Below are 71,470 nucleotides of genomic sequence, written 5' to 3'. Positions count from 1 at the left end.
CAGGCAGGCAGGTTGTGATGACGCCACAATTTAGGTCACGTGACCTAGCTGGCGCGGCGCCGCCCTCTTCCCATTGGCTACAGCTGGCGAGACGCCCCTCCGAACTAGCCCGAGCTTCCCCGAGTTACTCCGAAGCTTCACGTAGTTTTCTTGGTTGGGACCGCGTCAAGTATAGTGCTTTGCCACTAAACTTAGAGACACAAATATGGGTAGTAAAGGAGAACTGTAAAGATGGAGAAAAAGGCGTTGCCATTAAAAAAACAGGGCCGGCGATAAAGGCGCAGAAAAAGGGTGATGTGTGTGGCAGAGGAAGCCATTCATGGAAGACCTGATGAGAATGGGGCACTCAGTATTTCAGCGTTAATTTCATAAATCATGAAAAGCCGAACATAATTGTCTCACTTTATAATGTAAGGCAGCGACTATTATCATGCTAACAGCATGGAGGAGGTAAGAATTAAGAACGGCGAAATACGGGGCAGACAGCCGTCGTGATGACAGCGGAGTGAAATTCATCGGGGAAATGAAGATAAGGCAAAAAAAAGGTGAGAGGAAACTGTAGGGAAATTAAAACCGCGTGAAACAGCGCACCGGGGATTCGGAAAGAATGTGGACGTATACAGCGCATGCGCTTTGTACGAACGTAGAATTATCGCTCAAAGACAACCTGACCTCGTCACCAGCAATTGTAATTTCGGCTCCAACATAACAAGCGTTAAACCCAGCTTCAGTGGCAAACCTTTAACTAAAAGAGGAAATTTCTGAGGTTGAGATTTTTTTATAATGTATATAATGGTGACACTGGTATCGAAAAAACTATGTACATGAAGGCCCACCACTCTATTACTTTCAACCAACTCCGAAAAAAAAATTTTCAGAGATTACTTGGCTGTCAAATGCTTTTGATCATTCCTTCTTCCGGTTAACAATAACTGAGTGGAAGTGGAACCTTCAGGACATTTGTACGTTCATTGCCGTGATTGTGGGCGCACACCTGAGTTCCAAAAAGAAGCGTGCTGCGCAGATGCGGAGGCAAATCACTCGTGAGATTATAGAAGCAGCAAAAATCGCCAGCCTAAAAACCGCTGCTTTAGTACGCCTTCCATAGTCTTTCTGGATGAGGACTTCAGCTTGTTGTCAGTTAGGAGCTGGTTGAACCTCTACCTGCTTGTTTTGCTGTTCCCGAAGTCTGGCTGTCTGCGTCCGTTGAAGATAAACTGCAATCTGTGGAGTTAACGTGCCGACGCGGCACACGGGCAAGGAGATGCTGTAGTTCCCTGGAAAGCGCCGGCTAAGGTTCCTTAACGCGCGCTTACAGCGCACAGCACACGGGGCGTTTTTGTATTTCGCCTCCGTCGAAATATGACCGCCGTGGCCGGGATCCAACCCGCGACCTCGTAACGAAAGCCGCTCGACTTTGGCGTTCAACCCACCGCGGCGGATACAGGTCGAGATGTATTATTCGCCAAGTCCAAAACAGCAGCGTTAAAACGAACCGGCCCACGCGATTCCGTCCATCCATTCCCGAACATGTTACAGTTGCGGTGTGGCCTCCCGCCCACACCGCCATTCTTCAGTCTTAAGCATCAATGGCCTTTCGTCCAGCCGATCCTTAACTTCCCAAGCACGTAAGCTCTGCACAGCGCCATAAATGCGGTCCTCTGAGGGCAAAGCCCGTGTGACGACAGTTGTTGAGAAAAAGATAAGACGAAAGCCTGTGTTCAAAGCAAAACAAAAATAAAAGCGCAGTTGGGAAGTCTTTCTCTGAGAACCGCTGAAGCTACTTTTTCGAAGAAGGCGCTCGCTAAAGCCATCCTTCAAGGAGTTTTGCGAAAGCTTCTTTCTGCTGCCGAAATAAAGAAGTGCTGTCGTGCGGTCCTCAGAAGAGCGGCACAGACAATTAACGAAGAGTACTCGATCGCTTGCTCTTCCCCTGCGCAAAATGCGTGCCAAAACCTGTGAATCGGCACAGTTTTTCGATTGCCTTTCCGAGCGATGAGATCATGGTCGACAGAATAACCGAAGCAGGAAAAATGCGTGTGTCTCATTCTCACACGTAATAAGTGTCTCTTCTTCTGCTTGGAGGAACACTAGTAACCATACAAATGTGGCTGATTCGGTACTGGCCAATACAGAGCATGTCACGGAGGTCCAAAATCTGCCCGAGTGCGTCTCGGAAGTCGGGATGGATGGCCCTTGAGTTCAGCATGCATGCAGAAAGGTGGTGTTGAGGACAATATCACCGGTAGGAAGTCGAGGGAGGACAACTTTGGTCTATTCCGTCGTAACTCCAGGTGTCGGAATATCTCGGCCAACGGCCGTGGTGCGACAGGTGCATACCTAGGAAGCTGAAGGCCAGCCAATGGCTTCACTGTAACGGAAATCAATGACGCGCACAACACCATGCAGCTTTCTGTGGTTTCGAGAGCACACAGCTACGCAGCTGCTAGCACTTCGTATTTCTCTGCTACTACAGCAAAGAGAATTTGGCGGTGTTAAAGGGGCCCCGAAACACATTTTCAATGCATTGTTTTGCCTGTTGGTTGCATAGAATGAGTAATAGTGATGCTATTAGCATTGGTCGTACCGCGTATACTGCGGGTTTTAATATTTTAATTCGCTCGCAAAAACAAATTCGTGGTGCTGACGGTGTCACCATACGGTGGCGGTTTTTAGCAGCGGATATGACATCACTTAATGGGAGTTTGATGATTGGAAAAAGGGTAAATATACCGCAGATTGTGTTAATAACTAGAAATGGGTCTTGTCAAGTTTTTGTGTTTTATATTATATTAACAAAACCAACTTTTTTGCTCTAGATAAAAGCACTGTAAAGCAAGTAAAACAAAAATACACCGCCAGAGGCTCTGGCTACTTTTTGCATCGAAGGATTTTGCGCCTCTCTGTAAACATCCTACGACCTAGCACTCAACACTTATGGCTACTCTCTATGTATCTGAGAGCGACTTTGCGGAATCCATCCGATCGAGCCATTGCACTCTATAACCGTTCGTTTCGGCGCCAAGGAAGAATGGGTTCATTTCACATTGAGCAGGCAGTGCGCATGGTCAGCTTGTGGAGGATCACCGGGCGGCGGCGCCAGATGGCGCCACGTTCCCGTCAACAGCGCGCGCTCCTTGCTCGTCGTGACCAACCAGCGCGCTAGGAGCGACGGGCGGTGGTTGGCGGTAAGCAGTAGCGGTACGCGCTATGCTAAATGTGTCTGCTAACTTGCGCAGGCTGTCACACCGTCGCAGTGTCTCGCGCTCAAGTTTGTATCCATAAGTAAGGGAACGTCACTGATCAGTGTTCCCTTCTGCGCCGTCGACGTGACGATGAAGCATCGCTGTGTCAGCTGGGCGTTCACATGGTTGTTGTAACCATGCAAACGGCGCTGCCAGCCTTGGCATGAACGAGGTACAGAGAACAGGCAACCATGGAGTGCGAACTTCCGCCACGCGCTCAGATAGGCTGTTTTGATTGGTCGCACTGAGTGTCGTCATTGGGAGAGTGAAATGGGAATGGGAGGCTGCGCGAAAATCGAGTTGAGGGCAGCATTTCGTTTGCTTGTATTTTGAAATTTCTTCATTGAATAACTCCCGTTCCTATGCATCGATTCTCGTAAATCTTTTCGAGTCAGCATCTGTGTGACATAAAAAATCTATCTGAAGTGTAACCGGCACCCGTTCAAGCGGTGTTTCGCAGACACTTTAAGTTAGAACATTTAAAAGACAAAGGCGGGCTAGTTGGTGGTTAGCAGGAGAGTGCATATTGCAACCGCGCAATACGACGAGGGACGAAAAGAGGAATGCACAAGATACAACGTCCGCGTTGTGTCTTGTGCATTCTTCTCTTCGTCCCTCGTCGTTTTGCGCGGTTGCAATATGCACTCTCCTTTAAGTTAGAAGCCCACGGCACCGATGGGTCCCCCCCCCCCCCCCGCAGCTGTTCCCGGGAGCGGTCATGCCCGTGGGAAATAGAGGAATGTGTCGAGGCGTGACGCCCGCGCTTAGGGTGCCTCGATGCCAGCTACGGCACTAATCCTTTCGGCTCTGGCGCCGAGTCATCCCCTGCTGACCGGCAAGCGGCCGACGACCTTGTCCCGCTGAAGACGTTCCTTTGCGGTCAGCGAAGACGGCAAATCCGATGCGTGGCACTCGATGGAATGCACATGCAGCGAGCTGCGCACGCGGAATCACGCGCCCTACACGTTCCAGGAGGTGCGGGGTCCACTGGGCTCGGACCGGGGAGCCCTGAGCTCCACCCACTTGCACATACGGCGCCACTGCACTGCTATTGGTTAAAATTGGGCGAGAGCTAGTTTATTAAAGCTCTGCCCAATTATCGAAGGGGTTAAAATCCCGCTAGAAACAATGATTGACGAGGAGCGCGCCGTCTCAAGCTCGGCCGTTTTTAACAGCCTTTCTAAAACTGCCCTTTTTAAACTGCTTTTGCTCACCTGCCTTTTTATGTCGATCCCGTCTTGAATAAATCAGTTTGTTTGCCAAGAAGTTGGAATTGCTGCACCAACCGGCAACGTGTCGTCAGACGAGCGGATGAAGACCGCTAATCCCTTCGTACCGCTAACCGCCGTGTATCGATCACCGGCCAGCGTGCCATCACCATCCACCGCTCGCGACGAGCAACCGACCATACCAAACTGGCCATCCCATCAGAAAAAAAGCAAGAAAGTTAACTGGGGGTCATAGAAGGCTCCCAATGGCTGCCACCTCATCGCCTGTGCTCCTAATATCACCGGCATCAGAGTCTCAGATGAGAAACGCGACTGGCTTTCGGCACCGCAAATATTTGCTGCACTTTCTAGACCTCATCTGTAATGAAGCTTGCCGGCAATACGCTGCACTGTGTTTTTTTGGGGGGGAAACGTTAGATGCTATAGAGGCTGAGGTATAAGCCGGCAATTCAAAAGCCAAGTTCTTAAACGAGTTCCCCCATAAGGGCGATTTGAAATCTGAGCTGGCCAGTACAACCTACCAGAGAGTCCCATAACGTCCTTACGCTCGAGCAGCGTTGTGAACCCGTGCCCCGATTGGCTGTCTAGTCTCAGCGACGCTGCACGGTTTTTGTGGCGGCAGATTGTCGTCTCGTCGAGCGGTCAAAATTGGAAGGCTCTGCGTTCTAGACGTGTATCAAAAACGCAACCCCCGCAAGGAGTCCCGTTTGCAGGCTGCATTCAAGTCTGTAGGGAGCGGACAAAGGGCGGAAACTGGATTGCTCGGGGGAAAAAAAAGAAAGGCAGAAATAAAGAACACCTACTCAGGAAAGACTACAGGCAACTCAAAGAACAGAAAAAGTCAAAGTGGTCCATGGCAACCGCAATACATAAACTGCACACGTTTAGAACAGGGATGGGATATCGCACGTTCTGTAAGTGCAGGCGAACATTACCAGGGTCAGTTTGAGAACTCTATACTGCTAAAGTGCTTGGATTTGTTCGCAGACCAGACACCTGTAAAAAAATCGACCGAAAAAAATATCGCAGTCGTGAACAAAAACCGGAGGCGATTTTTACTTGAAATTTTTGTGCCGACCACTGCCCCGTCTACCCCAAAGGAGCTTAATCTATTTCCTTTTGGCAGGCCGTTTAATCACGTGCGATATTTGTTACTTTAAGCAACAAAAAAGAACAGGCAAATTTCTAAGTTTATTCTACGGCATGACAAGCTCCCTTAAGCCACAAATAAGTGTTGTAAACCTCATGCACTTCAGACACGAGTAAAAAAAGACCAGGGAAGCAAAGGAACGGATGCAGGCACGTAGCCCCCCTCCCCGATACCGAGCTTAGTGCCCCCTCCTTCCCCCCAACTCTATAAGTTTCTCTTTCAGGATGCCTGCCCCCCGTGGCACGAAACATTGTCTTGGGCCCCTACTGAAAAAAATTCTGGCTACGAGCCTGGCTCAATCGCAGCTTCCAGTATGTGCACTTGGAGAAGGAGGAAAAAACGGACGCAACGGCTCGTGAACATTGACAATTGCAAACTGAACTTACGCTGCAAATGCACTTAAACTATACAAGAAAAAGAAAAAAGACAGTGCTTGTGAGGTCATTAATTAAAACCATACGTTACGCAATCACATAAAAGAGCAGGATGAGTGGCGAACAAAACTGAACAAAAGGAAAATGCCTGTACTGAGTTTTTCTTTCAATAAACTTTTGTTTGCAAGCTGCAGTAACTGAGCACAGTTTTGAGGTCGTAACCGCATTACGCCCATGTTTTATGCACGTAGAAAAGTTTCAGGTTCACCTCAACAACGCTTTTTGGGAAACGACAATTTGGTTAAGCCTAAAGAGGTCACGGTTTTTTCTTACTTATAACCTTCTCGTTCTCCGCTCGGCGAAGCTCAGACACACGCTGCTTGTAAGCAGCTTATACGCAGAATGAAAGGTATTAAGCGGAAGAATGTATAGTTTTTCTTCCAGTGCGAAATAATTCAAGGAACGGGGCTGTCACGGATGACAAAATGTACCAGAATGTTCGAGTGAGTATAGTTTTCTCAGATGTCGCAATTAGTTCAGCTTTTATAGTTAAGCTTTTTCTTTTTTCCTCGTTTCAATCCGGCGTACCTTGCATCATCGGAGTCATTTAGTCTGTATTCTTTGCTTTCGCGTTTGTTTCGAAGAAACTTCGCAGAGATCTTTTGCATCTCCAAACACATTCTTCTTATGACTGTTCTGTACTTTACTTGTTTCTCGGTTAAACCTACGGTTGTCGTATAGCTAGACCAAAAGTTAGAGGAGACACTTGAGGAGCATGCCCGCGATGACGTCTCAGAAACTCGCCGAGAAAGAAGATGACCTTTTTGCCGATCGAAGTCAGCAAACCTACGCGTCTTAAGAGCTGTATTGACGGACAGAACAAAAAGTAAGACGTCTGTGTTGCACCATGATTTTATTAAAGAGAACGACTTCCTCTGATGTCAATTTGGACATGGAAATCGACTTCTTTATACTTCAATATTCTTTAACGTTTTCTGAAGGCTGCGCAGCGAGCGTTCACTGTTTCTGGCAGCTTTGAAGTAACACAAGTGCCACCACTTTTCAGGTATGAAGAGCTTCTAAAATGCAAGCGAGTCTAGAATCAAGAAGAACAAAAAAACTTGGACCCACAACATTTCCGACCGCTTCGCTGATCGCACATGTCCGGTGGGGCAATTCTGCGAAAAGGCCGAGACGGACTCGGGAGAACTTTACCTCCGCCAGCCATGCATACAATATTCATGTCACGCGACTTTGCATGGCCAGGTGGCCCCACGTAAAGACATGCCCGACGAGCGCCACAACACTTACGGAGATTGAAACTTCCAGGACAAGGGAAGGAAAGTAATCGCGTTAATGACGTGGCTCTGTACATCGAAAGGGTGGTTACTGAAAGCGAGCTACAATCTCAGCGACGGAAAGGCAACAGCGACGTAAAGGTAGGGGAGAGGGACATATATCCCTGTCATTCCAGCTCCTATAGGTGGCGCGGCGGCTGTACGACATGGCGGACGAGGCGGTGATGGCGCCGATGCCATAGCGTGCATGCGAATCAAAGCGGCTTCTTGACGTTGTGGCGCCTTTTGGTGATATTTTTAGAGTCTAGTTAAGCCGCAGTAAATTATTCTTGGTTGTTAATAAGATCCTCTGCTTAAGTTTGGCTGCATTCCAGGCTCGAAATAAATTTTTATCAATATAAGCATGGAATCGCCAGTTCGTAAGTGCCGCAAAAACTCCGTTGAAACTTGCAAACTCAGCTTAGTAAAGTGCGACAAACACTTTGAACTGGATTTTTTGCGCGTTAGCTTTCTTGTTCTCTCGGCACTTACCTGAAAGCGGAAAGAAACTACTAAAATAACCCAGACAGTGTGACGCTAGATTTGGTGCCTACACAAGTGCAGCCCTTACCCGCATAAATAGGGTATGTGTATTGATTGTGCGCTGATCTTATAAGGACACAATTGAAAAACATTTGGTAACACTAGCCTCGGTCCGCGTAATATAACTGCACTTACCAATTGCGGCAGAGATCAGAATCAACCTTTTAATGTTGCGCTGCATCAAACAAGCCAGAAAGATCAAAATCCTCGAGTCTACAATTTTGACTCATGATTGGCTGCTTGTTTGGGTAAACTTAAATGTTAATTTTACCATTGGTCTACATTTTTTCAGGAAGAAATTCTGTTCGGTGCTCCGTAATGTGGGTGGAGCTTTACTGCAGACTTAATTGTGTCCTAAAACAGTCCATCTGCAGCATACGTTGGTCACATATATATGCGGCAATAGAAAGGGCAATGTAACTGTGGTTTGAAGCGGCAGCCAAGGGGTCATTCGAGTAATACAGTTGAAATTAGCGCTAAAAAGGTGTTTTCGACTAGCGGTGGAAAACGCTGTGATCGAGTGAGCAGACGACAGTTTCCAAGAAGTGTTTGCGGTTTTTCATCCGCATTGCGCATCATATTCGAGAAATGAAGGTATAATTGTGAAGTTCTTGCCATTGATATCGCTATTTAGCAATCACGTTGTGGCCAGAAAGCCGTGTTTAATCTAGACCAAAATGGACTGAAGCTTGATGAAAAAAATCTTCGTTTTCTGCAAACGTCCGCCTTAAAACATAACCAATATACTTCATATCAGCTCAGTGCATAAGCACTGCACTGCTTTCATGCAGCTGTAATACGCTACGTTGGTCGCATGAACAAATTAAGCACCGAATGGGAATGCATAAATAACATTAATGACGTTGTTAATGTCATATCTCCCGGTGTGCAAACTAGGCTTTTTGCCGATGATTGTGCACTGTATAACAATATAACCTGTCCACAGGAACAGACTGTCCTTGAAAGAGACCTAAGCAGCATACTGAAGTGGTGCAGTGAATGGGGGATGCTTCTCAACGCTGAAAAATCGGTATATCTTCGTGTCACTCGTAAAAAAAAAAAACTTGTTTTTTCTTATACATTAGGTTCTTCTCGACTACGCGACGCTATCAACTACAAATATTTTGGTGTTACCTTGACACCAACATTGTCGTGGAACACACATATTAATAATATTTGTTCTTCCGCTTTCCGCAAACTGTGCTTTTTGAGACACAAACTAAAAAACGTTCCTACTAATTTGAAATTACTCTGTTACTTTTCATTTGTTGGACCAAAGCTCGAGTATGCATGTATTTCATGGGATCCTCACACTAAGCCAAATATCAGTCCCCTTGAAAGAATACAAAGAAAGGCAGTTAGGTTTGTATTTATTAATTTCGCACGGACTCACTCTCCCTCTAAAATTATGGCAGACAATTGTATACGTATGCCCTTGAATCACGTCGAAAGCAGTTGAGACTTGAATTCCTTTCCCTCCTTCTTAACAACAAACTTCAAATGAATAAATCACCTTATATAACGCCTGCATTAACGCGCCACACAAGACATCCTCATCCTGACTCACTCACACCCTATTATGCTCGAAGTGATACGTTTAAATTTTACTTTTTTCCTCGGACAATATCGGACTGGAATCATGGTTTACTGGCTACAGTGTGACTAGTAATTGTATAAATGTGTACTTGTTTGTTCCTGTTTTGTTCATTATTATTTTTATATATTATAATGCCCCTCTGCTTGAACCCAAGTGTCTGCAGTATATAATAAATAAATAAATAAATAAATAAATACAAAGTGTCGTGGCGTCAATAGAGTACGCCGCTGAGACGGGTCATTGGGCTGAAACTCCTTACTGCCCTGCAGAATGCACTTAATCACTGCTTTTTGAACTTTTTACGTGTTGGCAGAAACAACATGTTTGCTGTTTGGAATGTTCGCACATCGTAGAATAACAGAATATGCTCATTTTTGACGCGTATCTTACGCTGCAAACCACTGCGATTGCACGCGCCGCGCAGAGCGGTCACCGGCTTGCCGCTTCAGGAAGAGGCCGCGTGGCGCCACCACCGTCGCTGGAACAACCGAATATTGCGAAACTATATAGGCTCGATTTCGCGTGCAATGGTATACGACAGAATCTTTCCTCTACTTCAATATATTCTTCTCCAAATGCACCTTGGCCAGCGCACGTTAGCATTTGGAAACGCGGAAACTGAAACTGTTATCCGCAAAGATTGTATGACTGGCTATCTCCTTTTATGACCGCCACCGCGGTGGCTTAATTAAGCCTGTTTCACATGCAATGAAAAGCGCTAGCGAATCCTGCTGCCGCGGCGCAACAACCTGCCTTGATTCGTCGCTGCGATGAGCGGCGAAGTTCTGGAAATTTTCGCTGCGACGCGCCGCTCAATCGCTCAGTCGCTTGCGTGTGAACCAGCCTGTAGTGGCGATGGTGTCCGGATGCTGCGGGGACAGGGCGTCGAATCACTGCCACGACGGCTGCGTTTCGATGAAGTAGAAATGAAAAAAACGTTCCTATGCTACGTGATTTCAGTACTCGCTAAAGAACCTCAAAGGGTGAAAGTTAATCCGCAGTTTCCCCCAACGGCGTCTCTCACAGCCCACGTGCTCATTTTGGGACGTTAAACCGCGCACACCGCATTACTTTGCTGGCACGAGCAACGAGAAAACTATAGCCCATGCAAGCTTCGGGGCTCCTTTTAGCTTGTTTTCAGAAAGCTGTTACTTCAAATGCAGTAGAACAATTCTTCATTGTCATAATCCTAAAGCTTGAAATTGCACGGCACACTCAGATAAAGGCACGCAGCCATACGTGATAGTGGTAACAGCACTACGAAACCAAAAAGGCATTATGACTGGCATACAAACCTGTTATGCGGTTGTCCTGTTATTGACTTCTTTGTTTAGCTTTTGGTTTCGTTTCAGTGCGAAATCATTTATAATAAACTGTACGTCTCCAACCAAAAACTTTAATTTTAACCCAACGTTTCGAAGCCGACTCGGCTCCTTCATCAGGGGTAGTAGCTAGCGTATTTTAAGTATGGAGGGGAGGAGGGGGTCAAAGGAACGACAGCTGTGATGCGAAAGGCGTGGGGGAGAAGAGGGGGAGGGGTGGTTAAGTCGGTTAATCACGTTGTCGCACTGCAGGGAGGCGGTCAATGGCGACTTTTTTTTCTTTGAGTTGAAGAGCGAAGTCCCTGGGCATATACTGGGAGCAGGTTTCCTTCTGTGCGATTGATGTTCGGGTGGTTTGAATGTGCCAAGATTCCAGAAGGAACCTTTTGTGGTAATTTGTTTCGGTTCCGAGAATGCGGGTTTCTTCGAAGTTGATCCTATGGTCTGAGTCCTCGGAATGTTCGGCTACTGGATTGCGCTTTCTTGCGAAGTTGCAGACGTCGTTTTTATGTTGCCGAATTCTTCAAACCCAAGTCTTCAAACCCAACCAAATCTGTCGAAATGTTTAGTTTTCAGTGCAAAATCATTATTGGCCTCATGCCCTGCAAAATTCCGGTGTGTGGTGAAGCCTCTGAAGTTAGTCACGTGTTGGGGAAGTGGCGGGAAATAAACGAGACGGAATGCCGGCAATCTTGGCCGACTTGGATAAATAAAATAAATATATCCGCGACTGCAAGGGTTTCGAACCTGCGGCGGCGCGAACAGATCAGCTTCGCTGGCCACAGCACGAGAGCATTCATGCTACCGCCGCAGCCGATCCCGCCTCGTGGTAGACTGCTACACACTCTCACGCTGTGCATTGTCTTCACAAACTTCTATCTGTGCGCAAGTCACGAAGAGAAAAGAACCGCGCTTTCTATCGCGCTTTCAGGTACGTGGCATTGTGGTCCACCTCCTGCTTTCGCACAATATTTCGTGGTTAGCAATGCTAAAACGCCAGAATTTTTTTTTATTGTATTATTTGATTTTTTTCCCGGGCAGCAGTTGTTAAGGCCACGTTTCTCGTTTCTGTGACGGCGTCGCCGTAACGCGACTAATGACGTCATTAAACGTCACGGCAGCGCGCCACGTTGTCTAGTCCCAAGACGCTGTCGTTGCTTGTGACGTCACGAGCGGTACTTCCGTACCTCACGAGCTCTACAAAGCTGTGCTGAGCAAAACTTCGACGACGTGAAGATCCGTTCGAATAATTACGAAGAGTTCTGCACAGCATTAGCTAACACTGTCTACTCAGCTGCTTGCCGTCAATATTCATGTAACTGCTGCAGTTACTTCTCTATTTGCGTGTTTTTTGCCACTCCCCCGCCATAATGTCTCTGGTCCTGACGAGTATAAGGAATAAATAAACATAAATAAATTAGTCGTGACCTCCCATTTATATGAAGGCTGAGTAGATCTATGCAATTATTATTTTTTCAGTGAGCTTTATTATTCTGCCACTCAAGCATCGCACACAAAAGCGGAAAGCAATGCCCCGCTACTTAGGATTGAATAATCGCGTTTCTCTCAATTTCAGAGGGGGGTATAGGCAACGTTACTAGAACAAACTTGGGCATATATGGTCATAGTAATTATCGTGAACTGCAAGGGTTGCTCAACAGTTCCGTTCCTGCATGTTCCAGACAAGACACAGAGGTCCCATTTAAAGGTTACATTGCCTTTGAGGGGCTCAAATGCACGCATGTGGTCCTGTATGCGAACAACTTCACGTAGCAAAAGTCGAGCACAATGCAAAAGAGCCTGCGCAGGTCTGAGAACGACTAAGCACCGGCCAAATGCTTCCAAACAACCTGTCGAACCGCGCTCCCAAAGTCGTCATTCGTGCGCTAGAGCTCGTCTACCGCGAAGCACGCGCTCGCACGTAACCGACCTTCCGGCGTTTTTCGATCGGAGGCGAAACTCCGATCCGATCGCGAAAGTCATTTATTTTCCCCCCACGCTCTCCGAATGTCCCCAGAGTCATCGACAATTTAACCGCCGCCACTTACGTCAATCTGAGAAACGGCCACCATCGGGCGAGCACTCCTTCGTGCTCTTTGATCCTGCTCTTTCCTGTCTTTTTTTTTTCAGTCCTTTTAGGATCCACCCGCCCTGCGTTGTCTTCTCTGGTGATCCATTAATCACGCCGAGTGTCCGGCTCGCTCTTTTGCCTGGAAGGCTCCGAAGGGTGCCCAGGGATGATCTGGATAAAGTGAACGCCTTCAGGACGTCCTCGTTTCAGTTCGGCCTCGAGCACAGACAGAGAAAGATTGAGCGTTGATTCTAAATGTTATGGGTCGCGAGAACTGTATTTATTTATTTATTTATTTATTTATTTATTTATTTATTTATTTATTTATTTATTCTTTTATTTATTTATTTATTTATTTATTTATTTATTTATTTATTTATTTATTTATTTATTTATTTATTTTCCAGTACCCTTTACGAGACGAGACCCTAGCAGGCGGCCACACACAATTTGTACAGAGAGTCTCACCTTGCTTTCATCCCGATTGCCTTGGCACCCGAAGGGACCAATTACCCAGTTAGTCTGGCCCCGGCCGGACTCGAGCTCTCCAGTCCTGCCGTGGTCTGGACCGTGGTCTGGGGGACCGAAGAAATACCCTAGCCGCGAGGAAGCTGCTAATCGTGGTGTTTTTTCATCCCGTTGTATGTTTGGTAGGCTAAAATCTCCTGCAAGGATCATGCGGTCATCGGGAAGAATGGCCAGGATAGAGTGTAACATTGCTATCTATTTCACCACTGGCTCCAGGTGGGCGATAGAATGATCCGAGTGCAAGGGTACCTCCATCTCAATTCCTCATGCGACACCATACCGATTCCGTTTTATTGGCCTTAATGCCAATTTACGTACTGTGCAAGGATTCTTTATCCATCACAAATACTCGTCCGCCTCGACGACTTCTATTTTTTTCTATAAACTTGGTAGGTTGAACGAAATATTTCGCTAATTTTACAGACGCATCAAGCCATGACTCAGTCGCAAAAACAATATCGGGACCTAGAGCCCCCAGTAGTCCGTTAAAGTCATCAATTTTTTTAAATACTTTTACAGTTGAATAAAAGAACTCAGCACTGCGTCACTTTTCTTTTCGGGTTCTTAGCCTGTTGTCACTTTTTACTTATTTTAGCTACAGTCTGCGCATCGTTATCCCAGGTATAGGTGTCACCCTTTATGATCAGCTTATCATGCACAAGTGACACTTTGTCATTTCCATTATTCTTCCTTGCTTTTGCAAATGACCGCAAGTTGCGTCGGATTTCCCTCTGTTATGAAAGGGATGCACACCAGCCGAAGTGGATTAAGGCGCTGACTCCCTCGATCGGGATGACCACGGTGGCGGTGACAGCAGCGGCAATTTGGACAGCGTCAGGTGGCCAACGACCGCAAAATAATAATAATAATAATAATAATAATAATAATAATAATAAAGGGACCACTCGCTGGGAAAGCGCCTGTGGAACATTTCTCACGCTAGGCTCAGTGGCAATGACATTTGACTTGCTCCCGGAGAAGGACGCCTGGGGCAGCAGCCGACGACGGACAGACGGCGGGGGAATAAAAGGACGGCACCACGTCAAGTAATTAACCGTGTCCGACAGGAGCCGGCCCGACCGTAGAGAGCTCGAGGCCCGCGACACGCACGCATCAAATGTGATTTGACACGGAGCCACTTGCACCAGCTTGCACCAGCTTGCCACAGTGCTGTGCAACTTTTCCCATCTTGGAGAAATGTGCATCGTGTTGGATTGGCAACCGCCTGATGAAGGGGCGGGACCTTAGGGGATTTAAGGAGGGTGCTGAGTGAGAACGAACGCTCTTGGCCCTGGCGACAAGGCTCATCCAGTCGCTCGACGCATGAACTCTTGAATTTCGACTGTTTGCTCTTTCTTAAATATGTAAATAAGTTTCACCAAAATGCCATTAAACCCGCTTGTTTTGTTTTCCCAAAGTTCAAACTTCCATCCTTCCTCGTCTCTTCTCACGCCCAACCACTCTACCCTGCATCACCGTAATCGGTGTCCTTCAGTTTCCTAGCATTGGTTAGAACTTTGTCTGCGTCTTTATATGATAAGAGATTGGCAACAATGGGACGGTTGCGCTGTGAAGAATGATTCCCAATTCTGTGGGCTCTCTGGATTGGCCCTAACGTGACTTGCAGTTTTTCCCGGCAGAAATTCCTGACCGCATTTTCTGACGTTTCCCAGCTTTCACGCGGGTCACTATATTCTATGCCATAAAAGACAAGGTTCATTCTTCTGCTGTGGTTTTGCAGTCGTCAATTTTCTTGGACAATGCTTCTGCATTTTCGGATTGTATTTGAAACTGGCTTTGAAACACTGTGGTATGTTGATCTGTATTCTCAAGTTTTTCAACCCTAGATTCTAAGGATTCCAGCCTGGTCCCCACATCGCGTACTAGTGTTTCTATATAACTTTGTTTGCCTTTTCTCTATGTCGTCTAATGTACTAAGATTCGCATTTTGGCCATCCAGCAAATTGAGCCATCGGTCCGGGATTTTCTTCAATGTCGCCCGCTACTATCAGCTATCTATAGCAAGAAACACCTTCACAGATACGAACAGGTCACACACTCTTTGTGGGAAAGGCAGCAACAAGAGAAACCGATCGTCACTACGACAACAGGGAATATCTGCTCTTATACCCATGTCACACGAGACTTCTTCACTGCCTTTGCCGTAAAGTTGTCTTATTGCACTAAAGGAGGAAAACCGAAAAGGAGCAGCGGCGCTGCTACAAGGCAAATCCAAAGGAGCTAGAACGCGGCCTCCGTGAATGCCAAAAGTCACCGCTGTTTGTGAAGCGGAGCTAGTAACATTATGAAATTAAAGCAGACGGTAGCGCTTCAGCTAAGAGGATAAGAGTGTTTTCGTGTATGTTTGAAAAAGTAGCTATCACGATAACAAACGAGCGTTCTGACGGTGAGAAACGGATATTTTGAAATAAAAGTTTCTTTTTTTTTTTTCATCGTTCCCGGTCCGACCACGGTAGGCGCATTTTTCCGTTCGGCTCCTCGTTGTGCATGAGAAGCGTGCTTTGTTTCTTATGTCATGCGTATTTCAAAGAAATTAGGTTGTGCCTGGTTAGCGTGCTGCCGTAATCATGAGCGACGAACCGCGAGACGTTAGAACGAAGCGTGTAATTGCCATGAAGAGCAAACGAAGAAAAAACAGCAAAGCGAGAAGCGCAAGCACGTGTGTGTCGATGCGGCTGCTGTAAAGCGTTCAAGTCCTTTCTTAGCAGTGTAGATGTCTTAAGTCATAGCCTCCTCTACGGTTAAATGCACTGTAACGCGAAATTAACCATTAAATAAGATAGACATTTTTTTACGTTTTCAAAACTAAAAATTGCGTCATTTTTTTTATTCTTTGAGCTCGCTAGCTGCCGCTGCCGTCTGGATTGCTCCTTTAAGCAACTTTAAGGCCGCTGACGGCCGCCTTTGCGGCTACGGACCTTTTTCGCAAAGGTCTCGACTCTTTGCCGTGTAGATGCGCGCCACGCGCCTTTGGGGCAAGGGACCTTAATTCCTAAGGCCTTACAAGTGCCCGTGTGACAGGGGTATTACCTGCAGAACGCATAAAGGTCCGTTTAGGCGCATGTTGTCGCGGTTGCTGCCACCTTCCCACTTTTCCTTTTTCGCTGTTTCCATCTTCGGAAAACATGTGCGCGCACCTGTGAATGAGGTGCATTTTTGTTGTCACGCGCCACACTCCGCACCGACGGACGCCGAGAGAGTTCTCTGGACATGCTACGCGCGCCACAAACTTGGCACATGTGCTCGATTCCGCGCATCGTACATTGACCAAATCGGCCTATGTGAGTTAAAGCAACATAAGGCAGGCGTAGTATGTGCAGCTCCGATGCCTGCACGTAGCCAACCTAGCATTGTGAAAGCTTTCACGCCGCAGCAAATGATCTGAGGTGCGTTCCGTGAGCACCTATCCACCTTCAAATAAACATTGAATCCCGGCCTGGCCCGATCCAATGTGTCCTATCTTCTGAGGGCAACAGGTTAGTGCCGTATTGTTGCTTACTAAGCTCAGCGCACGTAAAACGCCAAGGCTGTGGTACGGCGCACACAGACCGAACACTTATTCTCTTCCCGGTGGCCATATTGAATTTTCGTCGCGCCACCTCTGCGCCAATAGCGGCGAACGCCCAGCCCGCAGCTTTTGTCTTCTGTAGCGAAAGTCCGCGTACGTGGAGAGAGAGAGAGAGTTTATTGATAAGAAAGGCAGAGAGGTTGGCCTGAAAAATAAATATCTGGCCTGCTACTCTGCTCTGGGGACGGGAAGAGAGATAAAAGAAGGTCACGATGGGGGACGATGATGATGGGAGGAGGCAGATGAAAAACTACTTTAAGAAAAAAAAGAAAAAAAATTAAAAAAACAAGGCACACATTCTGACATCACAAACGCGAGGCAAGGTCCGTGTCGCTCAAAAAGCGTGAGAGCGCTCGCGTTGCCTTTACAGTTCTAAAACTATCTGGCCAAGAGCCGAGGATCAAATCCTCAGAGAGGAGCGATGTGTCCATAGGCTTCAGAGCAGATGCGAGTTTGAGTCTTTCACGTGCATACGCTGGACACGCCACTAAAACATGTTCTATAGTCTCTAGCACGCCACATGTGGTACATTCCGGGGAGTCCGCTTGTCCTATTAAGTGCAAGTATTTGCGCGTGAATGCCACATTTAAACGTAGTCTACGGATAACGCATGCAATAGGGCGAGGTATTCCGCGAGGAACTGAAAAGGTCATCGTCGGATCTAGCCTTTAAGGCGGATGTGGCGGGTGTCTGGCAGGGCCCAGTACCTAGCCGTCGCCCTCCTCATCAATTCCGAAAGGAGACAAGTTGTGTGCACTATAGAGAATGGTACAGCTGTACGCAGGCCACTGCTGAAGGCGCTCCTTGCTTCAGCGTCGGCGGTCTCATTTCCATCGAGACCGCAGTGTCCGGGGATCCACTGAAACACTATACGGTGGCCGTTTCCCTGAGCAAATGATACGAGGCTAATGATATCAAGAGCCAGAGCTTGGTAGGCTGTGTGGCGTAGGAAGCATCCTAAAATGTGTAGCGCAGGTTTACAGTCGGTGAAAATGCACCACTCCTGAGGCGGTTCTCCGCAGATGTGGCGAATCGATTCCCGAAGGCCCACAAGCTCTGCAGCGGTTGAAGTAGACTTGTGTCCCAAAATGAATCTGCGGGTCGTCTGTTGTGCAGGGATTGCGAAAGCTGCTGTTGATGCATTTGGAGACGCAGATCCATCCGTGTAGACGTGCACACATTTGTGGTATTCTGACCAGATGTAGGCAAGTGCGAGTTGCTTCAGTCCGCTAACCGGCATCGCAGACTTCTTGATTATGCCAGGGACATGCAGGCAGACTGAAGGCTGAGCCATTACCCATGGGGGCTGCAAGGAATGATGCGGCAGGACGTAGTCTGATGGCAATTCGGAGCGATGGAAGCGCAATGCGCGTGCAAAACTGCTGTCCGGTCGCTCATCAAAAATCTTCGTCAGCGGGTGACAGCGGTGCCGTGTAAGCGCACGTAAATATACACGAAGTGGTTCGTGTGACAGGTAGACCGATATTGGGCACGCACGAGATTCCTCAATCGTGCCTTTGTTCGAGGCACAACGTGGTAATCCGAGGCATATCTTGAGAGCATGTGCTTGGACACTCTAATGTCCGCAAGCAGGAAATACTCATGTTAGAGAGTACAGGAAGGCTGTAACGAATGTAGCCAATAAAGAGGGTATAGTAAAGTCGAAGCAAGGAGCGCTCCGTTGGGCCCCATTTAATGCCTGCCACAAAGTGAAGCACATGGCAAAAAAGAGTGAGTCTTTTCTTTAGCATGTTTATATGCCTCGACCATGATAGATCGCGGTCAATGATAATGCCCAAAAATATGTGGTGGGAGACGTATGGTATTGCAACCCCTTGAAGAGTTACCGGGTAGTGGCAGACAGACATGCGCGTGAATGCGACCACAGCACATTTTTCAGCTGCCAAGTGCAAACCCTGACGCCGTAGGTACCTTGAAGTAGATGGCACGGCACGTTGTAATCTCGCACGCATTTGCGGACGTGTCGAACCCGACGCCCAGATGCAGATATCATCAGCATAGGCACTGGTGTGAATGTTAGTGGGAAGTTCGTTCACCAGTCCAATCAATGCCACGTTAAATAGGGTTGGGCTAAGAACTCCTCCCTGAGGAACTCCACGGCAAACCTGATGACGGGTAGTCTCCCCATCAGGCGTAGACATGTAAACAGACCGGCCGTTGAGGTAGCTCCCAATCCACGAATGCATCCGGCCGCCAACGCCAATGTCGTCAAGGGCAACAAGGATGGCGTCATGAAGTACATTATCGTAGGCCCCCTTGATGTCCAAGAAGACAGCAGCGACGAGTCGGCGACTACGTTTTTCATGTTCCACTGTCGATATGAGGTCGATTACGCTGTCAATCGAAGAACGTCCCCTCCGGAACCCGGTCATCATATTCGGATAGAGAGCATTCTGCTCTAAAAACCATTCGAGCCACGCCAGCACCATTCGCTCCATAACTTTGCCGACGCAGCTTGCTAGTGCAACTGGCCGGTATGAGGTAAGCTCATAAGGAGGTTTGCCAGGCTTCAAAAGTGCAACCAGGCGGCTGATCTTCCAGTGTTCTGGAACGATTCCGGAAGCCCATGTATCATTGTAGTAACTGAGCAGCACAGTTCGGCCTTCCATGCCAAGGTGAGAGAGGGACGCGTACGAAATCCCATCAGGACCAGGTGCAGATGGACGCCTACACGAGGAAAGAGCAGCTTCTAGTTCAGGCATCGTGAATAGCATGTCGTAGTGGTCATCTGGTGAAGGTGGTACAAAAGCCTCCAAACTGGTTGATGGTACCATAGTTGTGCCCACAACCATTTTGCAGAATTCTTCTGCTACCTCTACATTATTACGGCGTTGGTAAATAGACAGGGCATGGAACGGATAGCGTTCCTGCGGGGGTGAACGCAAGCTCCTGGCTACATGCCAAATACGCGACAGTGGTTTGCGAGGGTCCAGCGATGAACAGAACTGCCTCCAACGTTGTCTCCCTAGTTTCGCTAGGTGACGCTTTATTTGTCGTCGAGCTCGGCGACAAAGGGCAAGATCATATGTGGATTTGGTTCTTCTGTATTTCCTTTCGGCGCGCCGACGGACTGCCCGTAGTCTTTCGAATTCCACGTCAATAGTGGACCCTGGCGTAGGCGCACATATATACCGCGTGGTCTCACTGAGAGAGGACGTAATCAGGCCTTCTATTTTAGATGGTGTTGAGAGGTCCACACAGGAAATCTCCACGGACGACCTAAAGGCAGGCCAGTCTGTATATCGCACGCGAGACGGAGTAGTAGGTGCGTACCACTTGATGCAAACATACGTTGGAATGTGGTCACTCCCATGTGTTTCCACGTCACTGCACCAGCTGACGTAAAACTGGAGACTTTCTGAAACAAACGCCAGATCTAAGCAGCTGCTGTACGACGTGCCACGCAGAAACGTAGGTGAACCATCGTTGATATTGATGAAGTTCTGGGAGTGCATAAAGTCAAACAGGTTCCTGCCTCGGTTATTCATAACAGCACTGCCCCACTGAGGGTGATGAGCATTAAAATCGCCCACTATGATATGAGGAGCTGGACAACTCTAGATGGCTGAATATAGGTACGAAGTATCAATGGCATCTCTAGGTGGAATGTAGGCACCGATTATCGAAAAGACCCGTCCTTTTAGCGTGACTGTCAAACAGATGTAATGGTTTGTGTTGTGTGGCTGTAGAACTTGGCGGACGTGCGCAATGTCTTGGCGTATGCAAACTAACACTTTGCTAGTTTCGTCTTCTGTGCGAGACCACAGCAGCACGTATCCAGAAAGGCGGAAAGGCGACGGCATGTTGAGCTCACATATAACCAGCACAGGGAAGCGGTACTTGTGGACGCGTTGCCGGAAGTCACACAGACGACCTCGTAGGCCTCGGGCATTCCATTGCACCACTACACTACGGCGCACGTGCATTGGCACAGATGAGGTGGGTTTTGGTTGTGCCATAATGAATTACTGCAACGCCGCCAAGAGCGGCTAAAGTGCATCCAAAAACTGCACAACAATCTTTGCTGTTGGCGTGTTAATGCCTGAAAGCAGCACGCGCATAAAACACACAAGCTTTTTCAACATTATGCTCACATCCTGACCTTCGGGCTTGCCAACAGTGTCAGCTGGAGTGGCAACCGGTCTTGGTCTTGCCATGGCGATCTCCTTGGATGGCAGAGCAGGCCATTCAGCATCAGAGGAAGAAGGTAACACAAACGCATCAGACTGAGCTACTGCGGTAACATGGGACACGGCCGCAGACGTCTTGTTATCGTTGTTAGGCTCATGCTGCTGTGCCGGCTGAGCTGATACTTCCTGCGACTGTGGTGCAGGTGGACTAGGATTGTGTGGAACCGGACGACGCCGCCGCACTCTAAGAAAAAAGGGTGTGAGAAAGGGGTAAAAAGGACTTTTACCCCCTTTAGAGGACTCTAGGAATAACTTTGCACCCGTTAAAAGCACGCTACTGATCACTTACCCCCTTTTAGAAAACTTACACCCTACTTACGCTCTCTACCAGTGTTGATAACTGCGCGTCCTTTCTTGCCCCCAAAACAGCGGGGTGATTATACTTTGCTCGCATGCCGCAATGGGGCGCTCGTGGAGAATTTTGTGTGAAGTGCCTCGATGCGCATGCCGACTACATAGAGGGGCCGGAAAGAATTTATATAATGGTTGATTTCTCTTGTGTGGCAAATACATCAAGTAAAAAGATTAAGCTTAGCAGTCTACGCTCAAAACGGAATTCAAATGCTTACATCTTTTTTCCATATAGACTGTTTCTAGTACGACTAAAAACATTCCATGCTTTAATTTGTCATGATGCGGCGATCAGCTCCAACGCTCACGTTCTATGCGCATTTAATCTGTGTCCGTTTCAAGCAGTGCATATTTCCTCCTCGCGCTCAGCTGCACGTAATGGCAACATCGGCGGGCCCTGATGTAGTGTCATGATTAAACTTGCACCATATGCTCACGCTCGTCTGTAGGACATTCGTGCTTTACATAATACTTCATTTTATGTTACGAGTGATAACGCAAATGCAATTTGCCCTTGACAGCCTTGCCGTTAACAGGGCTGGAAGTGAGCCCAAGGTAATCTTTTACAAATGAGCAGAAAGAAATAGGGAAATGCTGAGTGGCGCACACGCAGATGAACCTACTGATTTGTGGGAAGGAGTCTTGGGTCCTCTGACTCTTTCTCCTCCTCACTGGCAATTGATTTTTTTGTTTATTTCTCAATTAAATTTGAAAATGACTTCTGAATGCTCTACGCCAAGAGAAAAACAGAAAGCAGAAAACGTGCTTGTCATAAATAATTATGGTGTAATCAATAAAAGAGTGCTCAAACTTTGTTATAGCTCACATTTCTCATGGCACACTCGCAAATTCCTGTAGCAAGGGCTGGGCAGGAAAGGGGAGAGAGAAGGCGCCTTTGGCCACGTGTCACTCAGCAATTAGTCCAAAAAGTTTTTTGTCGCGAGTCCGCTTCTCCAGATTTTTAATCCGCTTTGTGCTGCTTCATTCTTTCGGCGAAGTTCCTGGTCTCGCCGATGTACGACGCCGAGCGCTATTGTGCTCCTGCGCAGAACGCTCTGACTTGAATCATCATTCAGACGCGGGGCAATGTTAACACTCCCTAGGAATACTTGTACCCTCAGGGTCTACGTTCAGTGACCCGGCGGATGACTAACCGAAGGCGGGATAGAGCAGCGGACGCGCAGCTCGGAAGCCACGCTAACCCCTCACCATGCTGTCCTTGCTGTCTATGCACAGCGCTGACTTCCTGCTCACAGGAGTACACTCAAGGGTTTGAAGTTATCCCGCATTAGAAGCTTTTCGACTGATTTGCTTATGCGAGCGCAAGTGAGCGTGAATCCTAGACACATGTGTGAACACTGCAAGAGCGTTTTTTATTAAGTATGCTTTTTGACTGAGCAAATTTCACTACGTTCAGGTCAGCGCACAAATCTGTGTCCCACATCTTGCGGACCATCTCTACATGCATATTTTATCGATTATATATGTGTGTGTGTGCCTAAGGCTTTGTAAATATGAGTAAACTAGTACCTGTATTTTTAGTATACATTGGCTTGATTTGCTCTCCTGTGACAACTACAAGCTGACATTTGCTTGATTTTGATATCTGGCACATTGTCTTGGCCGTTATTTAATAATAACGCTTGGAAGATCTTTCAAAGTATGGATGGTTCATGGTTTATGAGGGTTTAGCATCCCGAAGCGACTCAGGCTGTGAAGGATGCCGTAGGTGAAGTGCGCCGGAAATCACGACCACCTGGGGATCTTTAACGTCCACTGACAGCGCACAATACATGGGCCTCTGGAACTTCGCATCCACACAAATTCGACCACCGCGGCGGATCGAACCCGCGTCTTTCGGGTCAACAGCTGAGCGCCATAACGACTGAGCCACCGCGGCGGCTTCAAAGTATAGAAGATATGACGATACGTACCAGAGTTGTACGTAACGCATTACATGTAATTGATTACTTGTAATCAGCTGCCCTTTCTTGCAATTTTGTAATTAATTTATTACTTTTTTTTCAAACGGCAAAGTTCCAGGCAATTCAATAACTTTTTCTGTAGTTGATTACAGGTAACCAGTTCCTTCTTTCCAAAAAAAAGAGCTGGAACCAAAGGTACAGCTTTCCTGACGGCAAGCAGTTTTCTTTGTGACCGAGCGACAACAGACCGGTTGCCGAGAAGCATCGCGCACGATCATATCCGCACCACAACCGGGTGAACGCCGTCTTCTATGGTAGTTTTCCTCCCGAGAGGTATCACATGACCGCTCTGTACCCCCCCCCCCCCCCCCGCGGTCTTGTCAGATGGCGCCGCAGCTCACCTCTCATTACACCCAAAATCGACGCAAGGTGTTCTAAAAGTGATCAGTGCAGCCGCTGATCACTTCGCGAGTAAACGTAGGAATGTTTTTGACCGCAGCTTCGAAAAACAATTGCCCTCGGAAATTAACAGCGTGGAACAAATCATTGCAAACTAAACATTTTGACAGATTTGTCTGTCTGGTTGGGTTTGAAGACTTGTAATAAACTGCACTTCTCCAAACAAAAATTTTAATTTTTGGTTGGAACATTCCGAGGACTCCGACCATAGAATCAACCTCGAAGGAACCCGCGTCCTGGGAACCGAAACAAATTACCACAAGAGGCTCCTTCTGGAATCCTGGCATATCCAAACCACCTCGAACAACATCAACCGCACAAAAGGAAACCTGCCCCCAGTGTATGCCCAGAGACTTCGCTCTTCAACTCAACGAAAAAACGTCGCCATTGACCGCATCCCCACAGTGCGACAACGTGACTAACAGCCTTAACGCACCTCTCTCCCTCCACCATGCCTTTCGCATCACAGCTGTCATTCCTTTGACCCCCTCCTCCCCCCTATACTTAAAAGACACTAGCTACAGCCCTCAGTCACCCCTGATGAAGGAGCCGAGTCAGGCTGGAAACGTTGGGTTTAAAATTAAAAATTTTGGTTGGAGATGTGCAGTTTATTAAAAGAACAAATCATCAAGCAAGCTGCTGCAGTTCACTGCAGTCTGAGTAAATTTGTGTCATGGAACTATAAATGTTGGGAGGAAAGTAACGGAAGAGTAACCGCCTAGTTTTCTGTAATTTTTACGTTACTTTCCTGAGACTGTAATTCACCCCGGTATTCATATACATTTCTGATGGAGTCATTTCAGCTGTACTCGGTTACTTATTTTCCGTAAGGTGTTGAAGAATGATATATAACGGAGCTTTGTCAACTTTTAGTTTTCTTTCTAGCAATAGTAGTAGCAATTTGTCATACATGTAAGAATTAGCAGGAACAGAATCCGAAAACAGGCTTTTTCCGCACAAGTGCGGTGCACTTGCTCATTTTCTAACTTATACGCAATATTTCAAATAACTTATATTAAAGCACGCTTGCACCACCTTCATAGTGGCTGCCATTTTAGAGGCGAGAAGCGCAGAGCTTATGTACATTCGGCATATTTCCTACGGCACACTTTTTTTCAGTATTCAGCCGTCAAGAAAACAGGCGACTTTTTATGCCGACAGTTAACCAAGGAATTTTTTTTACATATGCGCAGAAGCAAGCACCCGGCCGGGAGGGCCACCGCACGTGCACAACAGAAAGCACACGCGGGGGGGGGGGGGGGGGGGGGGGGGGGGGGCACGCGGAATCCGGAACGAAAAGAGGAAAATAAAAAATCTGCCCACAAAAGGAGGAAAGGGTGAGGGGCGGGAAAGAAAGGGTGCAGAGGACGGGTGGGTTCGCTCATTCGCCCCTTCCGCGAATACAGCGCTACCGGTCGTGTCACTGCCTAGTACTGAAAGCTGCTGGAGGGCGCAGTTTGCACTTTGCGTCTCTGGACAGTGCCTGTCTAGCTATCTGTACCTGTGGTGTGCAGTCACCGAGCGAATAACGCGTCTCGATAGCCTGCCAACAGGCTAACTTTGCGATGACACCATATCAGTCCTGGTAAGTACAGTCGAATGTTTATCTGCTTGTATTTTGTAGAGGGCGGGTGGTGGTGGGGAATTACTTACGCTCATGTTCACTTTTAGTAAAACAACTCAATTTCGCCCTCGCCAGTTCATGGATCTTAGAATAGATATTAATTGTCATGGTCTAAATTGTGCAATGCACCCTTGTATCTCCAGTATTAAGTTTTAGATACGAAGCAATTAGCTGTTTTCGACACAGTCGCCTTTCTTGAACTCTTGGCGGCGGGTGTACGCTGCAAAATGTATGCAACCTCAAGCATGAGTGCAGCTAATGTGGTCTTTGAGCTTCAGAGGGTGAGTCCTACTTTCTTTCGTAACCTTGATGATTGCTCTGAGTGGTTGAAGTTTAGAAATTGATTAAACTGGAGTATAAACCTTTTTTTATGATGAGGCGCAAAGCCATATTTCATCTTTTTTCCCGACGCAGCTGAGTATCGCGGTCAGGATTTTCTCTTCTTTTTAATGCAGAAAAAGGGCCTGTTTTTTTTCCCCGAACTCGAGCATTACCTCCCTGCTGCTATGGCCCTGCTTAACCTTCACCCGCAAACATTTTTCTATCGCTATTTCAAGTCACTTAATCCTGATGAGAGTTGACAACTTGCAAAATAGACCATTTGCAGAAATGTGTAAGTCAGCTTCTCCGCAAGGCTTGTTTTCCAACCAAAAGGTCTCGTTCCCGGACGACACTCTCGCATTTTTTTTTTGTGGAAACGAAAAGAGTGAGGTTCCCTCTTCTTAGTAAACTCAGGAATGTCGCCAGTTTACTTCAAAGTGGCCTGGAGAGAGCCATCAAGAGTACAATTGTACTCATGCAGTCAACCTTCGGTAGCACTGCAGTAGAGGCTAGGCAGGGAATAGAAGGCAATGGGCCTTTGTTCCTGTGCGCCGGAAGTAGTGAGCTACCTCACGCTTAACTCTCTAAAACTTTTCTACTGAACAACACCGTCGCGTTAACTTCCTTCCCTTCCCCCCTCCCCCGCGCACTCCTAGCCAGAACAAGGAACAACCCCCTCCCCACTGCTCTGTGACGAATGACGGTATCCCTCCTTTTTCTGCCTACACTCTGCTGCAGGCAGTCGGCGGCCATCCGGAGTTTTCATTCGCTCGAAGAATGTGAGTGTCCTCTGGGTTCGAGACATTTACCACCGTCTTCGTTACCACTCCCTGTTCTTGCCACGAAAGGGGAGATGGGTTAGTCGGTCCCGAAATAGATTAAGGGGAATCCAACCTTTTTCTGAAAATGCGAGACTGCTGTCTGTAAACGAGTACTTTTGGTCGGAAGACATCCTTTTGAAGAAGCTGACTTATAAAATATTGCAAGTTGTTGCAGAAAGAAACGCACTATCTCAGTGCACATACGCTTTTGTTGCGCGCAGGCGGCAAAAATTCAGCCACAATTTTGCTAGCTAGCGCCAGTTCTGTGGGGAGGTGTCTGACACCTTCCACATGGTTTGGGCGTGTCAATCTAACCCATCTATCCCCCCCAACCCCAACCCCACCAGAGAGGACTGGGAGGCGGCCCTGCTCGGCTGTCAAGACCTGAAGAGCCAAAAGGCCTTGGTTCAACGGACGCGGGCGGCGTTGCTTGCCAATGGGGCCCCGGAATAGGGGCTCCACCTAGTACTGTGAGGGGAAAGGGCCAATAGGGTCCTACCCCAATCACCTTTCTGTAAAAATTTATTGCTTATAAATGTTTTTCACCACCACCACCAAAAGCATAACTGGACAACAGCTGAACAAGAGCTCACTTCAGGTCATTTTTGTTTGTAAAAAATGTTCCATGGTCATACACTGACTCTAACTAGATGGTAGCACCACTGCATGCACGATAGCAACGGGGTGAGTGAAGACGCCCTGCTTATTATTTTACAAGCGTCAAATATACTGCGGTACGGTTTCTTATGTCTTGCAGATTTCAGCTGCAAAATCGGGCCCCTTTGAATCAACGCCGAAAGAACGCTGTAATTAAGAAAAAAACTAGGCCATTTACGGAAGTGGGAGCTGCGCTCTATACTTCCACTGCATGTGAGATATGTGTACTGCACACCAAATGTAGGAGCCTTCTAGTTTGGTCTAGCTGGTGGGGCATGCATGTTCTTCAATCAGTATCATGATTTGGTATCCAGAGCTCGTGTTGTTCATTCTTTTACTTATTTCTTGGCCTGTACAGCATGCTCGCTTGGAAAACACCACACATACGCCTTCGCGCTTCAGACCAAATTGTCGCAGATGAAATTTTGATCTTATAATTACAATTTATGCGCTAAATGTGTGTACTGATCGTCACGTTTCAAGGATTTCTTTTTGTCACACAGGTTCGCTTGGAGAATTTGGATGCCATCATGACGTTGACAGAAGACTGCTGAGTTATGTTGCCATTTTAAATTCAGTAAGAAATAAACCCTGTCGTGCATACTGGTGTACAATCACTGGAGTCCGAAACTGCACTCTGAAGTGCAGCACAGCACGCCACAATCTTATCCCACTAACACGAACATAACCAGGAATGTGGAAGAGAAAAACATCTGTGAACTTGATGACAGTGAGGTGCCCATCATGCCTTTTCAGCAAGCAGCTTTGTTCTGTAGGTGTATTGTAATGCTGCGTTTGGTTTCGATGTGTGTAATACATTAAAGTAGAAGCACCATTACCGACACCTACAAAGTGAAGTGGTTTTCTTTACAGGCCCAAAAACGATCTTATTTACTTTAATAACAATGGATGCCTAGTATCACAGCGAACGTGTCTGTGCCTTACATTCGAGAAGTTGTAACAATACACTGTAATATGGGATACATTCATCTGGACGGTAACATTACCCGTCCAAAAGAGACGTAATGATGCACCTAAAAGAGCAAAACATACACACTTTCAGAGCAATGTTATGTCCACTGACGTGGTGCAAAGTTGCACCATAGAAGCGTTGTAAAAAACTCATTAGGTAACTATAGCCCCTGCGAGGGTAAGCTTACGCTTACGTTACCCTTCCTAACATGGCGTAAAGGTGCACCTAAAAGAGGAACCCATATGCTCTTGCAGAGCAATTTTACGCCCATTGATAAGGTGCAAATTTGCTCTGTAGGAGGGTTGTAGTAAGCTCATTAGACAGGATTAACTGTAGCCCCTTGCAAGTATAAGTTTGCACCCTGGGATTGAGCATAAGCTTATTCCGAGGGGGCGCAAACATGCACCAGAAAGTGAAGCATATGTTTACACTTTCATGGCCTAAGCGTTAGTCTTTCTGAGGAGGGGTAAAGTTAGTCATCAAGGGGTTATACTTACACTTGGCCAGACGGAATAACGTTACCCCGATAACAGCCTAAACATTACACTCTGCGCACTTAGTCCCCCGACGAAGGTGTAACGTTACACCAAAAGGGGGTCGCCACAGCGTCAGTGGATTTACCCCCTCAAAGGACTAAGACCACTCCTTTTTTTCTTAGAGTGCGGGAACGATGTTTGCGGCGACGAATACACGCCGCCGCTTCTTGGTGGGTTGAATTGTCCTTCACCATCTTTTTCAGGATGAGTCTTTCGTTTTGCAGCTTAGGGCAGTCCTTAGCTGTGGCTTCATGGGCACCCGAGCAGTTGGCGCACTTTATAGTCTCCGTCGTGCAGGTGTCATGCTGGTGCATCCCGCCGCATCGACGGCAGGATACCTCATTCGTGCAAACAGCACTCACATGACCTATCTTGTTGCACTTGTGGCCCTGAACAGGTTTGGGAACATACAGGCGGACAGGATGCCTCACATAGCCCACCTTGACGTGGGATGGCAGAGCGTCAGTTTCAAGAACTAGTTTGACACACTTGGAGCGCCCGAAACGATGAATGTCAACAATCCGGCCCGTAGATTTAATCAGCGACCAGAGGTCCTTGTCAGCTATCTCCGGGTCAACATCAGTGATAACTCCAGTGGTTGTCCGCTTCCCGTAAGCAACGTAGGAGCGGACCGCCATGCCACCGAGGACGCTAATTTCTTTCAGCTTGTCTACTGAAGCCTGAGATGTAACATCTACTGTCAGGACATTCGTCCATGCATTAATTCTGACTTCACAGACTTGTCCCGGAACAACCCGGTCGAAAAACTGGGTTAGCCGCTGTCTGTTAATGGTGTTCAGATTAGCCGTCTGCGTTGTAGGAACGAAGGCCACTGAGAAGACACCTGGCTGGTCAACATTCCTCGTAGGCAACTCACCCGCTGTCGATGTCCGGCGCAACTTCCTTTTCAGGCGGCGCGACTCAACAAGAGTGAAGCTGCTGCTGTCAGAATCCATCGCTGTCGCCGTGGATTCATCAGACGAATCTGGAAGCTCCACATCAGCACTAGAGTTGCCACCTGGTAGAGCCGCAGTCTTGTCAACGGCGACCACGGGTGAACGCAGGGGTTGTACTCCCGCCATCCCGAAGGATGACGAGGACACAGTTCACGCACAAAAGCAAAAAACTGCAGAAAAGTGGAAGAGCTCAAACAAAGAACGTTCGGCACCACCACTTCTTCTTCTTCTTCTTCTTCGCCGCGTACGTGGAGTTCAAAGTTAGCGCGAGCCGAACCGACCCCGCTCAGCCGTCGTCGAGCAGGGATGCGGCACCTCAACTGGAAAACAAGGCGCGGCACAAGAAAGCCATCGCATTAAAAACCAGCGCCTTAAGAACACAGACAGAGGACGAGACGAGACACACTCGTCCTCTGTCTGAGTTCTTAAGCGCTTGTTTTTAATACGATGTATCACCACCAACTCGCCCAATCCTCAGTTCTTCTTCAAGAAAGCATTAGCGTTCATGAAGCGGACTTTGGCACTGGCAGAAAATCGCATGTGCCTCACATGCTTGCATGGAAACAGCCAGCAGTAATTTTGCAGTTCGCACGTACCATGTCCGGAAGCTCGTCGCGACTAAACGACTACATGCTCGAAGAATCCGCGAGAATAAATGCACATGGTTGTGTTCTGATGACGTGGAACAGTCGCAGCGCTCTCTAAATTCTCGCAGGTCTTCCATCACTCATACCAGGTCGCAGCTGCAAGCAACGACGGCCAGGCGAAGCAACGGCCAGCAGAAATGTGTACATTCACTCGGCGCATTCGCACTCTTAGTAAACAGTCTCGTAATCACTACCCACATTGTGCTCGCAATTTAGGCACGCTGTCACCGCCATTTGTGCTCGCGAAAATTCTGCGCCGACCTCTGACGTACCCGGAACACCCTGCAGAGCACCCGAAGTAATGCGTAAAAAATGTCATATGCTATAGCTCTTTTTTACCGGCAGATGAAATGTTCATCTTTTAAATTTTAAGAATCTGCCTCACATTCATGCCAAAAGCAATATGTCATTTTTAATTTCTTTTTCCTTTTTTTTTTGACGCGAAGACGTGCTTCACCACAATACACGGAGGAGGAGCAACCTCAAGGCCGGAAGCGTGTATGAGCCTCTTCCGGACAGACGCGGACGCTTTTGCGGAGATGAGAAAGTGCCCTGATTGCAATTGATTATCACTGCACATAGGGTTTAAACCCCCGCGGATTCGAGCCTAGCGGAAGCCGAAGGGCCCCCTCAGCCATCACCACAAATGCGTTTGGAGTACTGATATGCAGCGCGAACTCAACTTCAACTGGAGGATGGCTGCTTGCCGAAAGGAAACAAGCTTCCAAGGTGACCAGAAAAAGCAGCGCTAAAAAGACACAGACGAGACGACAAGGACGGGCGCTGGTCTCGCCTGTGTCTTTTTAGCGCTGCTTTTTCTGGAAAATGTGTACCAACTCGCCGCATTGACCAACTTCCAAGTTGACGAAGCGGATTTCGGCACCCCGCAGAAAAGCACTGAGCGGGCCCTAAAGAAGCTCCACAAAGGAAGAGCAGGAGGGCAGCGCACCCCACTTCTCGACCAGGCGTGTCGAAGGGCGCTGACAAAAGTCTTCTCCGCCACGTCTTGAGGTTGGGTCATCATTGGATTTTCCGGACAACAGGATTGTCTCGCTCCTGTGGGCCCGCGTAATTGGCCGTCGCGTGAATAGTCTCTATATTTTTTCATGATTTTCTTGTGAGGACTAATAAAAGGCTAATATAAGCACAACTGGTTTTTCGGTTTGTTATTTTGTATTCTCCGGCCGCCCGCAGAGGAAATACACACCTGTAGCACTGTGTTTAGGCCACATTCTCACAGCCGGCCTCCTCTACGGCGCGGCGCCGACGGAGCCGAAAACCGCGGCAGCAGCGGAGCGGCGCGGTGTTCCACCCAAAAGAGGCACCGGACACCGGCAAACCTTTGGGCGGGCGCTCGCTTCTCCCACGTGACTCTATGTCAGTGCCTTTATTTTTTTTTCTCCCGCATGGAAAAAAAGAACGGCGGCGGCGGCGGCGCGGTCCGAAGGAGATGCCCAAGGTGTTGTGAAAATCGTCTGTCGTCTGCTTGCGATGCTTTGCTTGAATATTATTGCAGAAAAAAACAATGCGATCTCGCAAAGTGGTGGCAAAAGTTTGAAGTTAGTTGAAGAACTTTGCGCAACTACACAGTTTTTACAGCGAAACACCGCGCGTACAGCACCAAAACATATTTATACGAATATAGCAAGCTACTATTAAAGCGCTGCGCGCACTGCAGTCGCATTATTCTGGCCAATATGAACTAAATCGAGCATATCTAGGGGGTAATGAAGTCTGATATCAATACAGGAATGGTTCGCCAGGGCTTGCTATATTGGTCTTTATACTAACGTTCGAGAATTAGGCTAGCAAAACAGTTTTAAGAATATTTTGCCTGCATCGGCTAATACACATGCACATTTTCAGATTTTTCTCGATAGCAGAACTCAATGAGTGTCTGAAAGAGATAAATCCGTCATACTAGTAACATTCCATACCGCATCTTTTTGCGGACATTCCTGTCTGTTTTAATGCATTTTATTCTGATATGCATCTGTGTGTACAGCCATGTCTATCACAAATGCTTGTATATTACAGTTGAGTATTTACTGTATGTGCTCGAACCAGCCAATGTTTTGTTGAGTAAAGGGATGAATTTTTGCCCAACGTTTTTATCTCTCTCTCTCTATCATGTAAATAGAATGTAACCACGTTTCTAACAATTGAAGGAGTGTGCTAGGCGCGTAAAATGGGTTCAGTACTGCTGAGGGTCGTGTGGCCTACTCTGCAGTATCTATTCAAGGGTAAACTTGAGTTTCAGTCCGGTGTGCGTATATGACATTGAAGTGATTTTCGCACTTGGCGATTTCAAAGCAACAGCTTTAAGTCAGATGACAAGCATATTTTGACTTTGGCCAATGCGATGGTGTCTCCAAATTAGGCTCGGGTCGTTTCCGAAATGTTGCCCATCCCACCCCCGGAATTTGACCTTGATTTGGACCAAAATTTATTTTCAGGCTAATTTCAATGTGCTCGATACGATGGCAGTCTCTAAATTTGACCTCGGCAGAGTTGGACCAACCATATTGAGCGTGCAACCATAAGTGAGCGTGCCCGACACGATGACGACCTCCAAATCTGGTCCGGGCCATTGCCAAAATGCTTGTGCTCGACCTGTGGTATAACCATGATTAAACCCTGCCTAACTTTCTTTTTCGCACTGCACAGTCGATTAATTAGTTTAGACTGACTAGCTAGCTTTATAAATATTAACTTCTTGTTCGCAGCAAGGTACCGTCCGAGTCATTTTTTCTTCAAGCTCTAAAAGATAGCGCGAGAAATCCAAATACAGATCAGTGGTGCTACTTGAGCGCAACAGATATGTAAATTCGCTTCTCGTATATCCCCCGCCCAATGCAAACACTAAACTCATCGGAGACTCGTTTACCTGGAACGCTTCGTATATTTCCAAATGAAATAAAATCGTCATCCGCTCTCTGCTCCTTGGCAGCGGGCGCTTTTTGCGGCGCAAGACACGTGCATCTCACGGCGGAGAAAAGGAAAAAAAAAGGGGGGGGGGGGGGGGGGGGGCTTCATTTCTTGCGCCCGGTGGTGGTGGTGGAAACTTTATTAGACACAGCGGAGTTTAGGAGGACGCGCAGGTCCTTGGGCACCCGCACGGCCCCACTGCACTCAAACGTTCATGTCCCGGAGGCTCATGACGCTGGTAGCCCGGCCTGCGGCGATGGCTTGCTTGGCCGGGTCCTGGGAGCCCGCGCACCCACGCACCGGTCGAAGCCGCGACGCTCGCCAGCGCCATCTCTCGCTCGCAGCAAGCAAGCCGTGGGTCACGTGAGGCGCGCTCGCGCTGTGACTGGCACGTTTTTTGTGGGGCGGGGCTCCGTCGCCGCCGCTCGACGGAAACGTAGAGCAGGGCCCAGCGGCACCGGCCGCCCGATTTGGGGGGAAACCGGTCCAAATTCGTCCGGTGACGGAGGAAGCGAAAAACCGGCTGTGAGAATGTGGCCTTACTGTTACCAGAGTACCGGGAGCATCGCCCGTGCACACGCATTGATTGGTCCCGATGAGGAAGCCGAGCGTCCAGTTTGGATGAATGGATGGATGGTAGGAGCGTCCCCTTCGAAACGGGGTGGTGGAAGTTACCGCCATGTTCGGCTTTTTTCTTTCTTTATATTTCTTTAACGGTCGATAAATTCGCCATTTTATGTGAATACATTTTTAGTCTTACACTTCTAATCTTCTGTCATCTCTCTGCTTTTGAGCCACTGATCTTCCAATCGCTTCTTGCTAACTCCCCCCGCAGATTCATTCACATGACCATTGTTATCGCCAACACTAGGGCCTCGGGAATCAACGTTTCTAGATTACCTGCTAAGTAACGTTGTCGGGAATAGAGTTTCTTCTACTAACTAGAGGGAAAGCTGGCGGCGCTGCACCGAAGCCACCATGGGCGCACAAAGCATCATGGGGCGATGAGCTACTTGGTATGGGACAGTCGGTTTTTTTTATGGAGAGAGAGTGGCGTTACTAAGATGTCTCGTTCCGTCCACGGCGCAGACGACTTTGGCGCAAACGTAGTGCGTAAAAGCCATAGTAGCAAAAACGCAAAAAAAAATGGTTTCTATTTTTCTAAGTGTCACTAAAAAACCTCTTAAAGTGTTGAAGCGACAAATTTTTTTCAGAAACATAATTCTTTTTAGGAAGGTGCCTGTTAAGCACGAAATGTTGGCTTTTGTTGTCTGCAATACCTGACCGATAGGAGAGCAAGCCATCGCTTGTTTTGGGCAAACTTTATATTTACATGCTCAATGAAAACTCCCATAGGCGGGCGCTAGAACTACGGCCCTACAACCTCCCGCCTCCCGTTTTCCTTTCTCACTCCGTAACTTACCGTTTCCCACTAAAGCCCCTTCCTATGTCCACCCTCCCCTACACTAGAGAGAACGCCGAAGGCTCTCGAGGCTCCGGCCGTCCAGACAGCACTGGCGCCGCTCCCTCTACGTGCAGACAAAAGGTGCAAACGCGATTGGCTTCGCCAGCCGCAAGCGCCTTCCAAGAATCGCTACGCGGGACATTGTACCCCGCCAGCCACGCGAGGTACCGCCTGGTGCAGAGAGGAGACAGGGACGTAGTTTATTGAGGGGCTTTACAGGGACGGGGTTGTCAGCATACCTGGACCAGTGCAGGCGTAGTACGTACACGCAATGACCACAGACAGCTAGGATGCTGCTAAGCGATTTTAAATTTATGCGCGCTTCGTGACGTGCGAACGAAGCGCTGCCACGACAGCGGACGCAGAGAAAGCGAAACCACGGCGATAATATCAACGTCCATTTGCTCATTTTAGCCGAGCACGCGCGGTTGGATCGTTGCTGTGATTTGCTATTGCACAAGTCAACAACATGGTGTGCGTGCAGTCACTTGTCATTCCTCCGGCTGTGTTGACGAAGACCTTGGTGTTGACTACGACAGTGTAATGGAACCGGCGAGCCTGACTGCTGAGGATTGGTTCAAGTGCTAACGCCTGACAGCTTCACGTAAGCAAAAGCGCTGGTTCCTTGTGCTTGGTTTCAGCGGTAGCGCCTGCGAATTGCGCGAACACTTTCGCGCCATAGGCTACTGCACGCCGTTGTTAGAGGACTTGCTGCGATTAAATGCTTATATTTGAAGCATTGTTATGGAATTTTGTGTAACCGTGATATATTTCGTGCGTAATAATAGCTGTAACAGCTAGGTCGTCTGTCAACGCAGCCGCAGCTAGCAGATCGGGTAAATAACAGTTTGCTACATGTGATGATTAAATACTCAATAATAACTATCTAAAGAGCTCTACCTTCACTAAATTTTATGCTTGTGTTCGCTGAGGGTTTGCTACGTTAAAGCAGCTCTCTTTTATTATTTTTTTTTTTGCGCAAGCCGTCGCGTCCGAGCTCATCATGAAACGAGATCTGTATTGCACTTCTTTTCGAGCGCGCAGGTTTCAACTAGCTAGGTGCTTTTTTTAAGTGCGTTTCTTTGTTTATATCCGCTTATATAACTGAAATAATTTTGAAACTAAGGATGCGAGAAAAGCCTGTGCCGTAATGATGCGAGCGCCGTGCCTTGTGCAAACTTGCTGGTATTGCTTACATGCTGGACACTGTCCGACCTGTGTCTTTTTCTTCCCCACAACAACAGGTGCATGGACTGTAGTTTCTTGAATTGACAGACGCAGGAGCCTGGTCTGTGGCCACAAGAATGGACGTTCCGCATCTTGAGAGCCCGGAGAAAAGGATAACTGGTCCGCAGTACTGCAGCACACCCATTCGATCAAGCTGCGCACAAGATGATGGAGCGGCCGATGAAAGCGACATTTCCACATTCCTGTCCACCTTGGATGAATTTGTGGAGCGTTGTGACAGCTTCCTTGTTCCGAACCGATCAACCCCATCAGAGCACGATGCTACAGTCGTGCATGCTCAAGTCGCGGTGCCAGGGAGGAGGGACTCTGCAGCTGGCGCAGAGGTGAACTTACAAGAAAATTCATGTTCTATTCAGTGTGATTGCTTTGTTGAGGGAGACAATGTGGACTATGGCGAGTGTGTGGATGAAACCGAGAACGACACAGTCTTTGGTGATTGCAGCGAGTGCACAGAGGCATGCAGCCCTGAACCATGTGATTCATGCACACAAAATGCAATTTATTGCTCAGGACAGATCTCGTGGAGTGATCAAGATTATGCTGACCACTTGGGTGGTGATGACTACTGTCAGAATTTGGAATGCGAACAAGGCTATGACACTTGTGGAGTTGTGTACCAAGAACCGGGTTCTAGTTTTACAAATCCAGAGCAAAGGAAGTCTCAGAATTCCTTAAATGAAATGGGAAAAAAGCGCACACATATTGCTCTTTCATTTTGTCAGGAGAACGCCTATGGCTATAGAACACATGGCAAGGAAGAAGGTGAGCAGTCCGAGCAACATGCCGGGAGCTTTGATGAAAGCTCTGAATATCATGAGGAGCCAGAAGTGGGAGGAATAGAAGAATTCAACTACCACAGCCAAGGAAACTATGAAAACTATGAAGGGGATGATACCCTTTACCCTGAAGAGTGTCACAAGGCCAATCACAGGGACGATTGGGAGGAACACCACTGTTTTGACAGTGGCCACCGAGGGCAGGTTGATTTTACAGCTCATAAAAGCCCAGACAATGTAGAAGGCTCATCTGTTAGAAATGAGTTTGAGCAATATGATGGCCACTTGAGCAAAAGCTATCAAATGCAGGATAGCTTTGGTGTTGATAAAGAAAGGGAAAAAGCTAGCCTTGTGTCTTATGCCAGCAGTGCTTTTAATTCAAACCATCAACAACTGGAAGAGGCACAGGTGCAACGATTTACAAAGAGTTTTAATGGCAGCTGTGAGTACAGAGAACATGAAGAACCAAAAGAGGCTCAACTTAAGCGGTATCAAGAGAGTTTCAGTTCTGGTTGCAAGGGCAATAGCTGCCATCACTATGAAAGGTATTGTGAAAGGACTTACAGCAAGGGATTGTGCCAATATCCTGACCATTATAACAAAAGTTTTGCACTTCAGGAGGCTTTTACATCTGGTGAGAAAATAGAGCACACAAGACATGTGCCTCGTACCCACTCTGAACCAACCCTTGCACAAAGCTTCAACCATCAGCAACTCGAGAAAAGAAGTAAGCCATGTGGGACAAGCTTTCAGGGCATTCGTGTTATTGATGATGAATTTGCATTTAATAAACATGGAGAGGAGTCGGACAAAGGAAATGAGCACGATCTACCCAGTTTCACTTATGGTTGCCAGAGAAAGGACAGCTGCAACCCTGAAATTTATTTGGAGAGACATTACAAGAATGATTTGGACTTGTATCCTAACAACTATAGCAGGAGTTCTGCACCTTGGAAGGCTTTTGCATCTGGCATAAATAACAAGAGCGCAAGATGGGCCTCTTGTACCAGCACTGCTGGCAGCTTAAAGCATCAGGAAATAGTGGAGGCAAGAAATGAGCTCTGTGTGTCAAGCTTCAACAGCAGTAGTGTTATGGATGATGCATTTACAGATAAGCAATATCAGGAAGAGCCAGAACAGGAAGCAAGAAGTGAGCTCTGTGCACCAAGCTTTAACAGCAGTTGTGTTATGGAAGATGTATTTACAGTTAAGCAACATCAGGAAGAGCCAGAACAGGAAACAATAAGTGAGCTCTGTGCATCAAGCTTCAACAGCAGTTATGTTATGGAAGATGTATTTACAGTTAAACAACATCAGGAAGGCCGAGAACAGAAAACAAGAAATGAGCTCCCTCCATCAAGCTTTAACAGCAGTTGTGTTATGGAAGATGTATTTACAGTTAAGGAACATCAGGAAGAGCCAGAACAGGAAACAAGAAGTGAGCTCTGTGCATCAAGCTTCAACAGCAGTTGTGTTATGGAAGATGTATTTACAGTTAAGCAACATAAGGAAGAGCCAGGACAGGAAACAAGAAGTGAGCTCTGTGCATCAAGCTTTAACAGCAGTTGTGTTATGGAAGATGTATTTATATTTGAGCAACATCGGGAGGACCCAGTACAGCCAGAACATAAACTTAATGCTGGAAGCTTTAGCCGTGGCCCCCACAGAGGTGATGGCCATGTTTCTGAGAGGTGTTTGAAGGAACTTCACGAGAAGGAATCGAACCAGTACTCTGAGCAAGAAAATTTGGAACGCAATTTTCTCCCCAGCAATGTTCATAAATCAAACTTCGGTGCTCGCATTCCACCTTCTGTTGGCAGTGTTCGTAGCTCTAATAATCTAGTGTGTTCATCTGGGCACCATGCACAAATTTTCAGTTGTAGTTCAGTTGCAGTTGAAAAGAAAAGTTCAGTGTGTGCTGCGGCTCATGATAAAGTGTGCAGCTGTGACGCTAACAACTCACTTGAAAAGGGTATGTCAGAAGGTTGCTACAACCTTTCACCTTCAGAAAAGAAAGGTGATGAGGGTGAAGGTTCAGCAGCAAATAGCAAAGCCCATGTTATGCAAAGCAAAGTTTTCAGCCCAATCCCTGACCTTACAGCACCAGATAAAGGTAAAAATACAGAGAGCAGATCGCACCCATGGCTCCGAGAGGCTGATGTGGGTAACCCTGCTTTCTTTACGGGCATTGTACAGGCAGCCCCTGATGACTGCATCAAAAGTGCAACATGTCGCAGGGATGTGCAGGCAGCGCCCATTTCCCACAACGCTGGCAGTGAACCTGGGCCTCCTTTGCCAGGTGTTGAAAATGACAGTGCTGATTCTTTGCATGATGGAGAACCTGGGGATTCAAATTACGTTCTTGAATGCAATTTTTTGGATGAAAACAGAGGAGCCCTTGCTGTTTCGGAAGACAGACTTAATTCAGAGGTAGCCGCTGTTGAAGATAATGCAGCAAACGCTGTAGCACGTATTGCCAATTCGGACCAAGCACCTACTTCAAACACATATGAAGTGTCTGACAATATCTGCAATGGCACAGAGTCGCACGATTTTACACTGATTGCAGCCAATGACTGCACAGCATCAAGTACGTCAAAGCACGATCTGTCATCTCCATCACAATCGGTCATGTCTGAGGATGTCTTGGACATCAGTGTTGGGATCGATGAGGATGACACATTTGTTGCCGAAGTAGAGTCTCCTGTTGCTTCAACAAAGAAAACAAAGGAACAACAAAGGCCACATGTGCAGACTATGGAGTCGAAAGCCGAGTCACCAATGCCAGTTTGCAAAGTCTTGATAAAAGATGAACACACGCAGGACCCTCCAGATGTCTATGCGCAGCCCTGTAGCTCTGGCAGTGCTATGCTTGCGCCACCCTTTTCGGAACAAGCACCAAGCAAGGTTGAAGCAGACAGTTCTAGAAATGAGGACATGCGCAAGAAAATAGACAGTATTAGACGGCAGCGAGGGCAGCAGTCAGAACATCGGCTGCCACACAGCCATGAAGACCTCCATGCACAAGCAAGCTGCAGTAGAACGGTTGGTGATCGAGGTGTAGAACACCAGGGGCCAAGTAGTGAGGCTCCAGGGACAAAGCGCCGTGCTCCATTTATGAGTGAGAATCCGGAAGAAAACATGGACAATGAGAACCCAGAATGGGAAGCTGTTCGTCGACTCACCACGGAGGAAGAGCGATACCAGGCAGTGAAGAAGGTGTGGCACAACAGCAGTGTCCCAGACCCTCACCAAGAACTGACAACGTTCCACTACAGGCGACATTTGTTGGGCCTGAAACACTCTAACACGCCTGCTCGGAAGTGCGGCAAGCGTAAAGCATCGCACGACTCTTCATCGGCGAAGCCGGCCAAGCGCCAGCGCTTCGACACAGACATCATAGACCTGAAACTAAAGGAACTCGAAAGAAAGAAGGAGAAAGACGTCACGAGGGCTCACGACATGTTCAGGTACGGCATGGACATGCTTCACAGGGACTTCCGAATAAACGAGGCACAGTCCTCACGCTACAGAGGCCGGCCACACCACAGGAGAGCACGCACGGCGCCTTGGGACTTCCGCTACTACCAGATGCAAGAGAGAAGGATACACGAAGAGTTCATGGCCAGCGCGCAGAGCATAAACAGCGCGTACTCGGTTAGAGCGAACAAGCTGCTCAACGCTAGGGACGAGGTGCGACGCTTCGACGCCTTCTACGCTGGCCTGCAGGACAGCGACCCGCGGTTGCTGTCTGAGCAACAAATCAAGGAAAACTTGAAGCTTGAGGAGCTGCTGGGACGGTTCAACGTGGCGTATGGGGCAGCGAAGGACTAGCTGCTGGTCCGCGCGTTCAGTTTTGAGTTACGTGTTGAAACGTTGTGCAATATATAATTTTTCATTTGCTTTGCTGACAGCGCAGTGATTGACACATGCAAGTGTGCAGCTCGTTGATGTGATAGCGCCAGAAGCCGGACATTTTTATTTTTGTCTGCAGAGGTGTCTGTTTTTTAATGTTTTGTGTTATGTCAGATCACCATGCGCTTCAGTGGCTTGGTATCTGTGTGCTGTACCTGATTTTGGCGCAGAAATCTCCATTGAATAAAAGCCGTTTTCTGGATTTGTTGCGAACGGTTGCTTACCCACATTTAAACACTGGCCCGCCGCGTTCTCTTGGCTTTCGCGCTCGGTTGTTGTTGTTGTTGTTAGCCTATCAAAAGATGGCACATACCCACACTGGGGGAACGGCCAAGAATCGGGTGGCCATTCACCTGAATGCAGTTAACAAAAAGGAAAAGCACGTGGGAGCGCTACACCGGTGAATTTTTCGTCATGAACAGAAAAGGGATGAGTGTTTTGATTTTAAAATTTTAAGAATAATAATAAAGAGAGGGATTAAATATTAATGATTTAGTCAAAATGTAATAATTGATAGAAAAGTTTGGAACACTTAGCAAGGCAGTCGGTGAGATTCTATCAGGAAATTTAGAACAGCGGTACAATCAGATCTGTGGCTGAACCCAAATGTGGTGGCGCCAAATGATAGCAAGAGCGGGCTGCTCAAACTAAGGCCAAGATGCTGCAAGGGCTCCTCCAGCAACCTTTTTCCCAGAGAGTTGAATCGGCGACAATACAGCCAAAAAAGTTCTATAGATTCAGGCTCACGGCAAAATGCACAAAGGGGAGAGAGCGCCAAACCCGACTTGTGTAAATAGAAATTTAGAGGGGGGATGCGGCAGCGCAGCCTCGTCAGTGAAACTTCAAGCTGCCGAGAGCAACAAATTTTCCTGTTCCAATAATATTTAAGGTGCTCATAATCCGCCGATGTTAAAAGTGATGTGTCTTGCGTGCTTAAAAACGCACGTCGCCGAAATCTATATGCTTTAATATAGGCTGTAGCCGGGATGATTGGCAACACGGGGCCGCTGAGGGAAGCCTTTGCGAGATTATCAGCAATCTCATTTACTGTCACACTGCTGTGACCGGGAACCCATACTAAATGAACAAGGCTCAAATGCGGAGGAAGTAGGGATAAGAAAGTTGTTAAAATGGGACCGTCAACATGCGCAGCGAGGGACGAACACAAAGATAAAGAATCAGTAATTACTGCAACTGCTGTAATAGAGGGGTCTAGCTTGCGTAGAGCAAGTACAACTGCTAGAAACTCTGCTTGAAAAATAGGGGTGAAATCTGGAAGGCGCAGTGAAAAGGACCAGTCTAAATGCGAGCAAAATATTCCCACACCTGCTTTTTCATTGCATTGCGATGCATCAGTGGCTATTGCTATATCTGTAGGTAGGGTCCTCAGATGTTCTAGAAGACCATTCATAAATCCGCCTTGGACCATTTAGCGATCATTCGAGCGCGCTTCGGGGTTTCGGATTTCTGTGAGGCTTGGCCGTTTGGCCATGTTCGGCAAACGGGCTCGAGAGTTGAAAATTTGGTTGCGAAAGGTCCGCATTTAAGGCAATATTTTCAGTTTCTACACATTTTGGGATTTTTTTTCTTGCTAAGAACATTTTAGGGTTTAGTTCAAAAACGTTCGGAGTGGCTGTTCATGAAGCGGCCAGGAGGCGCTGGCGACGTCTCTTGCCTTATTCTTCTATCTTGTGGTCTGTGGTCACCACGCCTTACGTCAAGCTGGGTTTGATGACACTTATCCGTGCTTAAACCGCTGTCGAGACTCTATATCCAAAATGACAGACTCCGCAGACGCAGCAAAGGCAACGAAAAAGTTGGCCCACGCTGGGATTCCCAAAGCAGAGTGCTTGGTAAGTCGCTCACACGTGATTTGCGCCGGCGTCCCACTCATCGCCAAACAGCACGTCCTCCTTGAGAAGCGATCGCGGTGAGTTGATGTCTCTGAATGTTTTTCCCAGGACGATGTGGACGAGTTTATGTCGAGAGAAGAGAATCCAACTATAGAAGTGGCACTGAGAAGCCTCGACGAGCAGCACAGTAAATATAAGTTCATGGAGCTCAACTTGCTTCAGAAGAAACAAAGGTTTGAGATGTTCCGTTATATTTTTTGGCATTGCGATTGATAAACACGCGGAGCTTTAATCGGTGGGGGGGGGGGGAAGGGGGGGGGGGACTAATTTTAAATTGTGTAACAATTTGTTTGCGTGCACTTTTTCAGGTTAAAGAGCCAGATTCCTGAAATCAAAACTTCGTTGGAGATCGTCAAACTGCTGAAGTCGAAAAGAGTAGGCACTCCGACTTTTTCTTCCAGCTTTTTTTTTTCATTGGTGATATAGTTACATTGTGAAGCAGCAGTCTGTAACGCATGTGTGCTTGGCGTAATGATATATATATATATATATATATATATATATATATATATATATATATATATATATATATATATAAAATTTCACCCTGAGCTCGATAATGTTGGAAATGGTCATTTTTATCGCAGCCTTATAAAAGTATGTGTGGACGGATGTGCCAAAATAGACATTACCAAGCGCAGCCTTCTTTGCTCAGCCATTACAGTATCCAATTCCATATTATGAAGGTTGTTTGTATCTCAAGCTGCACCACTGAGTTTAATGCAGTTTTTTGTTGTTTTCACAAACGCTGGGGCTTTTTTAGAGCTCCTTCATTTTTTGATACGATGAAAATGGCACTTTCCTGGGTGTCAGTGCTATGGATGTAGTAATGATGCTTTCACAGTTTCTAAGAAACTTAAGCTGCACCCTTTTATTAAGCCTTCATGTTCAGATTTCTCATTTCTTGGGTGCTTGGCATATGTGATGAGCCATTGCAGGAAACAGGCCTGAGAAAATAAGGATTTAAGGTACACATAGAGCTACTGTTCCGTAGTGAATGGCTGTAAGTGGTTTTATTGAACCTTTTTTGTTCTGGTAACACGGCGATATAGCCCAGAATACTTCCTGTTTGAGGAGGGCATGTTTTGCGAGCAAGCAGTTATCCCAGAGTAAAAGAGAAGCATCGAAACCTGGCACATCACCTGCACCAGCATCTTATCAAACATTGCGTGATACTCCGTCTCCACCGAAACAAACCTTTCCAGATGCTGCAGCATTGCTACTGGAAGTGCTTTCGAGCTAGTATCACCATCAGCACCCATGTTTGTTTGTAAACGACAAAATGGTGTATACAAATGCTGCTGCTAAAGAGGTTGAATTACAAGAAAATGCAATGCATGTTCCCAAACGATGCTTTCCTGTAGAAGCACCACATCGCAGAGCACTCCAAAATGTCTTGCATTGCCTTTTTTCAGGACTCTTCTGAAGACATGGAAACAAGGTTCGTGCTTTCAGACCAGGTCTACTCCAAGGCTGTCATACCTCCTACTGAACGAGTCTGCCTCTGGCTTGGTGTAAGATTTCCTGTGGCTTGTGCAGTTTGTGAAAAAACAGCCCTGATGCACCTTCCATCCGGGCTGCCATTCTTTTGCCTTTAAGACTTCCTGTCCCCTATCACTTTTATTGGTTGTTATCGGGGATTTTCATGAACTTGAGATATCGCCCAAAATTGCTGCGGTATATGGTGATGCTTCAGAGGACTGTTCTCGGAGTCAGCTTATGTGGAATTGCGCTTGTTTTAAAATTTCACAGTTGACCTGCAGTGTTTACCACTAGAAGAAGCCTTGTGGGAGTCGAACAATCTTTTCTCGATGGTTTAAGCAAGAAAAAAAGATTCAACAAAGAAATCACTGTCTGGCATTTGAAAATAGCCAGCGTGAAGTTTAAGTGGTAGAGCGTAGACAAGCACTTTGGAGGGAATGTAATATCAATGACGCATCAATGTCGCTGTCTCTTGGGTTTTCACTGTGCACGCTGTTCCAAACTGTGTGCATAGTGGCGGCTTTTGGAACTATTTTTCAGAGTTATGCGTCACTAGTATGCTGGTGTTTTGATGAGTGACGGGCAGCCCGGCACTGCCATTCGCTGCTAGCATGACATCACGGCTATACTTCCAGTTGGGGGCAGTCGTGCTCTGCCACGACAGCTTAATCTCCCGTAGCTCTGCAGTCGCCGCAGCCGCCGGGCACGGGCTGACTGGAAGGGAAGCGAACAAGGGGAACGACACCCATGCGCAGTTACCTGTAGCTGGTCCATGCGCCAGGCGACAAGTCGTTGCTGCTAGCGTTCAGCAGCCAGTTTCTATGCACAGCATACTTCTAGGGTTTGAAGCCTATCGTGGTGGTCACTTGCAGAAGCCATGCCTCGAGATCCTGGTACACGATGTCTCAAAATGGCAGCACTGAAACGTTCACAAGTGCTTGCACCGATGGGCGGGCAAGCAGGCACCGCCACTGGAAGTAAACAAACCGGGTGGCAAGGCATGACATTTTCACAGGTGGGGCTCATGCCAGCCTGTTTTCTTAATTTTTTGGAGCACACCAGAGTGCATGAGTTGAGGGGGGAGAGGAGGAATGTTATTTTTAATCACCGATAACTTCGGTGTAACTGAAGCTAGCTCAAAAATTCTTGCGCTGGAGTGACGAATGATGGAATAACTATCGCTCCTCTGCTTAACTTAAAGGAGCATTGACACCTAACATTTGGGTGTGTGTTTTCTTCTTTGTAATGATGCGTAATGCATTATTATACAGGGATTACCACGTGGTATTCTCCTACGACCGCTAAATAATTTATAATCGAATATTTTTCTTAGGCTGTTTTGGTTTCAACAGTTGAACGATGACTGACATCAAAGTATGGTTTTAGATCACGTGAGCCATGAAAAAACTGCAGTATAATCGCTGCTACTACATTCGTTGTCATTCTGGCTCTTGAGGAAGGCTGGCTTTAGCACTGTAGTGAATTAAAACGATGAAGCAGCGATTATATCGCACTTTTTCCATGCCTCACTTGATGTATAAGCACACTTTGACATCACAACCATCGTTCAGCTGTTGAAACCGAAACAGCATGACAGAAAAATTCGATCATAAATTATTTAGCGGTCATAGCCTTGTAGGGGAATACCACATGGTTATTCATGCATATTAGTGTCTTCTGCATCATTGTACTGAAGAAAACATGCCACCAAAGTCATTCCCTAGTTCCTTTCCTAGCTCCTTTAAGAACAGGTGGGTTAGCTTTACACTGGTGTTGTCAGCATTTCCTTTGCCTGCTTCTCGCAGGTTGAATGAAATGTATGTCCTACCAGGAAGGCCAGTGTCACTGCTGCGAGTATTGCTGCGAATGAAAATAACACAGCACTGCACAGTGGTTCTGCTGGATATAGTCGCAACATGTCATTCCCAAGCAGGTGAAAGTAATATCTTTGAGCCAGCTACAAAGACATGGCATAACTTGTCCACCTTTGCAACAACAATCAGGCAGCCATCAATGCCTTCACCCATACAGCTGGAGCCACCCACTCATGAAAAAATTGTGCACTTTCATAGATTTGTAAGGTTTAACTTTGCTGGCTTTCACAAAGCTTGTGCTATGCATAAGGTAGTCTGATATCCGTGAATTCAACCCACGGCTGCGGTCTACTGTTGTGCACCATGTCTGTGCCTCCATTGTCATATGGGTTGGTGTTTCCATTGAGTGGAACTTTTCCATTGTATCTCCCTGCAGGGGGGCGTCTGCAGCTTGCAGGTATTGGTGAGTGGCGACACCATGGGTTCCCGAGCATTCGCAGGGACATCCCCGCAAGGGGATGATGGTGAACAGTGCATCACCACTGACCTGAGCACCCGCGCCTAGCCGCGCGTGGCATCGCCATGTCTGGGGAAAAGGGGATCCTGGTGGTTGAGCCGATGCCGAGCGTTTGGACCCTTAAGGCCCCTCGGCGGAGGCAACACACCACTTTGGCTTCAGCTTTCTGTAGACGGCACCTCCGGCCTGACCTGACCGGGGGGAATCGGCAGTCGCCTTTTCCTATCCTCCTCTCCATCTTTCACTTTCCTATCTCTTTCTCACAACTCTCCTATCTCCTACTCACTTCTTGGCTTTTCCTTCTTTCCTGGCGGTGAGGGTTAACCTTGTGTGACCAACTACCCTGAGTTGCGTCATATTTGGTTATAGTTGAGGTGTGCACCTGGCGTGGGCAGGACTTGCTTTCAAGTTCCTGTCCTGTCCCCTTGTTGGACTCCGTGGTGGGTGGCTGGCACCATGACCGAATAATTACATTTTTTTATGGCTCCCCCATTTCAAAACCAAATCACTCTCTCAGGAGAGGGCGGAACAAAGTAGTACATTTTTTGCCAAAAAGAAACCGACATTCACCAAGTTCCATGTCATACACAGTCAATGTGAAGAAAAGCAAGCTCGTATAATATCCCCATTTCTCGTGTCCAAATGCTTAACCGATACCGTGGGCCCCGGCTACAAGGTCTCAAATATGGCCAGCGGTGACTTACTGCTTGAATTACGTGACAGCATACAGTGTTCCAAACTTTCAAACATTGCATCTATAGGGGACATCTCTGTCTCCGTTACTCCCCACCGATCTCTCAGCACAGTCCGAGGCGTAATCTCTGAAACTGACTTCATTCATTTAACAGAAGCCGAAATGCTTCAAGGGCTCACCAACCAGAATGTAATTCACGTTCAAAGAATCAAAATCCGCAAAGATAACAAGGAAACAGATACTAAGCACATGGTCCTTACATTTAACACCAGTACCTTGCCCGAAACTATCGAAGTTGGATATCTGAAGGTCAACGTCGGACACTACATACCAAATCCCCGCCGATGTTTCAATTGCCAGAAGTTTGGTCACAGCTCACATAGTTGCTGCGGCCAAAAAACTTGCGCGAAATGCGCTTCGAATGACCCCCATTCTGAGGAATGTGACGCAGCACTACGCTGCGCAAACTGTGGAGGAAACCATGCTGCATACTCCAGGGCGTGTCCGTCCTGGAGAAAGGAAAAGGAGATAATCACCATAAAGACCAAAGAAAACATTTCATTTCGAGAAGCGAGGAGGCGATTTGCCTTCTCCAACCAATCCTCCTTCATAGCGAAATCCAGCTTCACTGATGTGGTGCGCAGAGGCGTAGCACCACACAGCACTCTGGCACCTGCCGAGGCAGCTTCTACCGAGCCGGTGGCAGGGCCATCCACGCCCCAGGCAGGGAGAGCGATGGCTGCTCTGTCACCCCGAAAGCAGGGAGCGCCGGTCCCTGTTTCGGCATCCCACACAACTTCCCCCCGTCGGGGGAGGTCTGAAACGCAAACACCCGTGGCGATGCCACGGTCCTCCAGCACCTCTCGTGAGGTGATGGACACAACTCCTCCCTCGCCCCCGCTGCAGCTGTGGCAAAGCTCTCTTGAGCGCAAAAAAAGGGATAAAGTCTCTATAGCAGGTCCAAAAGACCGGCAAACCTAGTTTCTAAAACTTATCCTTAACTAGTCTACAATCATTGCTTTTCTATAGAAAGTTCACTGGAACTGTCGTGGACTTTTAAACAACTACACTGACGTAACAGATATTTTAAATTCATTCTCCCCGGTAATACTGTGTCTCCAGGAGACTAACCTAGGATCACAGAAAAAAAGCATTCTTAAAAAGTATCAAGTCTTTCAATGTGACCGAGAAACCTCAAGCAGGCCCTCTGGAGGCACTGCTATAGTTGTCCAGGGTGGTATTGCTACTCGAAAAATTGATCTAAAAACCTCATATGAGGCAGTTGCTGTCACTGTCTTCGATTTTAAGACAATAATATGTTCCATCTACATTGAACCTCACCTAACAAACACGCTTCACGATTTAGGAAGTCTTAATACAACTTCTGGAACCACATCTTTTAGTTGGGGATTTTAATGCTCACTCCACTTTTTGGGGAAGCGAACAAACAGATGTCAGAGGCTGGATTTTAGAAGATTTTATCCTCTGTAACAATGTCTGCCTCCTGAACACAGGAAAACAGACTTGCTATTCTCCAAGCAGTGGGAAAATGAGCTGCCTAGATTAATCTTGTTGTTCACCAAGTGTTTTTACCGATTTTAAATGGGATGTTCTTGACAACCTGTATGGGAGAGATAACTTTCCTGTCATAATAAGCCTGTCATCCTCACCAACAGTCATCCTGACATCCTGGAGAGCTCATGTGTCTTCTATAAATAGTTCAACCCCATCGAAGAAAATGTGGGAGCAAGTTAGAAAATTAAATGGTAGCTACTCACCCTTCACAGTTCATTTTTTGACAACACCCGGTACACAAACATAGGAGAACAGGCAGACATATTGGTAGGGCACTTTGCTGCAGTTTCAAGTTTGTCACACTATAGCCAGTTTTTATTAAAATACAAAAGCACGGCCGAAAAACACAGGCTCCCTACAAGCGGAGGGGTAAATGAAAAATACAATTTGTAAAGGTGTTTATTCGAACCGTAGGTCGGTAGGCGTTGGTCGGACGGCGGCATAGGGACACATTCACAGGCGTCACTCGAGGATCACAACTGCACTTCGTCTACCTCTTCTCTGCGCTACTTGAACTCCTTCCAGTCGGTCCCAATACAGTTACTTCCTCGCCAAAAAAGGAGTCATCCTGGCGACTTACAGGGAGGAAAGCATGGGCGGATCATAATAAGGCTTGAGGCGCTCGACGTGCACAGTTTCGCGCTCCCGGCGACGGTGGTCCGCAGAGGGGGCGAGCGGCTCAACGATGTAATTCACGGGAGAAGTTTGTTGCACCACGTGGTAAGGTCCGTGATAGCGAGAAAGCAGTTTTGTGGTGAGGCCGGGAGTGGAGGAAGGCACCCAGAGCCAAACAAGGGCACCAGATGGGTATGAGGCAGGAGGGTCCGAGGGATCCAGATGGTGCTTCTGATGCCATTGGAGCTGTGTAGTGAAAGAGCGGGCAAGTTGCCGGCACTCTTCGGCATACAGGTGAGCTTCGGAAAGTAATGTGGTCTCGGAAGGCTCAGGGCGATAAGGAAGGATGGTGTCCATGGTAGATGTTGGCTCCCGGCCATATAAGAGAAAGAAAGGAGAAAACCCCGTCGTTGTATGCGTAGCCATATTATACGCGTACTTGACGAAAGGGAGCACTTGGTCCCAGTTGGAGTGGGCGGTGTCAGCGTACATGGCGAGCATGTCACTGTGTGTGCGGTTGAACCGCTCAGTCATGCCGTTGGTCTGGGGGTGGTAGGCGCTGGTGCAGCGATGAACGATTTGGCATTGCTTTAGCAGGGTCTCGACGGCGTCCGAGAGAAAAACACGGCCGCAGTCACTTAGCAGTTCTTTAGGGGCGCCGTGACAAAGAACAAGACTGTGTAGAATGAAGCAAGCAACATCGTTTGCGGTAGCAGATTTGAGAGCCGACGTTTCGACGTAACGTGTTAGGTGGTCAACGGCCATGATGACCCAGCGATTGTTAGCCGATGTAGTTGGAAGCGGGCCATAAAGATCAATGCCGACGCGGTCAAAGGGACGGCCAGGGCAAGGTAACGGCTGCAAAGGAGCGGCGGTGGGGTGAAGAGGTTTCTTGCGACGTTGGCAGGCGGTGCACGACCGAATGTACTGACGTATGTAGCGGTACATACCTCGCCAGTAATATCGCAGACGAAGGCGAGCATATGTTTTCAGTACACCGGCGTGGCTGCATTGTGGATCGGCGTGGAAAGAGGTGCAGATGGCAGCACGGAGGTGTCGAGCGATCACCAACAGCCACTTCCGCCCGTCAGAGAGGTAGTTACGGCGGTATAGAAGGCCATCACGAATGGTGAAGTGGTGGGCTTGGCGGCGAAGGGTCCGGTACGAAGAATGCGGCGAGGAGTTGTTTAGGAAGGTGAGCAGCGAGGTGATCCAAGGATCCTTCAACTGTTCGGAGAGCATATCATGGACGTCGAACGGCGAGAAATCGTAAGCACAGACGAGGGCAGAGGCTGAATCGCATGGGAGCAGTGAACGAGAAAGGGCGTTGGCATCCGAGTGCTTCCGGCCAGAGCGATAAATGACATGAATATCAAACACTTGGAGACTTAAAAGCCCAGCTGGCGAGTCGGCCAGAAGGATCTTTGAGGGTGGATAGCCAGCAGAGGCCATGATGGTCTGTGACGACATAGAAGGGGCGGCCATAAATGTAAGGGCGGAACTTGGCAATCGCCCAAATGATGGCAAGACATTCTTTTTCTGTGACAGAATAGTTCGATTCCGCCTTGGTGAGGGCGTGGCTGGCATAAGCGACAACATATTCCGGATACCCAGGTTTTCTCTGGGCAAGAACTGCGCCCCAGCCCACACCGCTCGCATCAGTGAATTTCTGTCGGACAGGCGGGATCAAAATGGCGAAGGATGGGGGGAGAGACCAGCAGGCGATGTAAAGTGCTGAACGCTGTATCGCAGGCTGGTGACCAAGATGAGAGGTTCGGGCTGCCGGCAAGAAGCTGCGTTAAAAGGGCAATGATACTGGCGAAATTGCAGATGAAGCGGCGAAAATAGGAGCATAAGCCTATAAAACTGCGAAGTTCTTTTAAGGTGGTCAGTTTGGGGAAGTCAGCGACAGCGCGAAGTTTGGCAGGGTCAGGAAGAACGCCGTCCTTGGAGATGACATGGCCTAATATTGTCAGCTGCGCAGCACCAAAGTAACATTTCTTCAAGTTGAGCTGTAGCCCGGCGTCAGTAAGGCACGTGAGTACGTGCTGGAGGCGCTGCAGATGGGAAGGAAAATCTTTGGAAAAAACGACAATGTCATCCAAGGAACATAGACAAGTTTCCCATTTGAGGCCGCTGAGAATATTATCCATCATTCTCTCGAATGTAGCTGGAGCATTACAGAGGCCGAATGGCATCACATTGAATTCATACAAGCCATCTGGGGTGACGAAAGTGGTTTTCGGCCGGTCAGCGGTAGCCATCGGCACTTGCCAGTAGCCGGAGCGTAAGTCGAGAGATGAAAAATACTCCGCTCCCTGCAAGCAATCCAGTGCGTCGTCGATTCGGGGTAGAGGATAAACATCCTTGCGAGTGATCTTGTTGAGACAGCGGTAGTCCACACAGAACCTGATAGACCCATCTTTTTTCGCCACTAAGACAACAGGAGAGGCCCATGGGCTGTGAGAGGGCTGTATAATGCCGCGCTGAAGCATGTTGTCAACATTGTCACAAATGACGCGGCGCTCACTCGGCGAGACGCGGTACGGTCGCTGGCGCAAGGGGGCGTGCGTACCAGTGTCAATTGCGTGAGAGACGGCCAATGCGCACCTCAAGGAGGGCTGGGAAAGGTCGAGAAAGAGTTCCAAAAGCGGTAGAGAAGTTCCAAGATCTGGTCACGGTAAGCGGACGGAAGGTCGGGAGCGATGGCACGATGAAAGACGTCGGAGGGAAGCGGATTGGGCGCAGTCGCACAACGGCCTAAGGCAGTAACTGGGGGACAGACACGGGTATCGGAGGACTCGGATGCAAAAGCAGGATCCAGTTCTTCAATAAAGCCTAGGCATTCGCCGCGAAGAACAGACGATGGGCAAGAAAATGGGTTGGTGACATAGGTGGCGCAGTGGCCGTCGGAAATCGTGAGAACGGCGAATGGAATCGGAAGGCGCTGATGGCGGGTGGCGGCTGCGGTGGGTGTGAAAAGAACAGGGCTGCTGAGGGAAGAGTCGGGGTGGAGCGGAAAAAGGACAGACCAGAAGGGAGGTATGTCTGTGTCGGCGGCTACTAGAAGCTTAACGGAGCGCACAGGCACGTCACACAATGACACATTACACACGGGAGAGAGCTCATGTTCAGCACGGGCACAATCAATCGCTGCGCGGTGGGTCAAGAGGAAGTCGCAGCCAAGGATGACATCGTGAGAGCAGGCGCCGAGCACAACAAACTCGATTGTATAGGCGACGTCGTTAATAGAAACGCGGACCGTGCAGGCTGCGATGGGGTGGATGCGCTGAGATGTGGCCGTACGCAGTGAAAAGTCAGACAGCGGCGTTGTCACCTTACGAAGTTTGTGGCAAAGGGCATCACTAATTACTGACACGGCAGCACCCGTGTCGACGAGCGTGAGAACGGGGACGCCTTCAACAGACACCTCAATGACGTTAGTAGGAGGAAATGGAGGACTTATCGAGTTCGCAAAACATGCAGTTCTTTCCTCTGGAACTGCGGCATTCAGTTTTCCTCTGGGAGGTGCTCCGGGCGGCGGAGCATCGGAGAGATGGAACGTCGTCGAGGTGAAGACGAGCGGCGAGTAGGGTACTGGGAGCGAAGCGTAGATGAGCCAGAAAAGAGATTATGCAAGAGCGGCTCGGAATCGTAGCGGAACGTGCGCACGGCATCCCCAGAACGAGCAGATCGCTGACGGCAAAGACATGCAATGTGGCCCGGGAGACCGCAAGAGTAGCATATTGGTCGATTGTCGTCGGTACGCCAAGGGTTCGTAGGGTGTCGGCGGGGTCGACGATATGGGGCTGGCGGCGGTGGCATGGACGCTGGCGGAGCATAAAAGGCCGGGCTGCTACGGTAGGCGGCAGAGGTGGGCGAGCGCCGTGTACTGGCGACTGCTTCAGCATAGGTGAGCGGGGCTGCCACAGGGGGAGGTGGGGGGCTGGGTGTCGGAACTGCAGCAACCTGCTCTTGAATAGCACGGCGGATAGTGGGCGCGAGGGATGGCGCCAAGTCGGGCAGAGGGCAGACGGGGTCGGGAATGTGATGCAGCAGAGAAAGCTGGCGAGCGACTTCTTCGCGGACGAAGTCTTTGACCTGCTGCATGAACAGGGACTGCTCAGAAGACTAGCCACCAAGGGCCAAGCCAGCGAGACCCTCTGCAGGCGCGCCGGACTGCCGCGTAGTTGTGTGTTGCTTTCGGAGTTCGTCGTAACTTTGGCACAGCTGGATGACGGTAGCGACGGAGCTGGGGTTCTTTGCCAGGAGCATATGAAAAGCGTCATCGGCGATCCCTTTAAGGATGTGGTTGACTTTATCAGTTTCGGTCATGGACGGGTTGACACGCTTGCACAAGTCAACGATATCTTCGATGTAACTAGCGAATGTCTCGGCAGGGAGCTGAGCTCGAGCTCGAAGGTGTTGCTCGGCGCGTAGTTTCCGGACGGCGGGGCGGCCAAAAACATCGGCGAAGCTCGTTTTAAAAGATGACCATGTAGGAAGATCGGTCTCATGGTTGCGAATCCAGAGGTTGGCAATGTCCATTAGGTAGAAGAGGACGTTGCTAAGTTTAATGGAATCATTCCACCGATTGTAAGTGCTGACTCGCTCGTAAGAGGCCAGCCAATCGTCGACGTCCTGGTCGTCAGTGCCACTAAATGGGGAAGGGTCACGCTGGCGCTGCACCCCGGAACAGAGGACGGTGGTAGGGATGGGCTGCGATGCTTTGCACGGACCTTCTGGCATGGTTGCGGGAACGAGAAGCGTTCCGCTTCGAAGTTCCAGAATGAGGACCGGGACAGGAACTGAGGCACCTCCACCAAGTGTAAAGGTGTTTATTCGAACCGCAGGTCGGTAGGTGTTGGTCGGACGGCGGCACGACGGACACACAGGCGTCACTCGAGAATCACAGCTGCACTTCGTCTACCTCTTCTCTGCGCTGCTTGAACTCCTGCCAGTCGGTCCCATTACAAATTGTCTAATTACCCTCCAAGAAATAAAGTACTGTATGCTGGCAAAAAAACTGCTCCAGGACACGACCAGATACACTACGAAATGCTTGCCCATCTTTCCCAGCCTGCCATAGAGGCACTCTTGAATTTTTTTAACAAAATATTCACAGAAGGAAAAATATCTAAGGGGTAGAAGAAAGCCGTCATAGTGTCACTCCTGAAACCTGGGAAACCAACAACTTCCCCAAGTAGCTATTGGCCGATAGCCCTCACAAGCTGTCTCGCGAAATCTTTTGAAAGTGTCCTTAATCTAAGGTTAACACTCGTCCTTGAATCCCGCGACCTTCTTGATGTCCATCTGTACGGTTATAAAAAGGGATGCTCAAGGACAGACCATTTAGCTTGCCTTGAAGACACAATAAGAGAAGCTTTTGTACACAAACAGCATTGTCTTGCCGTTTTCTTCGACATGGAGAAGGCGTATAATACAACCTTGAGGTTTGGGATCCTCCACGACCTAGCGGGCCAAGGTATCTGCGGCAGGATGCTGAACTGCCTAAATGACTTCCTTTCCGACCGCTCATTTCAAGTACGCTTGGTATAAACCCTTTCCAGGAACTTTGTTCAAGAGAACGGGGTTCCTCAGGATTGTATTTTAAGCACAACACTGTTTATTGAAGATGAATTCCATAAGGGAAATAATCCCAAAGTCCATGATGCACTCAGTCTATGTCGACGACCTTCAAATAGCTTGTACATCATCCGATGTAGCAACATGCGAGAGACACACAGTTAACAGTAAACAAACTAGAGATACGGGCATACAAAAATGGATTCCAGTTCTCCACACTGAAAACAGTAGGCGTGCTGTTCTCACTAAAACGAGGTCTACAAAGCAACCCCAGCTTACATCTAAACAATGTCTAACTGCCTATAAAAAATGAAGTAAAATTTCTGGGCATTATCTTTGACAAAAAGCTGACGTTCCTACCACATATTAATGCTCTAGAAAAGAACGCCTTCCAGTCTTTAACATACTTAATGTACTTTCCTGGAAACACTGGGGTTCTGATAGGATGTGCCTTTTACAAATTTATCGGTCTGTTGTTCGTTCTACCTTACACTACGGATGTATAGTTTACGGGTCAGCGAGACCTTCATACCTGAAACGACTAGATCCAATACATAATTTATGCTTGCGTCTTTCCTCTGGTGATTACAGGACGTCGCCCATAAATAGCCTTTATGTAGAAATCAACAAGCCATCACAGAAGGACCATGCTCACATGCTCATACATTTTAAAAGTTTGTTCACTGCCCAAACACCTATGTTACGCAATAGTCACGAAGTGCCCATCTAGAACATTGTTTAACAATAAACCGCTCGCTGTCAGGCCTCTCCTCCTGCGTTTTGAAGAGATGTGCCAAAACCTCGACGTACTAGATACATTACCTGACATTGCTCGGAGACGAGATCCACTACTTCCATGGTACAATTTTCCTGCAATCTGTGATCACACTCTTACTCAGTTCCAAAAAAAAAAAAAAAAACTCCGCAACAACATATACTACAAGAATTTCTTGCACTTGAAGAAAAATACAGTAGTTTTACGCAGTTTTATACAGATGGTTCAAAAACAGACATTTACGTAGGAAGCATCTACTGAGGGAAGTCGGAAAAAACAGTACGACTTCCCCAGTGCTCATCATCTTCACTGCAGAACGTTACGTAGTCTGTGTGGCCGTAGAAAAAATGGAAAACGAAAACCTCACCAACAGTATTATATTTGTTTTAGAAGAGGCTTTTATTTTTTTTTCTCGATTATATGTGGCACACCTGAGGTCTCAAAATCGTGACTTTTGTTATATTGGCTTGTGAGCAATAGCAGGTTACAGACGCTCAGCCAATTATTTAACAGTATCATAACAGTACCAAACAGACAGCTGGACAAAGCGGAGTGGCAAAATAGATAAAAACTGAAGAAATTTGTGTGCATGTGTGTATTCTTAGCTGTTTTGCCGCCTTGCTTCATTCCAGGCTGCTGTAGAGCCATATATTGAACACTCGAGTGATACTGTTAAAGGATTGGCTGGGTGTACAAGTGAATAAACAATAAATGGTCATATTTAGAGGAATTGCTGCAATACGAGATACTATCGCCATAAAAAAAAAAAAGGTAACGCATGGAAGTCCATGGTTGTAAAAATATCATCAGTCGTATCCTCCAGATCCGAGTGGAAGGTCAGTTTGTCAGTGGTAATGAAAATAAAATCTTCAAGTCTGGCCTTTGGATTCATGGAACACCATCTTATGACCCACATTTAGTTATATACGTTTGCCAGAGAATGCATATTTAAATCAAAATTGAAAATCACATGGTGATGTGTGAGAAACATGGGAGTTGTTTGACCGCTGGAAAAAAGAAATTGGCTTTGACGAAGCAACCAACCTGCAAGTCTGCTCAGAGTGCTCCTATTTTATGCACAGTTATTGAAGAAGTGACTGCATGGCAGCACAGTGGGTGCTCTCCGACTTTCAGTGGCACTTAGTTTGCAGAGTTGATGCGTGTTTGAAAAACATTGCAGATGGCAAGTGTGCATTATAGTGTATACAAAGTGGTAGTGGTTTATTTAAATACCATAAAAGGAAGGTAAAAGATTTTTGCTAGCCCCGGCATCTGCCATCACGTGCGGCGGCACCTGAGCTGGGGCAGCGGAAAGAAGGATCGCAGGCAGGTGGGAGAAATGAAATAAAAGAGGTGAGGGGACAGAAGAAAGACATGGGGGGAGGTAAATAGTACACTACATAAAATAGATATACACTGCATAAAAACATTAAAAGTGAACACTATAAATGCTTGCTGCTGTGTTGCTGCTACTTTGTTGTGCTGGTTGACATCTTTTTTTTTTTAGCAATGTTTATTGCCTCTGGGCACAAAAATGAGGATGATTATATAAACAAATATGAAGAAGTTGCCTGATCTAATTGTCTCTTGACCCATTGCAGGCGAATGTGATGCTGGAGTACACGCTGGAGGGAGCAGAGGAGCTGCTTTGCAAGAACTTGCAGACTGCGACGAGGAATTTCACGGAGCTGAACAGTGACCTAGACTTCCTCAGAGACCAGATCACCACCACTGAAGTCAGTATCCTTGTTTCGGTGTATGAGTGCTTACAGAAGGTTTCAAGATTGGGTAAGCTTTTTTCTGTGTTATTGCCTCAGTAACTTGTTCACGACACTTTCTTTGAGGTAGATGGCACCACTGTTGGCGCTGTAGTAGGCACTGCTGTTGTCGCTTGCTAGCCTCTCGGAAGAAAGAGAAATCTTTTTTTTTCTTATATATTACCTCTGTTTACACATGCAAATTGCTCGTAACTTGAGGTAGTTTACCCTAAATGAATAACAGAAGGAAAAGTTGCACATCCTTCTTTTTCTTGTTCTGTGTTTAAAGGCACACTGAGGACAAATTGAAGGTGGCCTCTGTTTGGATTAGCATGCTCAATGGCAAAGACCGTACTTCCGCTGAAAACCGAGTTTTTATAAGCTAGAAAAAACATACAAGTTGAAATGCAAATATCACCACCCCTGGGCATTTTCACAAGCAAACTGCAGTGTGCCAAGACAGTGCTGTTAAACCTTGTTATAACAAAGAGGATTGTTCACTGGAATTTGTTTGATATATATGTAACTGGTTAGAGTTTTTGGTTTTTATTTTTCGAAAATTCAGCTAACTTTTTCCTGTTTTTATTTCAGGATGCTACTTTTGTTTTATTTTTTCAGCGAATATTATTTTTAATGAATGAAATACTGACTCCTTTCACTGACTTAATGTAGCAATTCTGTGTGATAAAAAGTCATTTAAAGTCTATCTCGGTATTTTTTTTGTCATTCTGAACAAATGGTAGCACTTGGAGCTGTGCTTGTAGAAAAAAATGCTATCCTCATTAAAAGTAACTCAAACACGCAGTGAAACACAAAAGTGCAAGTTTACTTCTAAGAATTAGGTTGACATGTTAACGTCGGTTTTTCATGCTGCGTTGAGCACGAGGGTGGGGCATCACGTGGTCTGCGTGTTGATGGCAGCAATGGAACTACTGCTAAATTGTCACCGTTGCCAAGACACTTTTTCGCATCACGTCATGTGTCCATGTCCTACATGCATTTGGTTAACCTAATTAACCGATTATCTTCTCTAAGCAGGCAATGATAGTGAAGAAACGGTGCTTAGCCAGAAGCCTGCGAGGAGATGATGCTTATTGGTCTGCAGAGACGTGTAACCTAGCGAAGCAATACCTTAAATTGCACAACTGCGCTGCTTATCCTACAATACCATCACAGCATCAGGCCCCTTGCTTCCCTACATAACTAGTTTTCAACTCTAAGTGAGTGTAATTTGTATTCAGCAGCCAGCTAGCTATGCCTTGCAGGCCAAAATTACTGACCTTTTTCGGTTAAAACCGAATTTTGAAAAGTGAATTTTGCGTACTTTTTTTTTTCCCCCCCGGTTTAAACTGAAGTGTCCAACCCCTAGATATAAACAAACCCGCTTATAACGAATTTCAGTACCAAGTTCATTATGCACAGCATTCAGTCACTCTCGTGCATTATCTCTGGTAGCCACCTTTTTTTTTTTTTTTTTTCCAAAATTGCACTGGATATTTTCCTGGCAATCTTGACGTGCGCTGGAACAGGGGATTGCTTTTCGCCTTGCTCAGTGTGGCAAATAGTCTCCACTGTGGCAGAAAATGGTAGGGCTTGCTGCTGCTTAATTATTATCTTGGCCATGCAACATGCTCTGTGCGGCGTTGCAGGATGATATGCCAGAAAGCGATTCGTGGCAACGTAGGAATGTACAATCACGGGAGCAACAGCATGTTGCATGATGGGCACATTTAATTTCTTCATGAAGTCTGCTACCTTGCGATAGTTTCCTGCATAATACTTCGCTGCTTAGAAATGTGGGTCACTACTGTTTCAGGTGGCAAAGGAAGATTTGGAGAGCAGTCTTCATTTCCACCACAAATGTATTAACCGTGCATTAACTTGCAGTGGGTGTAGTCAGGCTGATGATGATGAGCTTTGGTAGATGTCCAGTGGTAGCTAGCACTATGATTGGGACACTTTTTGAAATCTGGACGTGTGCCAAAAATCCCAGCTCTAGTCATCTGTCACAGGTGCCACCCCAAAAATTTGCCAAGCAGTTACTGTCCCTGCATTCAACTATGGTGAGTCAGTGAATGTTAGAACTATCACCACCCTGTTATGTTATTTTTAGGTTTTATCTTATTTTATAAAAGCCAATGCCACCAAGGCACCAACGCTACCAGAAGAAATCGGCTTTCAGTGGAGCTGGGCTGTTCTGTTGAGCTTGTGCTTGGGGTGCTGCTACTTCCTCCTGCGTGCAGGAGCTGTGGCGCTTAAGTGTAGTGGCGAGGTCGGCCAGTGGAAATGTTGCCCTGGTCTGCTACTCCACACTGGGGAAAGGCAAGAAAACAGAGAGGTAGAGCGCAAGTGGAAGGTGACGACGTCGTAATAAAATAAGTTTCACAGAATGACCCAGACATTGTTCTTGCAGTGTGTGTAGTGTCAGTGCTGTAAACCTTTCGGCCTCAGTAAATAACTCGCTGAAACTGTGACTGCAGGGAAGGTGGCCAATGTGGTCCACTTAGGCTTGGGGTCGTCATTGTCATGAGGTGGTGGTGGTGCAGCACAGCTACTGTTGTCATCTCTTTGGCTTGGAGGAAGGCAGAAAGTGTTTTTTTTCTCATGAATTCCATGCCTGGTGTGCAGTGTACCTTATAAACTCATGTAAGGGCTGCACCTTCTTTTTTAATTTCGGGTGGGAACTTTGCAGGTGTGGCCCCTACACAAATTTTTAAAAAATGTATAACCGCATTTTTTTTTTCTGTTATCTAGTCCAAAACGGGGCGCAGCCCACACACTGGTGCGGCCCTTACACGAGATTGTACGGTAACATGCAGGAACAGCAAGAAACTACTGACATGTCAACCATTACTCCGAGGCTTGCTTGGAGTCGCAGCCACATTGCTGAAACCAGATCACACATTGTAACACACAGGAATTTGTTTCAGTTTGCTACAGCAAACCTGTCATTATCCGTCAGTGGTGCCATGTGTAGATGTACCTACACTGTTGTTGGCCCTTGACTGCGCAACTCCTCAGACATGGCCAGACTCCACAACTGGAACGTGAAGAAAGTGCAAGCAGAAAAGCTGATTGCTCAGGCATCGTCATGAGCTGCGCTGACGACACGGAACTAGCGGCTGTTAAAAGGTGGCTGGCACTGCTTGCTTGACGGCATTACGAGAGCCACAAACTTCCTCGAGAGCTGTTGCGAGGCAGACCAAGTGTTATTTCTCATGAAGACAGTGCAGGCACGAAGCTGCCACTTGCAACAGTGGGTTCGACTAAGTTATTTTCACATTGATAAGGCTTAGCTGCAGGTTCAAAAAGACTTGAATAAAAGAACCGTTTCTCCAAACTAAGGACCTGTGATGCATATTATTTCGTGCTCGTTACACGTCTGGCATGCACCAGGCAGACTCCAACAATGCATTCTTGCCTTTCTCCACCATTATAAGGGCTGCTGTCTGCAGAATCACCATGAGCAGCCTTGTAATGAAACCTTAAGGGTGCCCACAATGCATCAAACATCATATGCAACATAAGCTCATTGCTTTGCACCTCCCCAAATTTGTTTCCAGCCAATACCAATGAGAAATGTGCTTGTACTGAAAGCACTGCTGAATGTGCAAACCAGAACAATGTATAACAAAGTAAAAGTTTGAAAGGGCAATCGCGCTTTTATTCAGTGCCTTAAATCTGGATCTGCAACAAGGTTACCAATGTGACGTCTGTTGGCACCCTGCAGTGCGTGGTTACCCTTGGCAGGAGAGAGTCCACTGCACTCGCACGCAAACTCTTCCCAGTGACGAGTGTTGAGTGGTGTGGCTGGATTCCGAAGTTATCTGCAGCCTTTGCTTGAGTGCGGTCAACCAAACTGCAATACGCTTGTGCCAATATCTCGGGTTTCAGAGTCCAGTTCCGACTGGTTCCGTTCAAAGTTACCGTGCACTGGCACAATTATGTTGGTAAAGAGGTGCAACCTTCCATAAAATCTTCAGTCAGTGCACCTGTACATTTCAGTGGGCTGTTAATGCAATACGAGTCGTGGCTCCGTCACAGTGTTTCTGCGCATAGCTGTAGATTCCAGGTAATCGTGGACATTTTCATGGAACTGCTGCTGTTCCATTCTTTCCAGTCACTACGTGCTTTTAGAGAGCACTTCAGCCTCTTCATGCGGTTCCTCTGGGAGGGGGCCACATACTGCTTGGGTACTGACTGCCTACTCCTCCGAGTAGCCATCCGATCATGCTCCCTTTCCTTACATGGCAGGATTTAGCGACAGTGAATGCCCAGTGGAATGGCACTCTTTGCAGCTAAGCATGTACAAAGATTTCACACACACAGACAGTTAAAAATTGTCCTCAGGAAGCTTAATTAATGCAAGCTGTAGTCTAAGCCTTGGCATGTGATTGTGCATGTCGCAGGATCCTACTGCATTTAGCTTTTCTGGTCCGATCTCTGTAAACACTTGTACATAGCATCCTTGTGCTCTAAGCTTCTATGTTTAAATCTAACTGAGCAGACACACTGATGAAACACGCACTGCAATTGAGCTTTGTATATTTAAAACATCTACCGAATGTTGTGTTACAGACCTGCTATGTGTTACATGCCATGGTCTGTGGCACTTGCCGCAATCTCTTTCGATTCACCACTTAAGAATAGGAATGGCGCAGGTGTGGTGGGGGGGCAATGTTTTTGTAGCAATAGCTACATTGCGGTAGCATTTCGAGGTGGCGGCGTCGCCACGCTATCACGTGGTGCGCCATGCAAAGCTTTCAAATTTGACTCATACCCACAAAGACCACTTCTACAGATCTGTTGCACTAGAATATTCCCATGGAAATCATTTCAGGGTCCCTTTAATATGCAGACACACAGCAAGCTCTATCAGGGACGTTTGAGAACTTTTCACCGCCTGTTCCAGTAAAAATACAGCACAAAATGAATTTTCAGCACATTGAGATGGGACAGCACTGCTCACTTTGCCAATCCATTGTTCCTGTGAAACTAATCTCTGGCACACTTAACACCTTATCGTACCTCAGATCTGCAATTGTAACTCAGCTGTGAAGAAAACTAAACATAACTCCATCACAATTATTTTATTATGATCTCAAAAACAGGAACAGTTTAATACTTGTCACTTTCAAAACATAACACTAAATGACATTTATAACCAGAACTGGTTCAATGGCACATTTTCTTGCAGCTGTTAAGCACTGCAAAAAATAAGGAAAATATAACAGATCTTAATGTAAAGAGATGCTTTTCCATGAAACCGAACTCTGGCTTCAGCAGTGGACTTAGCCAAGCCAAGTTCTGCTACTAGCACAGCTGGCTTAATAAGGACATGCAAAGCCATCAATTGGCAATGCACATAACGTAACACAATGTAAGCACAAGAACCAGTCCACAAGTTTTTCATAACTTGCAGCAATTCTCCCAACCAGTTTGGGGGCTCATACTTCTTCCTGAGAGGCAAGCCTGCTCAAAGTAAGTGCATAAAATAACACCCTGAAATCATAAAATACAAAGAATAGGCTGGCAAAGAAACATTGCTTAGCAGGATTTTTCAATTATTTTCATGATGCATACTTCAATGGCATCCAAAGAGGTGTTTTCATACATTAAGAATGCCTATCAACTTGTAAACAGACTTTTTAAAGCATTTTGCTTACCCTTTCAGATTAAAAAAAATAAGCCAGAGATGGCATTTCATGCGAAGTTGAATACAGCTACACAGCATGCCTTTCTGAATTATCGGGGGTAAATGCAAAAACTGTCGTGTGCAATACTAGTCGCTTAGGCTCCTCAGCTACATAACAAAAAAAAAAGGCATGCAAGCCAGTTTGGAATTACGAGCATCACTCCACAAGCTAGCTGCAGCTAGAATTCTAGCTGACTTGACTATGTAACACATCTTTAGACTGCTGGCACAACAGGAATGGAGGAGGAGGCACGTGTGGTGGACGAGAAGCCCAAGGGCAGCGTTATGAGCACATCCCTTCAGAAAGTGGCACACTTGCAAGTCTGCCCAGGTCAAATAACACACGTGGCAAAACAGTGTATGGCTCAAAAAAGCAACTCATAACACTGCCCTTGGGAACATCGCAAACGGACGATGACTACAACTCGGGCTCTGCAACTACTGCTTCTTCCACTTCTCCCTTGATGGCCTGAAAAACAGAACAAAAAAAAAAAAGAAACGTGCATGACACCACCAGGGTGGAAGAATAAAATGGATGAAGGTTGCCCAGGCAGAGAGAAATTTGTGCATGTTTTATGCCACCCTCGGTGGATGGCACTACTGAAATGGGGGCCTTTGGTAATGCTCAATAAAACATGAATTCGTTTCCGGCGCACACTAGAAGCGCAATGTTAGGTAGCAAGCTTCACACATGAAAGAAGCTTGTGTGTTCATGGGATTATGTATGCGCCGTGAGCATTTTTCTGTGCCCATCCCTCCCGACTGAAGGTATTTGCAGGCACTAAGAGATTTGCTGAATACGACCGCGAGAACCAACATTAAAACTTGTTCTAATGTAGTGGTACACTTTACCATCATGCAGGAAATTATTTTATGGCATATTATGTAGGTAGTGTGGCTTTCCAAAGCCTGCCATTTCAGTAATTGAACTTCAAACAAAACCAGCGTGTGTAAACCTGAAACTGCTCAGAATTAACTACCACAAGTCTGTCTAGGAATAAAGGTAGCACAAACAGGTAGTGAAGTCAGTTTTACAACTGCAAGCCACGATACAGAGAAAAAATAAAAAGGTGCGCATGTCCAACAGGAAAGGAAGGTACGATCAGAAAGATTAGAGGTGGTAGCACTTCATAGCTTCTGCAGCTGCTGTTTTATTTCATGTCACGGTTTTCGTTTCCTGCCAGAGTAGTTTCATCCTCAAGAGCTGCATAACTGTGAGGCAGTAACTATTTTGTGCTCGCAGCACAAGGAACCAAAGTACTGCTTGTCAAGCGTGCATATCCAATGTGTGCTGATAAGCATTTCTGCGAGTTGGATCCACTTATTTTTTTCGGCGGCATGGAGCAACTGAAAGATGTTACAATTCAGGTGCAATTTGTTTCTGCAGAAAATGAGAGTGATGATGTGCATACACTATCTTTTAATAAGTGTTTGCAGCATAGCTGTCCCAAATAATCATGTATGCAGTCTACAACTGTTGGGGCTGCGTACATAAGGTCAGACAGATATGCACTCAAGTTCCCGGCTCAGCAGCAAATACGGCCACCTAGCTGTCAAGCTGGAGTTGCCCACAAAGCAAGTTTCAAGTCTTAGAACATAGGAACAGGTGCGCCTTTTCCAGATTCAACACATCTGGTGGTCTTGAACAAATTGTGAACAGGCAACATTCATTATGTGGTGTTATAGATATTGGGCATGTATGAGTGGCAATTTTGAGCACCCTGCTGAATGAAAGAAAAAAAAGAAAGAAAATCGACGAAAGTTGCTGTACGTTGAAAATATTTGCATTCGCAACCTTTCAGAAGCCTGAAGGTACCTTAATAGTTGTAATACAAAAAATTGTCAGGAGAAGGATTTCAGCAGGCACCTCTTATAATAAACTTACCAATGATATTTGTCACACAATATAAAACTATTTTTATACATTCAACAAGTTTACTAACGAAGCAAGATCTTTTCTTCTCTGTCACAATCCAACACAGGCTTCATACAATTACCTTTGAGTAGAGCACCAAGAAATAAATCAACCTTGATCTTCACCCAAGAGTTGCTTTTTCAAATGCCTTTCAAAAATATATTACTTGCGGTTGTTCCTTGACATAGCTCTACACAGAGCTCACTCACTTGCTATGTTTCGAGCTGAGAAGACTTACAGCAGCAGCACCGATCGCATGCTGCATAGGTGGCACCAGCCGCAGGTACCGACAATACCGAGCAGCATTCGAGTTGGGCTCCTGCCTCACACTGGTGCCTCGCGATAATCTGTTCTGACCAGCTCAAAGCAGCCTATTGTTCCCGGGCACTACTGCCAATAAATCAGCCATTGCTTCCATTGTCCCGGCCTCAGTCTGGTTGACACAACAGCTCCGCAGCAGAAAAGCTGCAACCTGAGCACTTCCTTACCATTTCAAAGGCACATCAACACAGCTGTGTAAAATTTATGAGAAAAAGTTCAAGAGTGTACTCTGACAACTGCAAGCAACACTATCCTAGGTGTCTGCTATTTCCATGCCATCTGTCAGTGAGTGGCTGAAACGCGCATACCCGGCGCAACATGCTCACTCAATATCTGAGGCGCACCACTCCTAAACCTTTCCTATTCTTCCACTGTGGAGGCAGGGGCGTATAATTTTTCATTCTTTTAGGTCACCCCAACCTAACCAATGTGACTACCACCAGCGGCGTGGGCTGGGCACTTTTATTTTTCTTTATTTTTCTTGCCCATTCTAACATATGTGGATATCAACACAGCGGCTCAGAAATTAGTGTGTTCTGCTACCACGCCCAAGAATATGAGAGCAAATCCCAGCTGCAGTTGTTTTTATGGAGGTGATACGTACAAGACATCCATGTGCTGTTTGATGCCAGCACACTTTAAAGGGAAGCTGAAGCACTTTTCGAAAAAAATGAGTTCCATGTGGCACTTTTTAGTTTTTAGTTTGCTGAAAAAGAATATCGCATTCAAAAAGGGCGAAAATAAATGCAAAAAGCTGTTTTTTAGAAGGAAACGCGCCCCATCGCCTCAGGGCGCCGAGCAAACGCCCCTGTTGCCCACGGTTGGCCGGGGCCGTCGTGACGTCATCCACGGGGATCTCCAGCCAGCACCGACGGCGTTGCTGCGTAGCGCGTTGCTTCTGCTGGCTTCAGAACTACGCTTTGGAAATTATGGATAATTCAAGCCGTTTTGAACAGTTTGGACTCTCACCGTACATGTTCGAGCCATCGATCAGCAGCTTCAGAAAACAGCGGAGCGGACGACGCCTCGGAGTGCGCCAGCAGCAAAAGTCAAGTCAGCGACATTTTCACGTGCTGGAAATCTCGACTGATACGTATGTTTAGCGTAGGTGCATGTACAAGTGGCAATAAAAAAAAAGGATATTGCGTCGAAACGTTCTTGTGTACTCACTGCTGCATAAAAGCCGGACAACCAACTTTTTGTAACGCCTGTAAACATGATCGAATTCAAATCGCCGGCATGCTTACACAAGTTGCACGAGGTAATGCATTTGTTTGTTGATTTATTTATGGTAACGTGCCTAATTACACCTGAAGGTCTTTTAGAACTGCAAAACAATGCCAAACGGGATGTGTTGGAGTGGGTTCACTGCTATACTGAAGCGCGAAGAGACAAGACAACGGAGAAAGCTCTCGTGTGCACTATTCCTTCTGTCGCATGTTCAGGGGTATGGTGCAACCATAAAACTTCTGCACTTACCCCCGTGTTTTTTTTTTTTTTTTGCATGCTGAACAAGCTTTTGAGCAATAATTATCGCTGCGTTTCGGAGCTCGCAGTGCGGCTCATCAAATCTAGTGTGCTGCAAGATATATATAGTTGCTGCTCTTGCGTATTGAGATAACCAGCGGAATTACTTGTGGCAGATATATGCATACCGCGGCTCGACAACTTTGCCGCTCTGTCTCAAGGACAAATTTTCATGAATTCTGGCGCCATTGTCGACCGTCGGCCATAGTTCATAAATGCAAATTTGTTTGCATTGCTTAAGTATACCAGGTTGATATAATGGTTTTTTGTCTAATTAGGTGCAGCTGCATGTGCTGCGTGATGATGAAAGATTAAGAGTGTTGCTTGTGCTGCCAGGTGGTGCAAGAAAAAAGGAAAAAGCAGAAAGACGCGCAGTGCGTAACAATGCTCAAAAGAGATCAAGACTGTGAGCCTCAGTAAGGCAGTGCTGAAAGTGGCTTTAGCTCAGGATGGATGTCAACCAGCTGGAAACGGCAAAACGTTTACTAACAGGCAAGGAAGTAATATTATGAAAAGAGAAATATTGATGCACATATTTTGTGCTGCAGTTTGGATATGCCACAGCGTACTGCCAGTTTGTCTGGTTAACGTGCAAGAGGCTGGAGGAGAACCGACGGATTCTACCAAACTGTGCGCTAAGCGCTGTTCGAAAGAAGTACCATGCCAAAACTGGTTTATATACAGGCCTCGAGCATTACACAGGACACCCCAACCTCAGAAAGCAAATGGCACTGGCGGAAGGCTACGCTGCTCTGTCGTCCACCAAAGCGTGGGCCGCAAGGGAACAAGCAAGGCAGGACGGCCGGCCGACTCTCCTTGAATAGCGTCACTTCCGCCAATTCTTTCTTTTTGCTGTCCCCCCACTTGGTGCTTCCGGAAGCGACGAGGCGTGTCGGCGGCGAGTTTTTGAGAAGCGATTGCAGCTTTGTTTACGGGCAGAATCGAGAAAAAATTTACACACGATTTCCAAGCTCCCTTATTCCCAACCACAGCGTTTCATACAATTTGAAAACCGTTTCAGCTTCCCTTTAAAAAACCCTGCATGGTTGAAATTAATCCAGAGCCCTCTACCACAGCGTCTCTTCTTTCTTTCACTTCCTCCCGACTTCCCTTGGGGCGCCCTGTCTATACCGAGAGTGAGAGAGTCACTGCAGCTTTCCTCATAACTGATTATTATAATAATATTATACCACCTTGCTAATGCTTTGAAGAATTTCACACCAGTTACACAACTGCCCGCAAATAAATTCGCTATGTACTCAGCTCTACAACAGAGAGATGACTCCACAAGAAGTCTTGCTGTGCCCGAGGGTAAACCTTGGCTTCGAGATGTTGATAAACTTGGCTTTGCCCTGCTAACTGCTAGCCATTTTGTTTAGCTTAGTTAGTACAACTTTCCCAGAACCGGCCGACTTTTTTAGCGCGAAAGCACTACTTCACCTAGCAAATCTGAAAAGCCCAACATATCTGGGAAGCCTCAACATTTGGCATTTGATAGAGCACCAGTGGCGGAGGCCTTGCACACCTGCTCTGTCAATTTTCATGCAGGGCCTCTCATGAGCTGTCAGCAAATGCATCTTCAAAAATCTGTCACAGCCTGCACGCTGCAATGGCGACAGAAGTGGAACCTTCTTTTGTTTGCGGGAGAAAGGGTTTTCCGACCAACAGCTTTTGGTGAGACGGATGCTGTGTGGCGTGAACAATGAGGGATAATCACATCATTAGGGGAAGAAACCTCCCCGTGTGGAGCGGCGGTGGCGTAAGGAAGGAATCTTTCCCACGGTGCCTTGTGGTCCGAAGTCAGCAACCTTTCTGGAGACTGGGCTGCCCTCCTAACTGAAATGGCCAGCGATGGTGGCTTTCCCCTTTCCTGTACCAGCAGCACCGGGCCCAAAGTTGGTGACTTTGCTACATGAGGCACTTATAGCAAATCCTGGTCAACAACCAATGTGACCAGGGCATGCTTTCCATGGTGCTGAATCTCCATCATCACCGGTGGCTGGGAGGCTGGCTGCGCCACATCGAAATCACTACCAGAAGAGCAGGCCCTCGCCTCGGCTAAGGATCTGGAGATGACAAATCCTATTTAAGCAACCGGATGGCGTGTGTGCCAAATACACAAGTCCTTTTTCTGTCAAAGATACAGAAGGGGTGCTCAAGCATACCTCACCTGCCTTTTTGATTAGGAAAGCTTCAACGATTTCTTTGGCGTCCTTTTCCTTATGCTTACTAATGACAGTGCACTGGAAATCTTGGGAGTACAGCCTTTGCACCCTCTGTATCTATGTAGCACCCCCTCTGTATCTTTGACACAAAAAGAACTTGTGTACTTTGCTCAGCGTGTAAATTGATATCGACACAGCTATCGTTACAGAGTCAGGCGTGTTTTGTTTGTGTGCCTATTTGCTTTTTTTCCTTGCACCTTGCTATAATAGGCGAACGCGTGTAATAAACTAGTTTCAGTAAGCGCCTTGTCCGTGTTCGTTCTTCGTTCGCCCTGTCCACTCTTGCGCCTTGTACCTACGAGTCACGCACCAATTCGCCCAACAGTCGATTCTCCTGAAATCCTAGTTAGCATGTCTTAGCTGTATTCTGATATGCTGCAGCACTGACAATGCTGCGCCGAAAAAAGCACTCTTCTAACTCAAAAAGCCTATTTTTAAAAATTGTGTAAAGTCTTCAGTGAAACACCCTGTATATCCATCCCACTTAACAACGCCAGTATACAGTGGAAAAGGACTGTACCTGCTGTGACTTCAACTCATTGTTCTCTAGCTGCAGTTCTGCAATTCGCTTCTGTGCTTGTTCAAGTTCTTGCTTCAAACTTTCACTGCTGGATTCTGAATGGCCAGGATCTAGATGTGCTGTCACGTAGCTGTTTTGAAAGAAAGTTAAGGACCAAGGCTATGAACAGCATCCCACCCCCAACCCCCCCACAACATTACCACAAGCTTGCAGGCAAAGGATACGCAACTGCATCTTCTGGCCTCTCCTGCTCTTCATACAGGCCCACAAGTGCTGCAATAAAAAAAAAGTCATTGGTGGCACAAGAAATGCATGAACAAAAATATTTGGCTGTAGCAGTAAAGAATAGTGGCGCACAAGATAGATATGGCACACTGGCCTTACTTATTACACAATGGCACAAAGTACAAAGGTTCAGATTTCAATCACAAATTGTGACGCACGCGCGCAAGCTTTACAAGAGGCGTGCTAGAGTGCGTCACTACTCTCATACATTATTCGCAAACTTTTGCCATCGCCGGTCGCTTATTTGCGAAACGGTAGTCTAATAAACAATCAAAGCATGGTCATAGGGGTCTAAGTGAGCGCTGCAGCTCAAGCAAGCCGTGCGAACAACCGCCGAGATTACCAGACGCACTGGCTGCAATTATATGCTCCTCACCTCTCGTCAGCTTTTCAAGCACTCCGGTTCTTTCCAAGTATTTCCGGAATTCCTCTTTCTTGGAGTCAACTGCCGCCGTAAAGGTCTGCAATCGATAAAAGAAAGACGCTAGCGGCAGCGCTTGCGAACAGCCATTAGCGCCAACGGACTAAACTTCGTGGCACAACTTACTGCATCAGCGAAACGTTTTAAAAACTGCAGCACATTATATAGGTGATGAAATGCATTGCTGACACAAGCATGCGCTAGTGCAAACAAGGTATATGAAAAATACAAGGCGCCCCCACATCAACAACGCGAAACACATTCTGCCCGTATACTTGCTTCACAGCAACGCAGGCGCTTTCCTTCGTTTCAGTAAAAATGTCACAACTGTGTTATGGGCGTTTTAACGTCCCAAAGCGACTCAGGCTATGACGGACGCCGTAGTGAAGGGCTCCGGAAATTTCGACCACCTGGGGTTCTTTAACATGCACTGACATCGCACAGTACACGGGAAAAAAAAATGTCGCAACTAAAATACACAACTGTGCTGCTAATGAAAACTAAATCTCATAAGAAGCGTAAGGTAACATGGCCTCCTTATCATTGAGGCAATGTCTGAGGCGCCATGGTACGAAGAAAGTTGGTTTCCGAAACAACGCGCTGTCACTCGCACAAGCGTGGTGCCATAACTGCCAAAGCCATACGCACGCGGTAAGATGTCATGATGAACGCTGTATTAGAGGGAAGACAAAAAAGGTAAGCGAGATGCCGGGTTAACAAAACCCTTAAGTTGTCGACTTCTGTTAATACTGGACAGTTGTCAAACAGCAACTCGTAAACCACGACAAGCAAACAAGCATAGAAACAGAAAACAAAATGGCCTCCGCCAGCGACCGTAGCCCACGTGACTACTGATGCTTATACCACTTATGCTGACGCGAAACCCATGCTTTCACTGATCTCCACTAGGGGGCTGGATGCCGCATCGGGCGCTCGAAAGTGAAGTCAACGGAAGTTTGGCGGCATGTCCCAAAAGTCAGCCTTTGGCAGTGCACGAAATCGGACCTCAGCACAGTTTTTCAGTTTTAGTTTTCG

The 71,470-nt window shown here is 47.2% G+C and overlaps 3 protein-coding genes across 3 annotated transcripts; 2 read left to right on the top strand and 1 right to left on the bottom strand.

Moving 5' to 3' along the window:
- Positions 1-35,266: 35,266 nt before the first annotated feature.
- LOC144098313 (uncharacterized) lies at positions 35,267-41,000 on the top strand. Its single transcript, XM_077630856.1, has 2 exons — positions 35,267-35,463; positions 36,104-41,000. Exon 2 carries the CDS (start codon positions 36,164-36,166, stop codon positions 40,715-40,717), a length of 4,554 nt encoding a protein of 1,517 aa, XP_077486982.1. The 5' UTR covers positions 35,267-35,463; positions 36,104-36,163; the 3' UTR covers positions 40,718-41,000.
- A 1,454-nt stretch (positions 41,001-42,454) lies between these two features.
- Positions 42,455-60,870, top strand: LOC144098311 (prefoldin subunit 3-like). Its single transcript, XM_077630855.1, has 6 exons — positions 42,455-42,651; positions 42,760-42,884; positions 43,020-43,086; positions 44,127-44,225; positions 57,371-57,509; positions 60,548-60,870. The coding sequence occupies exons 1-6, from the start codon at positions 42,577-42,579 to the stop codon at positions 60,619-60,621; spliced, it is 579 nt and encodes a 192-aa protein (XP_077486981.1). The 5' UTR covers positions 42,455-42,576; the 3' UTR covers positions 60,622-60,870.
- Positions 60,871-62,601: 1,731 nt separating this feature from the next.
- LOC144098310 (c-Myc-binding protein) lies at positions 62,602-71,260 on the bottom strand. The gene is made up of 5 exons (XM_077630854.1): positions 71,084-71,260; positions 70,391-70,475; positions 69,954-70,002; positions 69,730-69,859; positions 62,602-63,690 (listed from the first exon to the last, which is right to left on the bottom strand). The coding sequence occupies exons 1-5, from the start codon at positions 71,096-71,098 to the stop codon at positions 63,640-63,642; spliced, it is 330 nt and encodes a 109-aa protein (XP_077486980.1). The 5' UTR covers positions 71,099-71,260; the 3' UTR covers positions 62,602-63,639.
- Positions 71,261-71,470: the final 210 nt, after the last annotated feature.

This window comes from Amblyomma americanum, chromosome 7 (genome assembly GCF_052857255.1).
Source record: "Amblyomma americanum isolate KBUSLIRL-KWMA chromosome 7, ASM5285725v1, whole genome shotgun sequence".
NCBI classification, from domain to species: domain Eukaryota; kingdom Metazoa; phylum Arthropoda; class Arachnida; order Ixodida; family Ixodidae; genus Amblyomma; species Amblyomma americanum.
The sequence above is the reverse complement of the archived record's forward strand: the minus strand, read 5'-3'. Positions and strand labels throughout refer to the sequence as shown.

Coding starts and splice junctions, on each gene's coding strand:
- LOC144098311 (XM_077630855.1), top strand. CDS start 42,577: ATGACAGACTCCGCAGACGCAGCAAAGGCAACGAAAAAGTTGGCCCAC. Junction 43,087..44,126: donor AACTGCTGAAGTCGAAAAGA/GTAGGCACTCCG, acceptor GCCTTTTTTCAG/GACTCTTCTGAAGACATGGA. Junction 57,510..60,547: donor GATCACCACCACTGAAGTCA/GTATCCTTGTTT, acceptor GCAACTCCTCAG/ACATGGCCAGACTCCACAAC.
- LOC144098310 (XM_077630854.1), bottom strand. Junction 70,003..70,390: donor GCTTGAAAAGCTGACGAGAG/GTGAGGAGCATA, acceptor TTTTTATTGCAG/CACTTGTGGGCCTGTATGAA. Junction 63,691..69,729: donor ATGAGTTGAAGTCACAGCAG/GTACAGTCCTTT, acceptor TCTGTTTTTCAG/GCCATCAAGGGAGAAGTGGA.
- LOC144098313 (XM_077630856.1), top strand. CDS start 36,164: ATGGACGTTCCGCATCTTGAGAGCCCGGAGAAAAGGATAACTGGTCCG.